At 35.3% G+C, this 60,948-nt stretch overlaps 1 protein-coding gene and 1 long non-coding RNA gene across 2 annotated transcripts; one reads left to right on the top strand and one right to left on the bottom strand.

Annotated features, from left to right (window-relative positions):
- Positions 1-9,074: 9,074 nt before the first annotated feature.
- LOC140883905 (uncharacterized) lies at positions 9,075-17,861 on the top strand. The gene is made up of 3 exons (XR_012150484.1): positions 9,075-9,271; positions 11,220-11,709; positions 17,637-17,861. It is a non-coding gene; the product is annotated as an uncharacterized lncRNA (long non-coding RNA).
- Positions 17,862-23,131: 5,270 nt separating this feature from the next.
- Positions 23,132-29,568, bottom strand: LOC140882964 (alpha-xylosidase 1-like). The gene is made up of 3 exons (XM_073289235.1): positions 29,311-29,568; positions 28,105-28,796; positions 23,132-25,118 (listed from the first exon to the last, which is right to left on the bottom strand). Exons 1-3 carry the CDS (start codon positions 29,553-29,555, stop codon positions 23,221-23,223), a joined length of 2,835 nt encoding a protein of 944 aa, XP_073145336.1. The 5' UTR covers positions 29,556-29,568; the 3' UTR covers positions 23,132-23,220.
- Between the last annotated feature and the right edge of the window lie 31,380 nt (positions 29,569-60,948).

Here is a 60,948-nt window from a genome sequence, read left to right as displayed (position 1 = left end):
GTAAATCAAGTGGAGCAGTGGACGTTAAGCTAGAGTCAGAAAAAGGTAGTTTATGACTTTTATTGATGTTGCAAGAATTACAATGAAAATTGGAAAGTACACTAGGAGACACTGATAAAAGCCTAGACGACACTAAATAACTAACAATATGAGAGGAGGGGTGACCCAGGCGAGAGTGCCACAAGATCATCGATTCTGTGGCAGAGGAGAAGGCGGATGGTGACGAGATGATGGGTGTGGAGGAGGGCCAGACGTAGATGCCATTCTTACAAGGTCCCGTGAGAAGCAGATTGCCCGTACTGAGATCCTTCAACTGGAAACAAGGGGTAGAAAGGAAACAGAGACATTATGATTAGTACAGAGTTGGGCAACAGAAATTATGTTTTTAGTCATAGAGGGAACACACGGAACATTGGTTAGTAAAAACTCAATGGACGAGGCAGACAAACTGGTTGAGCCAATGTGAGATATGAACAAACCAGAGCCATTGCCCACGACAATGGAGTCAGAGCCATTGTATGGATAGTGAAGGGATAGATTTGCGAGATCTGTTGTCACATGATGCGTAGCTCCAGAGTCGAGAATCTACTCCGACGAAACTGGAGCAGCGATGGGGCTGGAAGCTGTGTGAGCCTGTGGCCGGGTTTGAGCCATTGAAGAGGGATGTGCAGGAGCCGATGAAGACCAAGGAAGATGTTGATAATCCGGGCAACGCTTGGCGGAGTGACCCTGAACACCACAGAGTTGGCAGCGCCCTAAGTAAGGCTTAGGAGTATAGGGCGCTACGGGATGGGGTTGCCAGGAACTCGGCGGCCGCTGGTCACGTGAGCGAGGTAGACCAGAAGGGCGAGATGAGCCCGGATGATAGCCCTGTTGAGCAGGCTTAACAAATCGTGAGGTGGCAAATGCAGTGGCAGGGCTGGTTGGAGTAGGATTGCGAGCCATGAGTTGGGCTTCAAAGTTGAGCAACTTCTCATGTAATTCATCAAAGGTGATGGATGTCTCTCGAGCTTGAATGACATTGGAAAGCTCCTTGTAACCGTCATCGAGGCCATGGAGGATTTTAATGGTAAGGTCTTCATCATCCACATAAACATTCATAAGGGCAAGAGCATCAACATGAGAGCTTGATGCCTTGCAGATACTCCGTGATGGTTTTGGAGCCCTTGACCGGATTGGAGAGGTGTGATTTGAGTTGCATGATACGACCCCTGCTTGGGGCGGCATACGTTTTTTCCAGAATGGTCCAAGCATCACGAGACGTTCTTGCAGAGGCAATGAACAAGAGAATCATGTGAGAGAGGGCGCCGATGATGGCATTTAGTAGAAGTTGATCCTGACGAATCCACATCGAATAATCAGGATTTGGAAGTGGTGCCGCTGGTTGTGGTGATGGGAGGACATGGTTTGGTGCCATCAACAAATCCGATGAGATCGTAACCAATCATGAGGGAATTAAACTGTAGGCGCCAAGCAGAATAGTTGGTGGGGGTGAGTTTAAGAGGAGCTTGTACAGCTATATTAAAGGAGATAAGGGTTGGGGATTTGTCGGAGGTTGGTGGTGGAGTGGGCGGCGTTGTTTGGGAGTCGGCCATGGAAGGAGTGGAGAGAAAAAAAAAATTGAGGCGATTTAGCCTTGTGGCTGTGATACCATGTAGAATTGTTATGAAGAATGAATTAATGTTATTGATCACTGAAGAGCGTATAAATACAAAGTTACAAGCCTAAATTATGGTAAAGATAATCACAAATAACATACTAATCTTAGATACAAAATACAAGAAAGTAAATCACAAATCTAATCTACAAAGTGGGAAACAAATCAGAATAATATTTACAAGATATACTAACATAAAATATAAGATTTTTACAGTTTCGTTCATTCACTATTGCTATAATTTGTTGATGGTGTTCATTTGTTTGTTAGCCTACATTTCGCTGCATCAGATAAATTTGTGTATACGTTATCTCACATTCAATTACAACTAAAAATAATAAAGGACAATGCTACATGTACAAAAAGAATTATAAATATACAGGATTACAAATCTTCTATTCAAATTACAAAACTACCCTGATTTCTTTTAAAAATGGTTTTTTTCTCATCTACAGTTGTTTGATTTGCTTTTAAAAATATTTTTCGAGAAAAATTATTATTTTTATTATTTTTTTTTATTTTTTATTTTTTATTATTTTATCAAAAATTCTTATTTTCATTATCTGTTGTCCCTATTTTAAAAAATTGACTTTGAGATTAGAAATTTTTGTAGTTGTTCGATTATTTTTATTAATTTAATTTAATATTTTTTCCTCAACCTTTTTCTTCTTAATTTGTACTTCGTGTATGAATGTGAGTTATTTGAAAATAGTAAATTTTAACTTTTCAAAATTTTAAATTGATGAGAAATATATTGTTCTCTTAGTGGATGCATATAACAAATTAAACTAAATATAGAGTTTTCATGAATAGGACATAGCAAGAGAGACACCAAAACATATCAACTTGGGTGGAAAAAAATATGAATGCACACATTCATTTCGAATCCAGAATCTTCTAACCAACACAAAAACATTCTAAATTATAGTACATCTTATTGCACAATACTATATCTTATTGCATCCAATTAAATTACTCTCATTAGACCTTAATTAGATACTATCACTTCATCCTCATTTGAATGTCGTCTTGACAAGAATAATGTTGTCGATGTCTGATCAATTCTGTAGTTGGATACTACATGTCCTCCACAATCGATATTCTAAGGATAATGATAAACTCACTATAATTATTATACAAATGTAAAAAACAAGCACAAATATTAGTAACGACTTGAAACACAAAAATCATAATATCATACTATTAATTGTTGTGAGAAAGAGAGCGGAGTCATCATCACAGAATTTTGATAAGGTTGTTGAGTAAACACATTACCATATTCAATATTTTCCGGTTGTGAGTTTTTTCCTTTGTTTGATTTCACTGATAGCTACAAAACCAATATATGCATGAATAAAATGTCAAATATTGATAATTCATATAAAAGTATGTTAGAAATCAATCCGAAAAATTTGGTATTTGAGAATTCACCACGCAAACGAACACACAAGAACAATAACACAATCCCAGAACAGCTAAAACCAACGCACACAGATCAAACTCAAACACTCACACGAAAGCAATAAACAACACAAGTATTTACGTGGTTCGGCAAATATTTGCCTACGTCCACGGGAGAGCAACACAACGCTTTTATTAATCACCAACAGAAACAACCAAGCTCAATCAACAGAGCTTATTACAAAGATGGACTAAGACAAACTCTCAAGCTAAATACAGACATGATTCAAGCTATTGATACTTGAATCTTCCCGTCACAATCTACGCTTAGTTTTCTACTCCGAAATCTCTCCTTTTTCTCTCTCAATATATTTTGAAGAATTTGATTTTCTGTTATTTCGTTGCGGCCATCTTCCATCTGCTTATATAGAGAATTAAACCGATTTTCATCTTGGGCTTTAGGTCAACAGTAACTTACGGCCCAATTATAAAGTCAACATGGTCCAACCCGATAAGACTTCATTCATCAGTCTGATCTGCTCTTGTACTTTGATCTGCATCGATCTGCCTTCAAGCTTCCAGCTTTACGGAAACTTCATCTGACTTCTAACCAAGTCACAATACTCGAGCAATCTATCTGCATGAACTCATCCGAAGACTCATCTGACCATCACTTCGATCTGATCCCAATATTCGATCTGGACCATGAACTTATCTGAACACCGAGCTCATCTGATCTGTACTATTCGATCCGATCTTTTCTCTATTCTCATTCAATCTGATAGAAGCATACTTTAACAATCTCCACCTTGATTCTTTCAGGTTGAATGCTGCTCTCCCTCCTAGCCTCCTTGGCTAATTACCAATCACCGCATTGACTAAGTCCAAACATTTCTTGAACTTAGCATACGGCAGTGACTTCGTCATAGCAGCTGCAGGATTTTCTTCTGATGCTATTTTCACAAGGATCACATCTCCTTTTTCAATCACATCTCTCACGAAATGCATCTTCACATCTATGTGTTTCGATCGTTCATGATAGACTTGGTGTTTTGTCAAGTGTATTGCACTTTGGTTGTCACAGTGTACTACAACTTGATCTTGTTTTACACCCAACTCCGCTATCATCCCTTTTAACCACAATCCTTCCTTTATGGATTCAGTAACAGCTATGAATTCTGCCTCAGTGGTAGAAAGGGAAACCACTGGCTGTAGATTTGACTTCTAGGTGATCGTTGTGCCATAAAAGGTGAACACATAACCAGTCAACGACTTTCTCGTGTCTAAGTTCCCAGCAAAATCTGAATCCACATATCCAACTATCGGATCAATCCCATCTTGCTGTTTTTCAAACTTCAACCCCAGCCCAGTTGTGTTTATGAGATATCGGAGAATCCACTTCAGAGCTTCCCAATGAAATGTTCCCGGATTAGCCATAAATCTTGACACTACACTGATTGCGTATGCCAGATCAGGCCTACTACACACCATCCCATATATGAGACTCCCCACTTCACTAGCATATGGAATACCAGCCATCTTCATCTTGTCTTTCTCACTTTCAGGTGATTGACTCGCAGATAGCTTCAAATATTGTCCCAGAGGGGTCAAGACAGATTTTGCCTGATTCATGTTATACCGCAGAACAACCTTCTTCAAATAGTTCTTCTGACTCAGATGAATCTCCTGTCTTTTCCTGTTTCTCACTATGTCCATGCCCAAAATTCTCTTCGCTTCACCCAGATCTTTCATCTCAAACTCTGTGTTGAGCTGTTGTTTCAAGGATGATATCTCTGTCCTACTTTTACTTTCAATCAATATATCATCAACGTAAATCAGTAGGTACAAGATAACCTGCCTATCATCCTTCTTTAGATAGACACATCTGTCATATTGGCTTCTCACAAAACCAATATCAATCATGAACTCATCAAACCTCTTGTTCCACTACCTCGGACTCTGCTTCAGCCCATACAATGATTTTCTCAGTAATCAGACTTTGTTCTGGGTTTTCTGATGTATGAAGCCCTTTGGTTGTTCCATATAAATGGTTTCTTCCAGGTCATCGTGTAGAAATGCAGTTTTCACATCCATCTGCTCAAGCTTCAAGTTGAGCTGGTTCACTAGTGCTAATATAATCCGGATGGAACAATGTTTGACCACTGGAGAATAGACCTCATTAAAATCTATCCCTTCTACTTGACCAAAACCCTTTGCAACCAATCTTGCTTTATACTTGATATGATCTGTATCAGGAGTTCCTTTCTTCTGTTTATAGATCCACTTGCATCTCAATGTCTTTTGATGTTTCGGTTTGTCTACTAACGTCCAGGTTTGATTCTTCTCAAGTGAGTTCATCTCTTCATTCATAGCTTCAATCCACTTGTTTTTCTGTTTACTCGCCATAGCTTCATCATATGTATTCGGCTCTGAATACTCCACCTCCTCAGCTACTGTAAGTGCATACCAAGCCAGATCAGCTTCACCAAACCTCTTAGGAGCTCGGATCTCCCTTCTGGTTCTGTCCCTTGCAAGATTATAAGTACTTAGATCCTCTGTTGGATCACTCGATGTCTTATCATCATCTTGCATCTCATCTGACCCTTCATCTGGCACAGAAGACTCCACCTCAATCGGTAGTTTATCATTCACACTGATCTGACTATCCTTTCCATCTGTATTCATTTTATATCCCAGTTTGGATTCATCAAACTTCACATCCCTGGTGTTGAAGCACTTTGGACCTCTTGACTCCAGGTTCAAAACTTTATAACCCTTCATACCATCTGGATACCCAATGAATATACATCTGACTTCTCTTGCTTCCAACTTGTCCTGTTTCAGATGAGCATATGCTAGACATCCGAATACCCTCAAGTTTGAGTAGTCTGCAGGTGTTCCACTCCACTTCTCTATTGGTGTTTTGAAACCAATTGCACTGGATGGACACCTATTGACCAAATAGCACGCAACAGATAATGCTTCTCCCCAGAAGGAATTAGGAAGAGAAGCATTGATCAACATACATCTGACCCTTTCCAGAAGAGTTCTGTTCATTATCTCTGCCAGGCCATTCTGTTGTGGTGTTCCTGCCTCTGTTCTGTGTCTGGTAATGCCTTTCTCCTTGCATAGCTTGACAAACTTATCTGATAAGTATTCCAGCTCATTATCTGTTCTCAGGTGTTTAACTCTTCGATCACTCTTGTTCTCAACTGCTAGCAGCCATTCTCTGAACTTGTCATAAGCTTCATCCTTAGTCTTTAAGATGAATATCCATACTCTCCTTGAGTAATCATCTATAAAAGACATGAAGTATCTGCCTCCACCATGAGTTTTTGTCCGAGAAGGACCCCATAGATCTGAATGAATGTAGGCCAATTGTTGCTCAGTTGTGTGACTTCCTTGACCAAACGATACTCTTTTAGATTTCCCAAGAGCACAGCTATCACACAACTCCAGTGATTTGATCTTATCTCCACCTAACAGACCCTGTTTAGACATCTCATGTAATCCCTTCTCACTTACATGTCCAAGCCTCAGATGTCATAGCTTGGTTCTGTCTTGCTGTTCCTGAATACTTGCTGTACTTACAACAATCGTTTCACCTTGTAGTACATACAGGAGGTTCCTCTTGACAGCCTTCATAACAATCAGAGATCCTTTAGACACTGAGATACTGCCTGCTCCTGATTTGAATGAATATCCCTGAGCATCAAGTGTTCACAATGATATCAAGTTTCTCTTCAACTCGGGCACATACCTCACCTTGGTGAGTACTCTGTCGATCCCATCATGCATCCTTATTCTAATATTTCCAGAGCCCTTTATCCTGCATGATTGATTATTCCCCAACAGTATCATGCCCTGATCTGATTCCTCCAATTTTTCAAACCAAGATCTTATAGGACACATGTGAAAGGAGCATCCTGAATCCAGTATCCACTCGTGGTTTTGATCACCTTTAGAAACCACCAATACTTCTGCCGAGTCATATCCATCTGTAGCTACAGCTAGAGTACCATCATCTTTGGGTTTTTCCTGTTGCTTCCCTTTCCTTTTCGGACAATCTCTTCGCAGATGTCCAACCTTCTGACAAGCATAGGACTTCATATTACCCAAATTTCTGTTCTGGTATCTTCCTTGACTCTTCGATCTGGACTTTGGCCTGTATTTCCCACTGGATGTCCTCTTATCACTTCTGCCCCTTGCCGTAAGACCTTTTTTCCATGTGATTCAGTGTTTGTGTTTGACTTTCTCTGAAGTTCCTTGGATTGAATAGCAGACATAACTTCTTCCAATGTTATCTTCTGTTCTTTTCCATATATCAAAGCATCTCTGAAATTTTCATATGCTTTTGGAAGAGCATTCAGAAGTATCAAAGCCCGATCTTAGTCCTCAAGCTTTACTTCAATATTCTCCAAGTCATCCAATATCTTGGTGAATTCTTCGATCTGGTCTTCAAAATTCTTCTCATCCTTAATCACAAAGGAATACAATCTCTGTTTCATGTACAAACGATTAGCCAGAGATTTTGTCATGTATAAATTTTCGAGTTTAAGCCACACCGCCGCTGCAGATTCTTCTCTGGCCACCTCCCGAAGAGGCCTATCTCCCAGACAAAGAATAATTGCACTGTGTGCTTTCTCGAGCAATTCATCCTTGTTCTTTATCTCATTGGACAACTCCTCCTTCTTCTTAAGAGTCTCCACCAATCCTTGTTGTATCAGGATTGCACGCATCTTAATCCTCCAGAGCGAGAAATCGTTCTTGCCCGTAAACTTCTCAATATCAAACTTCATTGATCCCACCATCTTTGCTTAGTTTCCCACAGACGGCGCCACTTGTTAGGAATCAATCCGAAAAATTTGGTATTTGAGAATTCACCACGCAAATGAACACACAAAAACAATAACACAATCCCAGAACAGATAAAATCAACGCACACAGATCAAACTCAAACACTCACGCGAAAGCAATAAACAACACAAGTATTTACGTGGTTCGGCAAAGATTTGCCTACGTCCACGGGAGAGCAACAACTGTGATGCCTAAAATCCAATCTATTAAATCGCATACATTAAATTTAATAAACGTTATGATTATTATTTTTACGTTTAATTGATTTGAATTCTTTATTTTAAAATATGTGCTAATAAAATATTTTATTATTTGTTCAAATAATTTTATTTTACTAACTATTTAACTAATGTTTTTATTTGTTTAAGTTTATTTGTCTAAATGATTTTTATTGTGCAACTTAATTGTGTTAATATTTTAAAAGGTTTAAATTTGCATATTTAAATGATTTTAATTAATTGTTTAGCTTATTTGTTTAAATATCTTGAGTGCCCAACTTATTTATTTTAAATAGCATAAGTTTAGCGATTAATTATTTTAAATTATTTTAAATGTCTAGCTTATTTATTTAAATCCTTTTTAATTGGTCAAATCATTTTAAGTGCAAATTGCTCAAAAATCCCCAATGCAAACATGTTTTGCTCTGCACTCCCTAGCCATTTTTTTGTATCACATTTTTTGTTAATTTGTACCACATCTTGTATGGTTTTGTACCACATCTTGTATTGTTTTGTACCACATTTTATGACTAGGGACCCCAAAGCAAAACATATTTGCATTTGGGGATTTTTGAGCAAATTGCCCTCATTTTAAAAGTTTTGGACTTTGTTTATTCAAATCTTTTATATATATATATATATATTATTGTTTAGATTATTTTAAAGGTTTTATTTCCTCTTGTGTATTTATTTAAAATTATTTTAAATGTTAGTCTAGTTTGTCTAAAATTATTCTAATCATTTTTCTTATTATTTAAATATTGTACTCGTTATCGTGACATCAGAATATTTAAGTATTGTATTTAATTTCTAAATTTTAGCCTAAATTCCTTTAAAGTTAAGTTGCTATTTTGTGTATAGCACTTTTACACCCTTACACACTTAGATTTAAAGACATAACCCTAAACCCCCAATCCTACATCCTCAAACATACGCACACCTCACGCCTACACACACACACCTCACGACATTTCACTGTTTCTCTCCAAGAAATCATCGGCACCCATCGATTCACCTCCATAGCCGCCGCAGCTCCTTCATCTCCCTTCTTCTCCAGCGAAACACTACCTGGGTGTTTCAGCCCCATTTCGGCCGCGGCTCAGGCTATATCTTTGCCCCTTTCAATTTTGTTTGTTAGGCAAGATTGTGGTTTATTCTTCGTGTTCTATATATGATTATTATGTTTAGCATTCGATTTTAGAGATTTCAACTCCTTATTTTTTATTTTGGATTGAATCGTGCCCTGTTCTTCTCAGTTCTCACGGCTGGGATTATATTTACTTTTCTCACTGGAATTTTATTGTCGTTAGCTTATGGTTAGCTTATTATTGCACTTATGAGATAAATGTTGGAGATAAAAGCTTTGAATGCCACTGTCATTGCAATTGTTTACTTTTGAAACTTTTCCCAAAAAATAAATGTGGCAATCTTGTTTGTTTTCTATCGTGTGATTGATGGTATAGATGGATGTGGTGATTTAGGAGCTACCACGGGTGATATGGAGTTCACGTGGTAGCATTAGTTTGAACCGGAGGTGACTAAAGAATGAGAGAGGGACTGATCGAGTGGCAGAAACTTGGGGACTGTTTTGGTTGCTGGGTTTGAGCATTTGGGAAGGGGTTAGGGCGATTGTTTAGAGGCTTTTGGATGTGCCTAGATGTTGTCATAGATATTAGGATATTGGTTTGAGAATTGTGGGACAATTCAATAGGTCTTGGAGTGAGTTTAGGAGGTGGGCTTTGGGCAGATTTCTGGAAGCTTCATTGCTGCCCAGAAATGTGGAATATCAACCGAGTTAGAGGCTGGATTTCGGAGAGGGGTCAGGGCTAGGGGATGCCTTATGGTGTTAGGGAATTTACGTTTCGAACGGAATTCAATTCGGTTGAGTTTTCCTTAAGTTCTAAGCATTTGATCTAAGAGGTGCAGAATTTTGGGTGTATAAGTTGCTGTCCGGAATTTAATGTTTAAAACAGGGTTAAATTCAGATTTTGGTTATGGGCTCGGGTCTGAATTTAACATATGACGTTAGGAATATTACGGTTCAAGCGGAAAGTAATTTGGTTAAGTTTTGGTCGAGCTCTAAGACTTTGAAGAAATAGGTGCAGAATTCTAGACACATGAGCTTGCTGCCCGGAAATGGGAGACTTTAGCTTGGTCTAGAGATGATGGGTGCATTGAGAATGACTTTTATTCTTAGTTTTAAGTGTGTGGGAGTTGTGGTTTCAAGTGGAATCCTTTTTTATTAAGAATCGAGCAAGTTACAAATTTTACGGGCAAACCGCTCGAATTGTCTTAAGCGCTACATTATGGTTTAGTTTTTCCATCCTTTGGTTGTCTCCTAAATCACCATCCCGGTCATTCACATTTGAGTCTCTTGCATGATCATTGATTAAATATTTTCAAGTACATTACATCTACATATGCATGCTAAATTCTTATATCAAGGCAAGAAAGAAAGTATGAAAGAAAATATTTTTATGAACGAAGTGAGATGGTTGTGACTATAGAAATGACGTGTATGTGTGGGGTTGAGAGGTATCTTGACCTACCTTACCAAATATAGAAATGACGTGTATGTGTGGGGTTGAGAGACATCTTGACCTACCTTACCAAATATAGAAATGACGTGTATGTGTGGGGTTGAGAGGCATCTTGACCTACCTTACCAAATATAGAAATGACGTGTATGTGTGGGGTTGAGAGGCATCTTGACCTACCTTACCAAATACAGGGCAAGATCGAGTTGGGTGTTATCCTGACTTTCTTGCGGCATAGTGCACTGCAGCCATGATCATGATCGAAACCTCAGGGTCACAATCAAGGATCTAAGTTCACAGTTTCATTTAAAGATTCAGATACAGTTTATGCAGTTTCATTGATTATACATGACTTAGCCATGCATATGTTTCATTCATGTTCTCTCATTTATTTTGAAGTTTATTACTTGTTTGAAGTAAGGGCACAAAACAAAGGTATTTTTAGTATCAGTTATTTTTAATCTGTGTGTGCTTGTATTTACGTAGTACTCGTTATCCCCCCCATATTCTTGCTGAGTCTTTTAGACTCACTACACTTATTGTTTTCAGGTGAGGAGTATTTCATTGAGATTGAGGGGCAAGAATACCGAGCGGACTGCGATGCGGGCATGACACATTCCCTCCGACCTGTGCTAGTCTTCCGCAAAAGTTTATTTTAACATCTCATATTTTTTTATTATGTCTTGGATTAATGTAAATGTAAAGATTCATTGATTGTTTTTGGACATGGAAATATCAAAGTGTTAATTATTGTTATGGTTGAATTGTCGTATATATCTTCTTCTCAGGTCTTCGTTCGTTTCTCGGTCTGAATTATTTAGCATTGTTGGTCGTTTTATTTTTGAATGATGTCTGTGACAGGTGGGTTGTAATATAAACAGAGAGGTCATGCCGAAATATTTTTTGGAAATCCTTATTTTATTTAGTTAATTTTAAAATTTGAGTCAGGGTTGTTTCAGTTGGTATCAGAGCATGGTTCTGGTTTGGGTTGTGCCTACTGCCGGTTGCAAGAAACTCGAGAAATCTCGCCTCAAAGTCTGTAAGTTTTTTTTTAAGAATTTTATATGTTAGTCATACTTGAATGAATAATTTAAATGTTTTGATGTCATTCTTTTTAGAATATTTTTTTTGAAACTAGATGTTTAATTTGTTTAAGTGCATAGTTTAGTGTTTATTTTCGTTTTAAAATTTTTTTTGGTAGTTTAAAGTGTACCATTTAAATGTTTATTTTTTTAGCATGCGGTTTCAAGTTAAACGGAGTTGGTGTACTGATATTCCTTCCGGTTTTGGACAGTACTTGGTTGTTGTTTGAGTTATAAAGTAGTGTTAGTAATTTGATGAGATTGTAGGAGTTTGTTGGGAAACATTAAACTTGCGTATTAGGAAATATTAATTGTGTGCTATTATTGTAAGTTGTTTTCTTATAACTGGATCTTAATCGGGTACAACTAAGCGAATAGTTTATTTAAGAATTTCTAGACATGTGTTTAGTCAGTTAAGTTTATGAATAGAACTCGTGTGAAGACTTGAGATACGAACTTGATTTTTATATTATTATGGATAGTTTGAACTTTCTTTGTTTATTTGGGCAAGTATGATTTTTGGAAAATATGGAGTCGGTTACTATGAGTCTTTCATTTTTGTGAAGCATTATTCCGATCATTAATTTCCTTATGCTTCAATTGTGCTTGCATCCATTGCAACATACACTTTTGAGCATTTGAGATTTCGTTGCACATCCATTGTTCATTTATGGATTTATATGACATCAGTCAACATTGTATTCTGCTACTTTGACCTTGGTTAAACTTCATAATAAATTATTGTTTATATTTCCCACTTCTTGAAATCTTCTTTGGTTCTAGAGCCACATGTTGATGTGAGTAAGATCCACCTTGCCTTCCTTTTTGGTGATCTACTCATGTTGTGGTTGACAACTGAATATGTCTTAGGACTGTTGTTTCCCCTAATTATTGAATTGTGTGGACTTTTCTCGATCGAAGTCACACCGATTGCTCTTAATTGTGCTTTGATTGTTTGAGCATGGTTTCATTACCCTTATGAACGATCACGAGGTTTGTATCTTGTTGGCTCATATTTATTATTCATGGAGCCTCCATTATTATTCATTCACCCCTAGAGTTGAATTATGAGTGAGTTGTTTTCACTTATCTAGATTTTTATTTTCAGCTTGTTTGTTTGTAATGCTTTCATTATTTCATTTCATACTAAGCAGCATTACTTGTATGCCTGTTTCCCTTTCCTGATCCATCATGTTGAATTATTTGAGTGGTTCATAGTTTCAAATTATCATTTCTATTCTGGTGTAGAGAATCGACTCGTAACCGCTTAGTAAGTGTTTAGACTATTGAAATTTAGTATTAGTACTAGATAAAATCCTAAGTTATTGTTGTGATCCGAGGAATGTCGACTACTAGTTATAACTAGTTCTAGCGAGTAGACTACTAGCTAGTAAATTAATTGAATAGGTTGATTCAATTCTAAATAGGATCGTTAGAGTAAACAGGTGATTTTGGTAAGCTGAATGGGCCAACAGATGTGAGTTAGGAAATAAAGTTGTCACTAGGGACTTTTGGGTACTTTACATTTAAATTCTCAGATTTTGTGAATGTCAACCGGTAAGGATATTGCACCAACTATGGGAATAGAAGGATGAATAGGACGTTCAGGTAGTTTTCTGGATAAGCAATAGATTTATTTATTGAGAAAATACTAAGGTATTGGAGGATCAATTAGAAAGTCTTTTCGACCAGGTTGCAAACTCTTCGAGGTGCCCAATTGCATACTAAGCTCTTGAAATATGAATTAAGGTCAAACACATAATAATTTGGGAATTTTTGGATCTTAAGACTTGCTGTCGAGTTGAACTAGAGATTTGAGATATGTATTCAGGCGTTATGTAAGAATTGTTTGGTACTTAGAGGCGATCTAATCCAATAAATGGATAATAACTCGTGGTATGTTTTCGCTTCAAGGATTGGATTAGATTTATTTATAAAAATAGGTCGATCAATCCTAAGTTGATGAGAGTCAGTTGCCCGCTTGTAAGTTAGCTGAACTAGAGTCGTTGCTTAAGAAAATTTTAATCATCCTTAGAAGCGTTGCGAGTTATAGTATCTAATAAGGGATTGGGCATAGTCAATGATCATTAAGCGTGGCACTGCTAATAAGTGCCATAGGTCTTTAGAATTTCAAATGGTTATTAAGATGTTCTTGAAGATATCCTTGTTCTGTAATATTAAAGATTTGGGAATATAAGGAAAATAACTCGTTTTGTTGATCCGTGCGTGATTGTTGAGGAGATAGGTAATTTATTTTATTGTTTGGGCATGTCATAGAGTTTAGATGTGGAAGTATGGGTCAGATCTATCTCATATCTAGAGGTTTATCAATGTATAATTGTACAGTCCCTTGGTTATCCTATTTAGAAAGGTTTGGTGTTATTTGCTAAGAATTTTCTGAACTGGTGAATTTCTTAAGATTTTGAGTTATAGATCATATGTGTTAAGCTTAATCGGTAAATAGACATTAAGCATAGTTTCGTTGTTAGAAAGCTTTCAAGTTAGAAGTAAGGTCGACATAAATTATTTATTGGTTTTGCGGAAATTTATTGAATGTAGTTGCGATCCAGGATTTAAGGTTATCGAGCTAAGTCAGGCATCAGATATTTTAGGAGTTTAGTTGGCGAATTAAAAACTCTTACAGTCCCGTGGGAACAGTGATTAGAAATTTCTTTTAGGCTAGAAACAGTTGGGGATAAATAGGAGTTTGCAAATTTATTTTGCAGTAAGAGTTAGTCTGGTCCTTGATGATATAGATATCAGTAAGTATCAGAGTGCGCAGCGAAAGCTGACTTGGACCAACTCAGGTAGGTGCTAAGTTGGAAAACTTAGTGTTGATCAGGTCTAAGGTATTCGAACCTAGTTAGTAAGTCCTGAATTTCGAGGACGAAATTTCATTTAAGGGAGGAAGGAATTGTGATGCCTAAAATCCAATCTATTAAATCGCATGCATTAAATTTAATAAACGTTATGATTATTATTTTTACGTTTAATTGATTTGAATTCTTTATTTTAAAATATGTGCTAATAAAATATTTTATTATTTGTTCAAATGATTTTATTTTACTAACTATTTAACTAATGTTTTTATTTGTTTAAGTTTATTTGTCTAAATGATTTTTATTGTGCAACTTAATTGTGTTAATATTTTAAAAGGTTTAAACTTGCATATTTAAATGATTTTAATTAATTGTTTAGCTTATTTGTTTAAATATCTTGAGTGCCCAACTTATTTATTTTAAATAGCATAAGTTTAGCGATTAATTATTTTAAATGATTTTAAATGTCTAGCTTATTTATTTTAAATCCTTTTTAATTGTTCAAATCATTTTAAAAGTTTTAGACTTTGTTTATTCAAATCTTTTATATATATATATATATATTATTGTTTAGATTATTTTAAAGGTTTTATTTCCTCTTGTGTATTTTTTTAAAATTATTTTAAACGTTAGTCTAGTTTGTCTAAAATTATTCTAATCATTTTTCTTATTATTTAAATATTGTACTCGTTGCCGTGACATCAGAATATTTAAAGTATTGTATTTAATTTCTAAATTTTAGCCTAAATTCCTTTAAAGTTAAGTTGTTATTTTGTGTATAGCACTTTTACACCCTTACACACTTAGACTTAAAGACATAACCCTAACCCCCAATCCTACATCCTCAAACACACGCACACCTCACGCCTACACACACACCTCTCACGACATTTCACTGTTTCTCTCCAAGAAATCATCGGCACCCATCGATTCACCTCCATAGCCGCCGCAGCTCCTTCATCTCCCTTCTTCTCCAGCGAAACACTACCTGGGCGAACTGGGCGAAGATACTTCCTCCTCCATTGAGCACGATTTCAGCCCCATTTCGGCCCCACCATTTCGGCCGCGGCTCAGGCTATATCTTTTCCCCTTTTGATTTTGTTTGTTAGGCAAGATTGTGGTTTATTCTTCGTGTTCTATATATGATTATTATGTTTAGCATTCGATTTTAGAGATTTCAACTCCTTATTTTTTATTTTGGATTGAATCGTGCCCTGTTCTTCTCAGTTCTCACGGCTGGGATTATATTTACTTTTCTCACTGGAATTTTATTGTCGTTAGCTTATGGTTAGCTTATTATTGCACTTATGAGATAAATGTTGGAGATAAAAGCTTTGAATGCCACTGTCATTGTAATTGTTTACTTTTGAAACTTTTCCCAGAAAATAAATGTGGCAATCTTGTTTGTTTTCTATCGTGTGATTGATGGTATAGATGGATGTGGTGATTTAGGAGCTACCACGGGTGATATGGAGTTCACGTGGTAGCATTAGTTTGAACCGGAGGTGACTAAAGAATGAGAGAGGGACTGACCGAGTGGCAGAAACTTGGGGACTATTTTGGTTGCTGGGTTTGAGCATTTGGGAAGGGGTTAGGGCGATTGTTTAGAGGCTTTTGGATGTGCCTAGATGTTGTCATCGATATTAGTATATTGGTTTAAGAATCGTGGGACAATTCAATAGGTCTTGGAGTGAGTTTAGGAGGTGGGCTTTGGGCAGATTTCTGGAAGCTTCATTGCTGCCCAGAAATGTGGAATATCAACTGAGTTAGAGGCTGGATTTTGGAGAGGGGTCAGGGCTAGGGGATGCCTTATGGTGTTAGGGAATTGACGTTTCGAACGGAATTCAATTCGGTTGAGTTTTCCTTAAGTTCTAAGCATTTGATCTAAGAGGTGCAGAATTTTGGGTGTATAAGTTGCTGTCCGGAATTTAATGTTTAAAACAGGGTTAAAGTCAGATTTTGGTTATGGGCTCGGGTCTGAATTTAACCTATGACGTTAGGAATATTACGGTTCAAGCGGAAAGTAATTTGGTTAAGTTTTGGTCGAGCTCTAAGACTTTGAAGAAATAGGTGCAGAATTCTAGACACATGAGCTTGCTGCCCAGAAATGGGAGACTTTAGCTTGGTCTAGAGATGATGGGTGCATTGAGAATGACTTCTATTCTTAGTTTTAAGTGTGTGGGAGTTGTGTTTTCAAGCGGAATCCTTTTTGATTAAGAATCGAGAAAGTTACAAATTTTACGGGCAAACCGCTCGAATTGTCTTAAGCGCTACATTATGGTTTAGTTTTCCCATCCTTTGGTTGTCTCCTAAATCACCATCCCGGTCATTCACATTTGAGTCTCTTGCATGATCATTGATTAAATATTTTCAAGTACATTACATCTACATATGCATGCTAAATTCTTATATCAAGGCAAGAAAGAAAGTATGAAAGAAAATATTTTTATGAACGAAGTGAGATGGTTGTGACTATAGAAATGACGTGAATGTGTGGGGTTGAGAGGCATCTTGACCTATCTTACCAAATATAGAAATGACGTGTATGTGTGAGGTTGAGAGGCATCTTGACCTACCTTACCAAATATAGAAATAACGTGTATGTGTGGGGTTGAGAGGCATCTTGACCTACCTTACCAAATATAGAAATGACGTGTATGTGTGGGGTTGAGAGGCATCTTGACCTACCTTACCAAATACAGGGCAAGATCGAGTTGGGTGTTATCCTGACTTCCTTGCGGCATATTGCACTGCAGCCATGATCATGATCGAAACCTCAGGGTCACAATCAAGGATCTAAGTTCACAGTTTCAGTTAAAGATTTAGATACAGTTTATGTAGTTTCATTGATTATACATGACTTAGCCATGCATATGTTTCATTCATGTTCTCTCATTTATTTTGAAGTTTATTTACTTGTTTGAAGTAAGGGCACAAAACAAAGGTATTTTTAGTATCAGTTATTTTTAATCTGTGTGTGCTTGTATTTACGTAGTACTCGTTATCCCCCCCCCCCCCCATATTCTTGCTGAGTCTTTTAGACTCACTACACTTATTATTTTCAGGTGACGAGTATTTCATTGAGATTGAGGGGCAAGACTACCGAGTGGACTGCGATGCGGGCATGGCACATTCCCTCCGACCTATGCTAGTCTTCCGCAAAAGTTTATTTTAACATTTCATATTCTTTTATTATGTCTTGGATTAATGTAAATGTAAAGATTTATTGATTGTCTTTGGGCATGCAAATATCAAAGTGTTAATTATTGTTATGGTTGAATTGTCGTATCTTCTTCTCAGGTCTTCGTTCGTTTCTCGGTCTGAATTATTTAGCATTGTTGGTCGTTTTATTTTTGAATGATGTCTGTGACAGGTGGGTTGTAATATAAACAGAGAGGTCATGCCGAAATATTTTTTGGAAATCCGTATTTTATTTAGTTAATTTTAAAAGTTGAGTCAGGGTCGTTTCAGTCACTTTTATTAATCACCAACAGAAACAACCAAGCTCAATCAACAGAGCTTATTACAAAGATGGACTAAGACAAACTCTCAAGCTAGATACAGACACGATTCAAGCTATTGATACTTGAATCTTTCCGTCACAATCTACGCTTAGTTTTCTACTCCGAAATCTCTTCGTCTTCTCTCTCAATATATTCTGAAGAATTTGATTTTCTGTTATTTCGTTGCGGCCATCTTCCATCTGCTTATATAAAAAATTAAACCGACTTTCATCTTGGGCTTTAGGTCAACATTAACTTACGGCCCAATTATAAAATCAACATGGTTCAACCCGATAAGACTTCATTTATCAGTCTGATCTGCTCTTGTACTTCGATCTGCATCGATCTGCCTTCAAGCTTCCAGCTTTACGGAAACTTTATCTGACTTCTAACCAAGTCACAATACTCGAGCAATCTATCTGCATGAACTCATCCGAAGACTCATCTGACCATCACTTCGATCTAATCCCATTATTCGATCTGGACCATGAACTCATCTGAACACCGAGCTCATCTGATCTGTACTATTCGATCCGATCTCTTCTCTATTCCCATTCAATCTGATAGAAGCATACTTCAACAAAGTATTAGGAATATCTTTTACCTTCGATTTCTTGGAAAACTTCTCCAACGAACTTTTTTTCCTAAGATTCTAAGGGGCTCCTTTTGTTTTAATGTATTTTGGATCAAGAACTTTGCAATGAGAAGCTTGGTTTAAATCATCAACATGATCAGATTGTACTTGCATGCTTAGCGAGGATACCAAATTACGACCGCAATCTAATCGCAATTTTGATATACCAAGATCACTTGTTTACTTCCAATCCACTCGAGGAGCTTTTGAGTTTCATCATCATTATCTGCAGCCAAATCTGCAACATTTTTAAATGTTTTTGAGTACAATCTGGGAGTAGGACTTAAAATCGGCTTGAAACTCTTTCTCAACTTTACTCCTTAGAGCTTTCTCATATTGCTCCACAAACTGTTTTGAAGATGTTTTTGAATGTACATATCCATCAAAAAAATGCATTCATACCCTCACTCCGTTGAGTTGACATTCCGGCCCAAAATGAAGTTCTGAGAAAACAAGGAACCCAACGAATTCTCTCCCTAAAAAGCCCGATCAACCAATCATTATTTTGCAATTCATACATATCAAGTAGAAAACCAACCCTGTTCGAACTCATGTGCACTTTGTGATTCATACATGCACCAATTCATGTATAGATGAGAATATGGAAGCCTTTTGAGAATGATATCCAAATTTTTCAAGTAATTTTTTTATGTATATGCCATAAACACCACCTATGTTTTGTGTTAGGAAATACTACTTCTATGGCATTCTGCATTGCCCTGTCTTGATCAGTGATTATCCCCCGAGGTGTCTAAAATTTCATGCACTCTAGCCATATCTTAAAAAACCATACAAATTTCTTTACATCCTCATTATAAAGTATAATTTTACACCGACGAAAGGAGCAAATGACATGTCGTACTTATTAGTTAAGTACATTGTATCAAAAGTCACTACATCCCCAAATTCCTTATATGCTTGCCTACTTCTATTATCTGCCCAAAATACATTCTTTAATCAACCCTCATCATCCAAATCCAAGCTAAAGAATGAACCAGGACAAAGTGACTGCATTTTGGAGAAATAAGCTTGAAGAGCAGCCGCATCTCCCTCTCCAAGTCTTAATTTCCTGACCTTATCAATATAATTTCGCCAATCTTTTTCAATAAAAGTCATATTCTCATATCCACCTTTTTCAACAACAACTGAGTTATAAATTTTATGAAGAGGAATACATGCTATATCGTTCACCTGTAGTTGTCGTTTTACTTGAGCATTTAGCTGACGAAAGCATCAAAATACTCGGATTTGGATGGACTAATTAGGTGATTGTGCTCGAGATAAACACCGGTAATTCTCCATACTCTAGTAGCATCTGAACAAGCTGACAACCTAATTAGCTTTACAACATGTTTGACTGTTTGGTTGGGGCTAGGGGTGTTCATTCGTTCCGAACCAAACCGAGCCGAACCGAAATTTCGGTTAACCGAACTGAAATTCACCGAAAATCCGAACCGAAAATCAAACCGAATTTAACGGTTCGGTTCGGTTAAAAACCGAATTTTTTCGGTTTTTCGGTTCGGTTTTCGGTTTAACCGAATTTATATTTATTATATTTATTTCATATTTAATTATTAATAAAAAGTAAAAAAATAATTAAAAAAATAAATAAACAAAAAAATCGATTTCGGTTCGGTTCTGTGAACCGATAAAAAAAACCGAACCGAATTGAATTTTCGGTTCGGTTTTCGGTTCAAACCAAATTTTCGGTTTTGGCTCGGTTCGGGCGGTTAGCCAAACCATGAACACCCCTAGTTGGGGCTTCAGTGTAGTGCTTGTATTACTACTTCTGCAACCTTCTCGGCTACATGTGAATGCAATAAACGTAACAAACCCTTTGTTATTTTTCTGTGAATTTTTTTTCCTAACTGAAAAATCAACATGATAGGCATATCTCTTGTAAAATTCAATGACTGCATTCTCATTTTTAAATTTCATCCCAACCTTGGGCTCAATCTCACTATCAACGGACCCAGAATTTTTAAAATACCCGGGTTAAAATTTTAAACTCTAGAGTTGTTTAACATTTTGAATCGAACCACCCGGGCTAATTTCAAATTAATCCAAAATTTTTCAAAAGTAATATATACAAAATTTTAAAATTTTCCGGACCACCCGGGCTAAAGCCCGGGTAGCAGTACACTTGGGTCCGCCCTTGACTATCATCTACAAATAACGGTGCATCATTCATTAAACCACCATCTACTGGCTCAATCTCACTATCTCCTACAAATAAAGGTGCATCATTCAGTCAACCACCATAGGCTGAATTTAAAACACCTAAAAAAAACAAATATTTTTGGAATTTTACAATTACATTATTTTATCAAATTCAAACCCCTAAAAATGCAATATCCGTATCATATTTATTTTAGGATTTTTAAGAAACTATTAAATTCAAACCTCCTTTTGTCATTATCTTCAATTTAAATCCATAAAAATGCAATAGAAATGAGATGAGAGAGAGAGAAGAGATATGTTTCATCTCTCTCCCACATCTCCATGTTTCATCTCTCTCCTATATATAACTTCCAACCTTTTAATTTATTTCCACATCTCCATCTTTCATCTCTCTCCCACGTCTACAAAACATTTTTTTCCCACAAAGTAGAAAAGAATTGAATCGTCCAATTCTGAAAGCCAAAATATCAAGTAAAGATCGAAAGTCTCTTCTTCAATGCAAGGTGTGTTGCTACTGTTTTGGTGTTTTCTTTTCCGTATCTCAATCGGATTTTTATGCTTCATTATAGTGAATTTTTTTGATTTCTTATCATCTATCTAAATTTTTTCTACAATTGGTGTGAAAGATGAGACTCATGGTTTCTAGAATTTACAAATATCAATTCACATGTAGGTTAAATGCCGATTATATTCGTGGGCTTAGTGGTCAGGAGACTCAGGACCCGAATGTCTTGGGAGAGGTAATAAATCATTTACAATTCACTATTTTGTATTTCCATAATTTAATTTTCTGATATAATGTTTTTTCCCTCTATATCCTATTCTATGTACTTAGATTTGTTGAGGATTAGAATGACATTTATGATTTGTTATTAGATATTCAATTTTCTTTATCGTGTTCTTATCAAGTTTTTATGGGTTTTTTTAAGAAAATTTTAATTTTTTTAACTTCAGTTTTCTTTATCATAGTTTTTTTTTATTTTGTGGTCAAATTTGATTTGAAAGTAAATAGTTTGGAGATAGATTTAATGATTTTACTTCCGAAAATAAAACTTATAATGAGATGTACTATTTAATATGTCAAACACTGTATGCCATATAAAAAATCAATATATATTAAATTAATCAATATATATTAAATTATACATCACATTTTATTTGTTACACACGCATAGCGTGTGCCACTGCCGCTAGTATATATAAAGCAAGAGGGATGAATAATAACTGTTTTTTTGGTGAAGCTTTCTTTCTTAATTCCAAATCTACCCTTTTATACATTAATTTCTAAACATATTTGATTTTGTAGAGATGCTTAATTTCTCATATTTTATATAAAAAATTATTTTACTAAATCTTATATCATATTTATTTATTTTTTTAAATTGAAATTTTCAAATATATATATATATGTGCAAACATATTATGTTTCACACACAACGTGTGTGCTCGGTTGTTAGTATATATTGTGCACATGCATTTAATTATTTAATCAGATATGTATAATCTAAATTATAGACCAGAAATATATGATGTTAATTAGTGGAATCTGGATTAATGTCCAGAAATTGTAAAAACACACTAGTTGAAAAAACAAATAAAACGATCCAAACCCTTAGAAAAATTAACATTTTTCGTTGGTTCTTCTACAGTCACACAACATTAATTCTCCTAGTCCTAACTTGTAACGTATTTCGTTAAGTAGCCATCCGATTTGCGGTTTTTGTCTTTCTTGAATTAATATGAGGCAGTGACTATTTAAGCATACAAAATTAGAGCGAGAAATTATATCAACAACGAGAAATAGATACACAAATCATTGTTACGACATTCGAACAGATGAAAAGTTAATACGCTTATAAATTCTGCAGTGTGGCCGAAAACTTCAGAGGGAAATTCCCCTTATTTGAACAGAATACAGAAGCCAAGAATACTAAAAGCATCCATGCATGAATTCACAACAATTAACTAAACAAAATAAAACAAATCCAAATCAAGAGTATTCAACAAAAATATAGTAAATTATACTCACCGAAACTACGATAATGATCTATCTCAGTCTTCACGAAAAGAGAAGAGGGATCTTGTGCGTAGCCTTCGTGTTAGGGTTAAACATAAATCTTTTCAGTCTCTATGGGCCTTGTAAAAGAAGAGTAGTAAAAGAATTGAAAAAAAGTCAAAATATCGCCAGAAATTGTTACAATCCAGCTGGAGAGATTTTGAGGAGAAGATTTGTAATCCTCTTTATAATTCTATTTGTACATGTAGCATTGTTCAATAATAAAATACAAATTTTGAAAATATAGAATGGTTTAAATATAAATTATCCCAAAATCACAGCTTCCCTTCATTCTTTGACCAGTCCACTTTCCAAGACATAGCAAAATTCTTCCCCACAAGCAATTCCAACCCTGTAATCTGCACCATAGCACTCTTCATATAATTATCACCTTCCAATTTCTCCGGAAATTTATGCTCTGTTGACACAAACTCAACCTTAGAAGTATCCACATCAACGTCTCCATCGATTTCGAGCTCGAATTGGGACCTGAATCCATGCAATCCCAGTACAATTATCTTCTCAATGATCCAGCCATTTTGTAAAGCAAACTTGCCTTGTTGAACACTAGACCACATTTTCACCAGCCCGTTACCGATAGTCGCACAGAATTCAACGTACGACGAATAACCGTCACCTAGATCCATCTCGGGACGTTCATCATCGTCGAGGAAAAGATTCCCTCTAGACTCTGCCGAGGTTGCACCAAGTGGGAAAGACACAACAAGTGTAAAAGGTGTCATTCTTGCTTCTTTAGAGATCATCCCGCCTCGTTGCATCGGTATGATCGCGTTTTGATACAAGTGCACGTTGATCACATGTAGAGGTGCATCGAGAGTCAAGAAATGGGACTTCTTCGAAACGACTACTTCGGTCATGTCGAAAAGATTGTACCAAGTACCAGGGGGGAAAAGAGCTTTCACCACTGTCGATTTCTTTGTCAATACCGGAGACACCATCACACTGCTTCCCAGCAAGAATTGAGTGCTCAATCCATATAGTTCGGCTTCGTTCTTGAACGTAAAGAACAGGGGACGAGCAATAGGCGATCCACTCGTATGAGCCTCGTAGTTTAATGTATATAGATAAGGAAGAAGTTTGTATCTCATTCCTAACGCATTTCTTGCTGATATTGCCACTGATTTCCATCGGTAAAGCTCTTGCCTCGGGGAATAGAAGTTTGCGTGATCGCGCGAGAAGGGATAGAAAGCACCGAGCTCGATCCAACGGTTGCAAAGCTCTTCAGTTGGGGCTGGATAGAATCCACATATGTCCGAACCAACCATAGGAACACCAAAGATGCCAAAATTCAACATAGTGGAAATTGAGTACTTTAAATCCTTCCAAGTCCCCTTGTTATCCCCTGTCCAATGTGCAGCATAATGTCCCGAACCGACGAATGTAGAACGTGTTAGTATGAAGGGGCGTTTGCGTTCCCCGTCGAGTCCTAGAAGAGCTCTATGTGTAGCAATTGCTTGAGAGAAACCATATAGACTATGTGCATCATACTCCAAGACTCCGTTATGGTGATATGCACTGGTTGCTATGGTTTTGTAGCCTATAGGAACTTGTGATCCGGAGGCGTTTATCTTATAAGGAGGATCGTCCCACCTCGTTTTCGTTATGTTCTTGCAATCCAGGCAACAAATCCAACCTTTTTCAGTTTTATTGGGGCAAATCCTCCCTTCTGGTAGAGTACACAAGCCATTGCAAAAATTTGAAACTTCATTCATATCAATCCAGAGACCATCCACCGGTACAAGTTGGTGGAAACGTCGAATTTCGTCGCCCCACCAGTCGATTGTTTTCGGGTTCAGAAAGTCCGGGAAGTTGACAGCTCCAGGCCAGACTTGTGCTACATAAGGCTTGCCTTCATACTTGATGAAGACATCATTTTCGATTCCTCTTTGATAAACGCCGTAACTCTTGTTTACACCGATTCCGGGGTCGATTATGACTATATATTTCATGCCTTGAGCATGGATTTTCTCCAAGAATGCATAGAGCTTTGGGTGAGGGTAACTTGTGGGACTAAGGGTGAAGTCCTTGTGACCATCCATGTGATCATCGTCGTTCCAGATCACATCGAGCGGGATTTTTGCCTTCCTGTAGTTTTCGACTACGTCTTCCACCACCGATAAATTGCGGTATCCCCATCTGCATTGATGGAATCCTGTGGCACCATGTGAGAAATGAGTGTGTGAAAATTATGTAAATTTTTTATGTGATTTTATAGGCCATTGGTTTCTAAAAAACCAAATGTTTATAGGTCATTTATCCAGTCGATCATGAATAGAAATATGTCCATGTACAGGACTTGTTACATAGTTTTGCAGCTCAATTAACGATGCGAATTCCATTATGTTTTTATTTTAAAAAGGCAGTATAAATATTAGGACGTGTTCAATAACTTTCTTTGGGTAATGATATATATCCTATCTTTAAGAATACACTACACGTAGGATTTATTGATTTTTCGGTGAAACATATCTCAATTATCAAATGCACCTTTATGATAATAGAGTATAAAGGGTATAGGGTAGCTTGAGATTTCCCTCCTTTTTTTTTCCTAAGTCAACTCACCTTCAACAAAAGGACGTGCGATTGAAGAAATTTGTAGTTATTCAAAAATGAAAAAACAAAATTTAATAATAATAATAATAATAATAATAATAATAATAATAATAATAATAATAATAATAATAATAATAATCCATATCCGAATGTATAAATTATAAAAGGAATTCTCGTCAAAAAAATTATAAAAGGAATCTAATAGATTACAAAAACGAAAACAAAAACAAAATAGAATTGAAATCCAAACTTCCTAGTTGAGTCTATTATCAAATCATAAACTTAAAAATAAAAAATAAAATAAATAGGAGAAAACACAAAATATTCGAGGCCTAAAAAGTGAAGTTTGCCCAAAAACCACGACACTTTGTGCCCAACTGACGACTCTTGTTTATTGGCCCATTTCACCCAAACACTATTGTCTTTGTTCAAATATAAACCATATTTTGTTTTTCACACATATTAAAAATATATAAATTTATTATTTTATCCTTGCTGGATGAATGCATAAATGTATAGTGTATAATAAAAAATAGATATTATTTTAAATAAGAGTATATAAGTAAAAAAAAAAACTACACCCAAGTATAATTATACTTGGCTATATATATATATATATATATATATATATATATATATATTAATTTTCAGCTGTCCAACCATTCCTGCCCAACTCGTCCTCGACCACTAAAATCCACTATCGGGTTTTAGTTGTTTTTTTTAAAAAAATTCGTATTACTAAAATCCACTATCGGGTTTTAGTTGTCGGGGACGAGTTGGGTATCATTGGTTAGGCAGTTGAAAATTTATATATATATATATATATAATAAAAAAAGTACAACCAAATATTTACAAATATTTGAGAGGCCCCAATTCGAAAAAGTCAACTCCCATTGCATCGCATCGCATCGCATCATCACAACGAAAATCATTGAATCGTAACATACTTGGAATCGAACAAATCGATATGTCGATAGTGTCCAAATTAGATAGGAATAAAAAAAAATTTAGTACAATATCATAATGAGACATGGAAAAAAAACGAAAAGGAAAAAAAAACTGATATTCAATGAATCATCCAAGCTATAATAATTCATGTAGGGAAGCAATTTAAGGCCGGTTGGTTAAGAACACGTTTCCCAGCGGGCCATGAAAATTTTAGAGACGGCCCGACAAAAGATTTCTTTTCACAGCATCAATATTAATTGTACCCATCATGCCAGTGAATCCATATGAAGCGACACAACAAATTTTTTTTTTTTTTAGTTTTTTTTTTTTTTACTGTGAAGCGACACATCATTTAATTTAAAATCACATGAATCCACAATTTTTTAAAAAAAATCCTCAAAAAGCATTTCCTAACCACCCAACAATATTATCTGATTGATTGGCCCTTGGGATCGTATGTGAAAGTGCCTACGCTGCATTAATCTAGTGCCTCTCGAGTTCTAATTAGAATAGATATTGCCGACCTGTTTGTGCTCTTGCAAGAAAGACTAAAAAAGAAGGTTTTACTCTGTTTAAATTAAAATTTAGCGAATTATCGACCAAAAGTCAAAACATACCAATTTACAAGAAAATTCTAAAATTTCCTACATTTTATTTAGGTATACAGATAAATTTTATTCCAGACAAAATTAGGTTTAATCTATGTAACAAGCTAGTTTTTAACTTTAACTCTATATAAAATTTAGCGAACTATCGATCAAATGCGAGGATGTTGAATATGATCATTCTTTGCATCTAAAAGCGCTACTAATTAGTAGCATGTAATATTTATTTCATACAAATTCATATGAAATCGTATCATGGATCAGTTTTGTGAAATCAATCTCTTACTCTACTCATGAAAAAAAATTAACATCTTATGCCAAAAGTATTTTTTTCAATACAAACGTAGATTAGCTCAACTCGTTTCACATACATGTATATATAGATAGATAGGTCCAACAGACACCTTTTTGTTTGATCGTGTTCTTCATAGCTAGTTGTTTAGTGATGGATTAGAATTTTTAGATGGACAATTTAATAAGAGTATAAGTTTAGGAATATAGTTCAAGTATAAGAGATGATTTCTCGTATTTAAGTACACCAATTAGAAGCTGACACGTATGCAATTGGATAAAAAAAACACTGAAAATAAAAAATTAGTGCACCAAAACCCACATCGAAAAAATTAATGGACAAAAATCCAAAAGATTAAATTAAGCTACTAGACCAAAAAACTTATTTTCTCAATTTATTTATTTACTTATGAAACTGAATTTATATGTATGTACCACAAATATTAAATTTCGAAAAAAAAATGACACATTTATTCAAAACAACATAGAGAGTTTTAGCCCAGGGGCTAAGGGAGAGGCCTTGGGACCAATTGGTTTTAATTCGATTCCCGCTAATGGCGGTTAGGTTTTTTAATTTATTTAGGTAGATTTAAGTAGTTTCGTCGAGATAAGCAAGTCTTGAGTACATGCTCAAGCCTCGTCGATTGTGCGGGTAATTTCAATACATTGTTATCGTGTAATTATAATATTGATGAAATATTGTACTTGTGCTCTAAAAAAACATAGAAGTTAAAGATTACCGAAAGCCCAGTAAGGCATGGGTGCCGGCCGGCCAATCAACGCCGTATACTGATCAACAACAGCCAAAGGTGAAGGACCCGCGAAGAAATACACATCCAAAACACCTCCAATCACTTTGTAACTCAACGAATCCCCTCTGTAAAACACGTCCATCCCATTACTGTTCAGCAGCAAAACTCCATGCGCAGACCCTTCTCCATCCACGTTTCTCAAGTCCATGTACACCGGATGCGACCCATATAGATCAGCATTGAGATTAATGGCGGATATATCCGTTGTGTATATAGTGCAAGGATCGTTCGGGGAGAGTTTTATCCCTTTGGGCTGCGTGTTCTCCCCCAGGCCGTAGATGGAAGCGTCTTTCGGCAGTTTCGTCGAGATTTCGAGGTATTGGTCTTTGAATACCAAGGAATTGTATGGGTCGGATTGGTCCGAGGCGGAGTCGAAGAGGGTTTGTTTGTTGGACTTTCTTGTGATGGAGAATGTGAATGGATCTGGTGTGTAGGAAAATATAAGCTCGTTTCCTGAATAATGTGAGGATTTTAGGACAGTGTGTGGATTGTTTGTTGCATTGGGGAGTTCTTGTTTCAATGGTGGAGGGATTTCTCTTGGTAGAAGATTGTAGGGGACCTCCCATCTTGGCTTTTCGGCGTCGGTGATATGAACCCTTAAGCGATCACTCGTTTCGTGCCTAGAAAAAGAAAGATTGCGTTTAGATCGAAGGATTTGAACATTTTATAAAAATTTGAAATGCTTTACAATAATGGTTACTAATAAACATAGTTACAAAAGTGTAAAGGTAAGAATTTCAACTCTATGGATATCGAAAGGTTGCGTTTAGATGGAAGGATTTGAACATTTTATAAAAATTTGAAATGTTTTACATTAATGGTTTCGAAAAAACACTCTCTCCCAAACACTACCTAATCCAGAGTTTTGATAATATAATAACTAGTCAAATTAAGTTCGGTTTTAACACAATAAATTAGTTATTTTCACATTTAGTCCAATTTGTTCCGGCTAGCTTACTAACATGGCCGGCACCGGATGTTACATACATCTGTGTCAGCACATTGTTGATATATCCGACGTACACTAGATATTCGAGGATAAATAATGATCATAGAGATGGACTAATTGAAATTTCGAAGAAACATGCAAAAGATAGAGGGAGAGGGGGGTGGGAATGTGTAATATGAACTCACTTGACATATAGCTGCAAGAGGGGAATATCAGGGCCATAAATGTTAGTTTTCTCCTTGACTTGAAGGAATCCCAAAATGCCGCCATCGGAGGATTCTTCAATGGAGATCAGACGATATCCTGCTCCGATTTTGGTCGGAGCAGAAGTGGAAGATGACTGAATGTTAAGAATACATAGAGTGGAAAGAAGCAGCAAAGTTCCAAGGAAAGAAGAAGACGATGATGGGGGAATAGAGAAACAAAGCATGGTGTATGATTGGTAGTTTAACTCAACTGTTTGGGGATTCTCTGTTATATATAACTTAGTAATCCACACGCAAAATTAAATTCGCGTGCATAAATAGTTTATATTACATTTTAAAAATAATAAACATTTTTTATGTTTTTAAATTGAAAAATAAATTTGAAATATTGTAGTTATAAGTGGCAAGAGACATTTTTGTCTATCTATTAATTTGAGCAATGTGGTTATTCTAAGGGGTTTATTATTATTATTATTATTATTATTATTATTATTATTTGAAAAGATGATCTCATGTTATTAAAATCAACAAGAACTCAAGTCTTGAATTACAAAATCAATCAACCAAAAAAGAAAATTCCCGTGACACCAAACAAAAGAGTCTGGGGGGAGCAAATAGCAAAAGAGGCAAGTGAATGAGCAACGGGTTTAGGAAAAATTAATTATTAGAACATATATACATATTTTAAAATTTTTAAAATTGTGATATTTTTGTATATATTAGTGTCTTTATAACAAAATTATTCTTAGAGAAATTTTTTTTGTATTCTTTTGATGTAATATTTGTACAATTCTCATGTGATTCATGATCACATCTAATACGTTTTTTGCCATTTTATTTTCAATTTTTTCCAATTTTTTTGGGACGTGAGAACCCGTAACCGCTATCTTTCACTGCGTACTCGGTAAATCCCCGAACTAACACGATAACTTGCAACTTTATCAGGTAAACCGCATTAGGCAAACCTTGTGCGACAAGCTATCCAAGAAGGTGTTGGTAGGAAGAATAAAACTTTTGATCTCTAGCCAAGCGCTCACCTACTCTATCAACTCGGATATCCCTATGAGCACTTTTTTTCCCACTTTTGGTCCTATTATTGGTGAAATTTTATTTTCAATCTTATAAATTGGATTTTTTTTTTCATTTTTGGTCATGCTATGATAAATTTTCATCTGTAGTAGCTTGTTACAATGAATTTTTATTTTTAGTCGTGTATCTTGTATATTTTTTTCATTTAAATACTATGTTATTTTCATTTTGATTTTTTTAGCGGGTCTATTGTATTTTTCGATCATAAAAAGATCGAAAATGAAAACAAATACAAGTTAAAGGACCAAAAATGAAAACAATATACAAGATACAGGACTACAAATGAAAATTCATCGTAATAAGACAAAAAAAACTTGAAAGTTATATGACTAAAAATATAAGTTCACACACAAATTATATTAGTAAAACTAAAATTTGAACAATTTGACGACCAAAAGCTACCAGGAAAATTTTATACGGTTTTTAAATAGATTATATCAATAAATGGCTAATATGATCGTATACAATTTTGAAGATATTTTTATATTTATCCTGAAATATATGGAATACAACGGCTTATATATTGTTGAAATGTATTAAATTATTTGATTGATAAAAAAAAATAATAATAGAGCTATCCGACTAAAGGCATGACCTGTTTGCATCTGGCATGTGAATATAATTTTATTTCGGGTCCCAAAATATAAGACCCTTTTTTTGGGGGGCCCCTTAATTTTAAATGACAATATCATTAATTATTGAATCAAGTGTCTTACAAATGCAATACCTTTGTCTCTTTTAAAATGCATAATTTATTTGGCTGTGTTGAAAATATATATAAATATATATTATTATTTATTGTTGAATGTTGAAGGTTGAAAGTTGAAAATTGAGTTGTAAAATATTGAAAATTAGTGTGTGATGATGTAATTAATGATGTATTAATTTTTGACTAATCTCCAATTGAGATCTATAAATAGGTCTCTCCATTTGTGTAGAAAAACACAATTGTGAAGAGAGAAAAATTTTATAAAGTGTAGAATTTGATAAATTTTGAGTTTTTGAGTTTTTACTTTTTACCGTAAATTTTTACTTTTTCACAACACGTTATCAGCACGATCGCTCGAAGGTTCTCTATATTTTCCGACGCTCCAAAATACAAGAAGAAGTCAAAAATATTCAACAAGTAAGAATTTTTATTTTACTGTTTATATATTTTTATTGTGTATATATTAATATATAATATCATGTTATGAAAAAATAAGTTTTTTTCAAAACTTGTTATAAATCCTGGGAGGATGTTAAGACGACATCCCACACTCCCGGTAAGGGATACGACAAGTATAAAAGCCTCTAAGGTTTTTAAACAATAACGTGATATATATTTATTATGTATATATATTAACTATATTAATATATATTTCATGTTATTATATAAAAGGTTGTCTATGACACTGACCTTATAATAACGTGATATGATATATTATTGTGTATTTATATACTAACCATATTTGTATAATCTCATGTTATTATATAAAAGGTTGTCTACGACACCGATCTTATAATAATGTGATATGATATACTATACCTGACTTTATACTAACTATATTGGTATAATTTCACAACATTATATAAAAAGCTGTCTACGACACTGACCTTATAATAATGTGATATGATATACATAATTATTTAATTATGATTATCATTATATGCATTACATGATTATCACGAATTTTTATTCAACACATACTCAATTTTTTCTTTACCCCCAACGGTCACAAACGGTAACAAAACGGCTAGTTTTTGCCCTATAAATATGTTCACTCAAACTCATTTTCAATCACACCAAATTCATTCTTTCTCTCAAAATATTTTATCCTCGGTTTTTTCGAAGATGGAGATGATGACATTTATAAGGATATTTTTCATAACGACTATGATCATCATGCTCACGAGTCTTTTACTCACCAGCGATTTTCCAACACATATTTTTTCTCTATTTGTATACGCACTTGTAATTTACGTTCTTCCATTATTTTGTATTGTCATATTTATGAAAATTAACTAATAAAATGCATTGTTATTTTCTAGTACCACCATGTCGAACTTGGCGAAACTCGAATTCATTGCACTTGATATAACCGGAAAGAATTATATGCCATGGACCCTCGATGTAGAAATGCATCTCGAGTCATTGGGTCTTAACGAAACTATCAAAGAAAATAACATATCATCCTCACAAGATAAAGCAAAAGCGATGATATTTTTACGCAGACATCTTGATGAGGGGTTGAAATGTGAATATTTGACCGAAAAAGACCCAATGATTTTGTGGAAAGGGTTAAAAGAACGTTTTGAGCATATACGGGAAGTTATACTTCCGACCGCACGAGATGAATGGAATACTTTAAGATTCCAAGATTTTAAAAAGGTGAGTGATTATAATTCTGCGATGTATCGAATTGTCTCACAGCTGAAATTTTGTGGGCATAATATTACTGAGATGGAAATGCTTGAAAAGACATTTTCCACATTCCACGCATCAAATATAACTCTACAACAGCAATATAGAGTGCGTGGATTTTTAAGATACTCAGAACTCATCGCATGTTTACTCGTGGCGGAAAAGAATAATGAATTGCTCATGAGAAATCATCAGTCCAGACCTACTGGTTCAACGGCATTTCCTGAAGCAAATGTCGTAAGTAAAAATGAAAACCAAAATCAAAGATATAGACAAGATTTTGGTCGAGGTCGTGGACGAGGACGTGGGCGTGGACGTGGGCGTAGAAATGATCGCGGTCGTGGTCGAGGCCGTGGATTTGAAAATAAAAGAGATAGTTATTTCAATAACTCATCTCAAAGGAACGTCACGAACCACCCACAAAAGAGGCATCATGATAATACGGGTGAAAATGAAAATCATCCAAAAAGAACTGAGAGTGTTTGTTATAGATGTGGCACTCCAGGACATTGGTCAAGAACTTGTCGAGCCCCTGAGAATCTGTGTAAGCTCTATAAAGATTCAATAAAGGGGAAAGAAAAAGAGACCAATTTTACTGAAAACATTGACCATGCAAGTGGTTCAATGAATTTAGATGCTGCCTACTTTTTGAATGATTTCGAAGATATTGATTAAATGTACTGGTGGGAAAAGAATGTAACAATGTAATTTTTATATTGTAAAACATATTATATTTTGCATGTATTGTTTTATTCTGCAATTAAATTGTAACATATTATAATTTGCATGTATCTTTCTTAATTCATTTTATTGCATATTGTTTTTGAAGATCATTATGGAAAATGCTATGATCAAAGATGGAAATAATGCACTGGAAGTTTGCATACCAGATAGTGGTACAACGCACACTATCCTCAGAAATGAAAAATATTTCTTGGAATTAAAACCAACAAAAACAATGGTGAATACAATATCAGGTCCTGTAGACTTGATTGAAGGATGTGGCAAAGCACAATTTTTGTTACCTAATGGTACAAAATTTTTGATAAATAGTGCTTTATATTCACCACGATCACAAAGAAATTTGTTGAGTTTTAATAATATATATTCTCATGGTTATGATACGGAAACAATAACCGAAGGAAATGAGAAATATATGTGTCTTACTACATATAAATCAGGAAAGAAATATGTAGTTGAGAAATTATCAATGCTCCCTACTGGATTGCATTATATACATATAAGTCCAATCGAATCAAATATGGTTATTGGAAATTCTTCAATACTAACAAATTGGCATGATCGATTGGGACATCCTGGTTCAATAATGATGCGAAGGATTATAGAAAATACAAGTGGTCATCCACTGAAAGACCAGAAGATCTTTCAGAATAATAAGTTTCAGTGTAAGGCATGTTCTCTGGGGAAACTTATTATAAGACCATCACCAGCTAAAATCCAAAAGGAATCACCCATATTTCTTGAACGTATTCAAGGTGATATTTGTGGGCCAATTCATCCACCATGTGGACCATTTCGATACTTTATGGTATTGATCGATGCCTCTAGCAGATGGTCACATGTATGTTTATTGTCCACTCGAAATGTGGCATTTGCAAAATTGATGGCTCAAATAATAAAATTGCGGAATCAATTTCCCGAATATACGATCAAGAAAATAAGACTTGATAATGCTGGAGAATTTACTTCCCAGACTTTTAACGACTATTGTATGTCGATGGGAATTACTGTTGAACATCCTGTAGCTCATGTTCATACACAAAATGGATTAGCTGAATCATTGATTAAACGTCTGCAGTTGATTGCTAGACCAATGATTATGAGAACGAAACTCCCTATTTCTATATGGGGACATGCAATTTTACATGCTGCTGCATTGATTCGCATCAGGCCAAGTGCATATCATAAACACTCCCCATTGCAGCTTGTATTTGGCAAAGAACCAGATATTTCTCATTTGAGAATTTTTGGATGTATGGTGTATGTGCCTATTGCACCACCTCAAAGAACAAAAATGGGACCTCAAAGAAAGAATGGTATTTATATCGGCTATGATAGTCCATCAATCATTAGATATCTTGAGGCTCAGACAGGCGATGTGTTTACAGCACGGTTTGCTGATTGTCATTTTGATGAAAATAACTTCCCAATGTTAGGGGGAGAAAAGAAACACATCGAAAAAGAAATCACATGGTATGTACCATCATTATTACATTTGGATCCTAGAACTAAACAATGTGATAAAGATGTACAGCAAATTGTGCATTTGCAAAGAATAGCAAATCAAATGCCAGATGCATTTGCAGACACAAAAGGGGTAACAAAATCATATATACCTGCTGTAAATGCCCCTGCTCGAGTTGAAATTCCAAAGAAACAAAATGAAGACATTCATGATGTCATAAAACGCCTGAAGCGTGGAAGGCCAATCGGTTCAAAGGATAAAAATCCTCGGAAAAGAAAATAAATAGAGAAAAATGATGATCAGAAAATAGAAAATGGTGTTCCAGAAGAAACACACGATGATGAAAATATTTTGTCAGAACCACAAACTGACGAGAATCATGAAATCTCTATCAATTATATTAATACTGGAAAAATATGGAACCGAAAGAATGTACAAGATATTGATGAGATATTTTCGTACAATGTGGCATGTGACATCGTAAATGAAGATAATGAACCAAAATCTTTTGGTGAATGCAAAACTCGAAAGGATTGGTCAAAATGGAAAGATGCCATCCAGGTTGAATTAAATTCGCTAAATAAACGTAGTGTTTTTGGACCTATAGTCCTTACACCTAAAGGTGTTAAACCTGTTGGGTACAAATGAGTTTTTATTCGAAAGAGAAATGAGAAAAATGAAATAGTGAGATATAAAGCTCGACTTGTTGCACAAGGTTTTTTTCAAAGACCTGGAATTGATTATGAAGAAACATATTCTCCTGTTATGGATGCAATTACGTTTCGGTATTTGATCAGTTTAGCAGTGTCTGAAAACTTGGACATGCGTCTAATGGATGTTGTTACAGCTTATTTATACGGATCACTTGATAGTGATATATACATGAAAATCCCTGAAGGATTTAAGATGCTAGAAGCACAAAGTTCAGAACCCAGAGAATTTTATTCTGTGAAATTACAAAGATCATTGTATGGATTAAAGCAATCCGGCCGAATGTGGTATAATCGGCTAAGTGAACACTTGATGAAAAAGGGATATGTAAATGATCCAATATGCCCTTGTGTTTTCATCAAGAAAACAACATCGGGATGCGTGATTATTGCTGTATATGTTGATGATTTAAACATCATTGGAACGAATAAAGAAATTCAAGAAGTGATGTTATACTTGAAGGAAGAATTTGAAATGAAAGACCTTGGAAAAACCAAGTATTGTCTTGGTTTACAAATTGAACAAAAAGAATGTGGAATTTTTGTTCACCAGTCTAATTATACAGAGAAGGTCCTTAAACGTTTCAATATGGATCAATCAAATCCTTTAAGTACTCCAATGGTTGTCAGATCATTGAATATAGAAAAGGATCCATTTCGTCCATGTGAAGATGATGAAGTTGTTCTTGGTCCTGAAGTACCATATCTAAGTGCCATTGGTGCCCTTATGTATCTTGCAAATTGCACTAGACCAGACATATCTTTTGCAGTAAATTTATTGGCAAGATTCAGTTCATGTCCAACGAAGAGGCACTGGAACGGAATTAAACATATATTCCGTTATTTACGAGGAACGACGGATTTGGGACTTTTGTATCCAAAAGATACAAATCAGAGAATAATTGGTTATGCTGATGCTGGATACTTATCTGATCCACATAAGGCACGTTCCCAAACCGGATATGTATTTACTCGTGGAGGCACTGCAATCTCTTGGCGATCACAGAAACAAACACTTGTTACAACTTCATCAAATCATGCCGAGATTATTGCACTACATGAAGCAAGCCGTGAATGTGTCTGGCTTAAATCAATGACTCGGCATATCCAAACTTCTTGCGGATTATCAGTGGACAAGAATCCAATCACACTGTATGAAGATAATGCCGCATGTGTTGCCCAAATGAAAGAAGGATACATCAAAAGTGACAGAACTAAACATATTCCTCCTAAATTCTTTGCATACACTCAAGAGCTGGAGAAGAATAAAGATATTGATATCTGTTACATTCAATCAAGTGAGAACTCATCCGATCTCTTCACAAAGGCACTTCCCACGGCGATATTCAGAAAACACATTTATAATATTGGGATGCGCAATCTACGAAATATGTGAAGAATCATTCATGTTGACATCAGGGGGAGTTTACGTGGCTGCACTCTTTTTTCCTTACTATGGTTTTTGTCCCAATGGGTTTTTCCTAGTAAGGTTTTTAACGAGGCAGTATACAACACGTAATGGAGATAGTCATTCTATCATGATCATCATCACAAGGGGGAGTGTTGAAAATATATATAAATATATATTATTATTTATTGTTGAATGTTGAAGGTTGAAAGTTGAAAATTGAGTTGTAAAATATTGAAAATTAGTGTGTGATGATGTAATTAATGATGTATTAATTTTTGACTAATCTCCAATTGAGATCTATAAATAGGTCTCTCCATTTGTGTAGAAAAACACAATTGTGAAGAGAGAAAAATTTTATAAAGTGTAGAATTTGATAAATTTTGAGTTTTTGAGTTTTTACTTTTTACCGTAAATTTTTACTTTTTCACAACAGGCTGACCATTTTTTTCAAATAGTTGTTGGCTAATTTTATTAGGCCAACCCACTTAATTAAATTCTTAAGTTATCGCTTAGTTTCGTGGATGAGATAAGATAAGGAATGTTACAAGTGTGATTAAAAAAAAAAAGAAAGATAAGGATAATATATAGTGTGATAAGTTTTATATTGTTTGATATTATTTTAAAATTGGGGACTAATTTTGTGAATTATATATGATGACTAAATGCCCTTACCATGTTTTAATTAATGAATATTCTTGAAATAACTGAATAGATAATTAAATATTTATAAAAGTACTTCATTAAAATAAATTTAATTGAACTATATTAATCAATAAAATATAAATTAATCAATAAAAATAAATTAGAAAATTTAAAACCATTCAAAGAGTTAGTAAATAAAAGTAAATTTTATATATATTTAAATTTATTTATATTTTCATTGTATTATTTATTTTTATGTTTGTAAAGAAAATATAATTTATGTTAATTATTTTTCTTTATATTATTTATTTTACTGATTAAACAAATGAATTGTTGTTTTTAAAAATAAATTTAAGAAAGAAAATTGTTATTAATACTCGAAAGATTTATTTAAAAATTTTAATAAAATAGAGTTCGACGATATTAATGATTTTATTTTTTAAAATAATAATTAAAATTAATGATTTTGAACGTTGAAAATAATAAAAATAATATAATGGAGTGAAAAAATAAGGCACCATTCTGGAATAATATGTTTGAATTTTGTTGCGGTCAAATCTCTATGGACAAGAGTCAAGACCACCTTTATTTTTTCAAAGTTTTTTTTTAAGTACACATACAATCGTGATCCAAATTATAACCATATAATGTATATGTCATTAAAAGCGGAACTTGAATGTGGACTCGAGACGTGCTTATCTCAAACAAAAAATTACAAAGAAAACTTCTAAAAGGGTGTTTGGCTAAACTTATTAAAAAGAGCTTATAAGCTCTTAGTGCTTAAAAACTGTTTTACGAGCTTATAAGCTATTAGAACTTATTTTAAAAATAAGTTGTTAAAGTGTTTGGGTAAACTTATTTTAAACAACTTAAAGATATTGATATGTTTGGTATTATAAGATCTTTTTATTGTCAAAATTACCAAAAAGGGTATAATTCAATGAAAATAAAATTTTGAGTTATACACATAGGAAAATATTTTTAGAATAAACATATATTAAAAAATAAATTTTTTTTAATATTTTACTTTAGAAAAATTTATGTAATTTGTAATTTTTTAAAAAAATAATATTTAATATTTAATGGGTGGAGGATATGATGGAGATTTATGAAAATATTCAATGATATTTTAGAGAGATAGAATATTAAAATAAGATCTTTTTGAAAAAAGTAACTCCCCCCTTATTTTTTTAAAAACAGCTTATAAGCTGTCAAACAACTTATTTTGACAGCTTATAAGATGTTTTTAAAAAATTTTTCCAAACAAAATTTGAGAGCTTAAAAGCTCAAAAACAGCTTATGAAAACTACCCGCAGTCAGCGAGAATCGAAATTGGGACCAAAGGGTGCTAGGATATAAACTCATGAGTCATGAGGTGCCAATCTCAATTCTCAAAAGGTTTGTCTATTGGGTGAGGTTGCCTCAGGGGTTTATAATTAATTCTTTATTAGTTTTATTATTCAATGTGAGACAATTGTAACATTGCCGACCCCTTGAGAAGCCGATGTCCGCGACGGCCCACTCTAGACAGCTTTCACTCACCTTTCAGTATTCAATACATGCATCCATACACCTTAATCTAGCCTATAATTTTTTTAATTATCGACACTGATCCGATGGTAGCCTTTTCTTGAGTCGCCTCTTTCGCTAAGTCGGCTCTCAACGAGAGTACCAAATGTTAGGTTATAAACCAATGAGGTGTTCATCCCAAAAGGTTGCCTATTGGATGGGTTACCTCAAGGGTTTATAACTAGCTAACTCTTCATTAGTTTTATTATTCAATGTGAGACAATTATATCAAGTGACCTCAAGACCTCAGCCTTAGTCATCGGGCTAAGGCCTCATCGGCTATTTTTTTCCAAGTTTTCGGAGGGAATAAACATAAATTTGTGGCATATCCTTATTACTGTGCGAAATGGTCCCGAAATGGTGAGAGTTATACCAAGGACAAAGAGGGATGTCTTCTATCTACAAATATAGTTTGTGATTTACAATTAAAAGCTATAAATTTAGGAGGTTGATTAACCCAACATGATGCTCAAACGGGACCGAGGTCATGACTCATGATTCATGATATAATATTCGAAGTTGCACGTGCTAATATAGCTTATGTATGTACACAGTTAAATTAAGAAATTGAAAGATTTGCACAAGTAATAATTAGAGACAAATACATGTTCTTTGGTACGTTTTTAATTAATTTGTATGATTATTTTTTTACTTAAAATTATTTATATATTTGGGAATTGGAGAATGTTGATGTGCAATAATTGTCCCTACTTAGTAGAGCGATCGAACCATGGTTCTTGGGTTGCTGTGCAGTTTAAAAGATTTGGGTTTTTGGGCTACTGTAATGTTTAAAAGATTTGAATTGCATTATTACTACCGGATACAATTTTTGGTAAAACGACAAATGCCGGATGTTACATGAACTTAAATATGATTTGACCTCATGACTTTGTCTCAAATTAAGATTTTGTCCGTCCCCCATCTGATTAAATTGTTAGAGCAGCATTTAATGATCCATCAAATTTTGTGGAACCTGAAGCTATAATTTATTCAATAATACGAGTTTGTTTCTTATAAATATGATTGATCGGTTATAATTACTCATTAGATAATCATATGAAAATATTTAAATTTGAGAATATTACATAGACGCATATATAGAGAGTCATGTACCAAAAATTTTCTATCCACGGAAAAGTGAACATGAGAATGGGACCAAAGTCGATCCTAAATGCTTTTGGGCATTAGCCGAACTTTCCTTAAAAAAATGCTGCTAAATGACTTAATTATAATGTGTGTTCATATTCTTTTTGTAACATCTCATACATTGTATCGAAATTAGTCTTTTCAGCGTGCTTATGTCCTGACTCATACGCACTCTAAAAAACTTTCCATGGGGTCACCCATCCCAAAATTGCCACAAGTCAAACACGTTTAACTTTTGAGTTCTTTCGTGATTAGCTCTCGAAAAAAAGATGTGCATTCTTGATATGAAAAGTATCTTACAAATATTTTAAGCACTTCTCCACCGTGCAATCTCATACCTACACACTTTCAAAATCCCACTCATTTCGGTACAGGATCGGTTAATTTATGTCCCCTTTTGTTCGTGCAACCTCTTGGCACCGACGATCGCTCATCGTCCTCTTATCAGCTCCGAGCGTCACATTTCCACCAGCTTCCACGCGCGTGGTTCATCCTCGAACCATACCGTACTAAGAGACATTGGCTATGATACTGAAAGAAACGTTGTTCGCAGTTTGTTAATAAAATAGTCAGTATTGTACTTGGTGTTGTAACACCAGAGACAACACGGTGCAGCGAAAAATAAAAGCGTAAAAAATAACACAAGTTAATAATTTTGCACGAGTATAAAAACTCGTGCGGGTGCCTTAGGGCTAAATATCACTAAAAAAAATAATATCAGTCTTACAAACCAATACTAGTGAGTTTACGAAAAATCATTAAATCTTAAATTTCTCAACAAGTTGAGAAATCAAACTTGCATCCGAAATAATCAGAGTATAAAATAAATAGATGCAAATCTCGTAAGCCTAAATTGAAGAAACAAACCTTTGTAGGAGAAAGTATTATAATTAGTTTATCTTGTGGGCAAGCAACACATGAACAATCGTTATGCAAAAGAATATGTTGTTTTTTTAAAGGGTGTTCACATGAGTTAATTATTCTTTTGCACATCATTGTTGCCCTAGGATGACCGAATCGATCATGCCATATTTTGAAGCTTTTTTGGTCAACAAACTTCTGGTTTGTGCTAGTGTTTGCTTTAAATTCTTTTATTATGGTAAAATTGATCCCAGAAATAAGTGCACATAACTTTTCTTTTATTTGCTTCTGGCCAGATATAATAGATGTAATGTAAATTTATTTAACATTATTCTCATTTAATGTTTCAATATGGTATCCATTTTGATGGATATCTTAAAAGTTGAGCAAATATCTAATGGATTTTCTAGCATAGAGTGCATTTCAATATATAAGCTTGTATCATTTGATAAAACGTGTTGTTATGATCACGTGCTTACCATTACCAAAAGCTATAGTTGTTAGCCAAGGTGAAACTTTATTTTCTTATACTTGTTGCAGTGCATATGGATCGGATTGTTGAGCCCACGAGTTCAGGGAGGGACGTGCCTTACTACTGGTGCTATCTCATATCTTTTTGAGATCAGTCTTATCCTTTCCTTACTGTCAGTCCTGTCCCTAGTAGAGAAAATATTAATTGTTAAAATCTAGTGTCCCTATTTTACGTCCCACCTAGCCAACCTGATCAATCAGCGTAATTTCAGCAACTTGACGCACTAAAGCTTATCAGGAGGTCATTCAACCTAATACTGTTATCACCCATGCACGCGTAACCCAGGATTCCCACCCCTCCCCCAAGAAGTATAGAAATATGCTCCTTGGGAGACTCGAACACATGACCTTAGCTCTGATATCAGTTGTTAGGATCAATCGGTTACTAATATACCAAAATCTATAGTTGTTAGCCAAGGTGCAACTTTTATTTCCTTATACTTGTGAAATCGCATATGGGTTGGTTGTTAAGCCCATGAGTCCAAGGAGGGGTGTGCCTATAGGCTGGTGATGTCTATCAGTCTTATCATTTCCCTACCGTCGGTCCTGTCCCTAGCAGAGACAGTATGATCAATTAAGAATCCGGTATCCTTATTTTAGGGCCCATCTAGCCAACTAGATCAAGCAGCGCAATGTCAGCAGCTTGACGCAGCTTCTCAGGAGGTCACCCATCTTAATATTGTTATCACCCATGCACGCTTAAGCCAATATTCCCACCCCTCCCCCAAAAAGTATAGAAATATGATTCTTGGGAGACTCGAACTCATGACCTTGGCTCTGATAATTGTTAGAATCAATCGGTTACCACTATGTCAAAAGTTATAGCTGTTAGTCAAGGTACAACTTTAATTTTTTTATACTTGTGGAATCGCAGATGGGCGTTGTTAAGCCCACGAGTTTAAGGATGGGTGTGTCTTACTACTGTTGATGTCTATCAGTCTTATCCTTTTCCTACCGTCGGCCATGTCCCTAACAGAGACAGTATTATCCATTAAGATCAGGTATCTCTATTTTACGGCTCAACTAGCCAACTAGATCAAGCAGCTCAACATCAGCAGCTTGATGCGCTAGAGCTTCTCAGGAGATCACCTATACTAGTACTCCTCTCACATATTCACGCTTAACCCAACAAAATTACTCTTACCTTTCCATAGCCTTCAATATTTTTTATGCATCCGATATTGATGTGACATTATTTTCAGATAATGTTAATTCCAAAAAATACTTTTTATTTTGAATAATGTTATGTGTTGTACCACTATCTACTAGGCATTCATCATGATATTTGATCATTAATCTAAAAAATAAATATAACTTAATAAGTCATAACTTCAATGGGATGACAAATAATATTGAAGATTTTCAAAAAAATATTTTATTAATAAAAAATTTATTGAATAAAAGTCTAAGTAAAAACTTCAATGACAACCTAAAAGATGAACGCAAATTAAAAACAGAACCATGAGAACATTAAAAACAACTGAAAGTTAAATTAAAAATAGAATCAAAGAAGACAATTATTCTTTATTTTCTATCACCTCACCACCAACCAATGATCAATATTTCGATATGGATTAGCAACAAGTCTTAGACATACTAAATTGGATCTATATTGTTGGTATTTTTCAATAATTTTCCTTTTACTTTGATCGAGTTTTGATGGAGATCCACGAGATATTTTGTCGTATGACAGGTACGACACCAATGTCTTTCCACTCTAAACCTATAACATTTATCGTCATAATTATTTGAACTTTTCTCCTTTGAATATTCTTTGTTATTGGAAATCCACTACTGGTTACTTGTTTTATGTTCCTTTCTCATTTTGTTTTTGATAGTTTTTTCTTTGACCGCGACTAGGCCCACACGCACGCGTTCGTCCTCTCTCATCATTTTGAGTTGAGTTAGCATTTGCTTCAGAAAATGCAGCTTCATTTGATTCAATTAATTGTGTAGATCCCGTCTACGCAATTGATGATTTTCCATGAGCAATTCATTATTTTGTTCAGCAACAAGTAAGCATGGGATAAGTTCAAAATACTTTTTAAATTCACACTCAAGATACTGCTGCTGTAGTAGCATATTTGATGTGTTAAAATTGGAGAAAGTATTTTCTAACATGTCTTGATCAGTAACTTTCTCCCCAAAGTATTAGCATGGAATTAATCTTGAATTGTGCATAGTTATAATGACTTACAGATTTGAAATCTTGTAAGTGTAATCACATACATTCATATCGGGCTTGTTGGACCAAGCGTTTGCCGCTTTACAAAATGCTATAACTGGTGATAATGGTACAACACAAATTTTTTAAATCATACAGCAGCCCAAACGCCATAGTTCGATCGCGCTACCAAGCAGAGACAATTATTGTACCCAACATTATTGCTCCCAAATAATTGCACTCCTTGCAATCAATAGGAATCGGATCCATGAACTTGGCTCTGATACCAATTGTAGGATCGAGCGCTTGCCGCTTTGCCAAAAGTTATAGCAGGTGTTAATGGTGCAACTCAAATCTTTTAATTGCTGGTTCGATCGCTCTACCAAGCAGGGACAATTATTGCACCCAACAAGGCTCTTGGTAGAACTACAATTCTCTGATGGTTAAACATGTCTTTCAGATTTTTCCAAAGTTCTATGGCTCTTTCACAGTGAGATACTCGGTTTTCAACCCATCATTAAGATGATGACGAAGAAAAATGAGTGTTTTTTACGAATTTACAGAGATGTTTTGTTTTTTATTTTATTATATCTCCTACATTCATAGAAAGAAAGTGGATCTCGACATCCAATATCTATGACAAATAATTTTTCTCAGACAAATCAAGTACTTCAAATTTAAGTTTGGTGGTATTTGTAATTACAACTATCAAATGAAGAAACCAAAATAGAATTATAATGATAATATATTTTTTAAAAATATTATGAACATGCAACTAAATAAAAAGAAAAGGTAATACATTTTAATTTATATTTTTAAATTAACATGGTTCGCACAACAATAATCTGAAGAGAATTTTATAAAAGATGAAGACCGTTGTGTCAAAAAAAAATTACTGAAAGTGTACAATCCTTCAGAAACTCAAAGGCTTTACGTACTATATATTTAGTAGAAGCATAAAAAGCCTAAATAAATAAAATAAAATAAAATTTGGCAATACTCTACCCATAATATTCTAATCTCACACAAAAAAATTTATACAATAAAACTTGAGGAAACAATATGTATTCCACTCATATTCCATCTAATACGGGAATAAATTATCAATTTAATTTCAAGTTTTTTAATCAAACTTGTTACCCCGAGAAAATATTTCAACCCGAGCCCGTTTATAATGGGTCTACTAGATATGACCAGGACTGGTATTTTATGGGCCGACCAGGGCTGGACCTAGTATGCCGTACGCATCTTTTTTATAATTCGAGTGAGACTCTGATATATGTGAGATAAGTATGGATCTTCTCAAATATTCACAAGATAGAGACAAACTTAAGAAGGATCCAATGGATGAAGAGTCCTAGTCCAGGATATGTTATAATTCTACTAGGTAACTTATTTTATTTTTTCCTATAAATACAGGTACTGTTATGGTTGTATTCATATTTCATTACTCACTTTTACATTCACGCACTCATATCTCTCAGTTTACGCATTAATCATACCCTCTGCCTTCAAGACACTGACTTAGGCATCGGAGGGGTCACGCCGAAAACACCTTCGGCGTCCCTTTGACCTAGCTGTTGCTTGTGCAGTTCCGCCATACCCGACCCGACCTACTTTCTAAAGGATTTGGAGGATCCATTCTACCAGACCGAACCCGAGGTAAAAAATCGACATCATCAATTGACGCCGTCTGTGGGAATTTGAAAAAAAAAAAAAAAAAGAGTTTCGATGGCTAATCAGAATGGAAATCACCCAAATTTAGAGGAGTTAGTAACTCAGGCTGTTCAGAGGGCTTTGGCGGAAAGAGATGAGGCCAACCCTCCGCACACCGATCATAATGCCCACCTCGAGGAGATCAAAAGGTTGAAGGAGGAGATGGAGCAGTTAAGGAAGAAGCAGGCCGGGTACCTAGCTACCACAACCAGAAACATTCCTTTTACTCAGGAGATATTGGACGCCGACCTCCCCAATCAGTTCAAATTGCCTCATGTTGGGGAGTATGATGGCAAAGGGGATCCTGAAGACCATTTGGCACGCTTTGAGAATGCAGCACTGTTGCATAAATATTCTGATCAAATTAAGTGCCGGTCTTTCCTTACTACTCTCATAGGACCAGCACAACAATGGTTCAATATGCTACGTCCTGGGGAGATCAAGGAGTTCAAAGATTTCAGCAAATCCTTTTTGCATCACTTTGCTAGAAACAAAAAGCATCCTACCACTACTTTCAGCCTATTTGCAACCAAGCAACGAGAACATGAAAATTTGAGAGCATACATCCGCACGTTTAGTGCCTTGGCTCTCGAGGTACCCATGGCTACTCCAGACCTGCTCATCAGTGCCTTCATGCAAGGGCTGGATACAAAAGATTTTCTTAAATCTCTAATAAAGAGGCCGCCAGAAACATATGAAGAATTACTTGCCCGAGCTGAAAAATATGTCAACATGGAAGAGATACAGGTTTCGCGGGCAGCTGTGAAGAGGGAACGGCCAAAAAGTCCAAAGAACAATAGGGTTCCAAACAATAATTCAGGGATGGGACAGCCATTCTGACCTGCATTGTTGGGAGAATTCACCTCTTTTACTCCTTTACGCATGAGTAAAGTCCGAGCCCTACAAATTTGTGACGATCGAAAACTCACACAAAGGCCTCCGTGGACGGAAAATGGACCCCGAAACAGGCAATCAGATAAATATTGTCACTTTCATAATGAATATGGGCATACTAAAGAAGACTGCCGACAATTAGATCAGGAGATTGAGAGGATAATACAACAACATTCTGAAATAAAAAATATTTTGATCCGACAAGAGGGGTACCGTCCGAAAAGGAAACAACGAGGAAGATCGAGACAGAGAGCCAGGATTACTCCTCCTTAGGAGGATTTCAATCGCCCAAATCAGGACCACCCTAGGGATGACCGAGCTCATCAGAGACCGGCTCCGCCTGCTCGGGGAATTATCAATATGATTTCAGGAGGCCCTACTGATGGAGTTTCCAATCGAGCTAGGAAAACTAGCAGCCGAAAATTAGTAAATATGGAAATTGACAATCAAACTATCAACATTGGCCCGACCCTTTCTTTTGGGCCGGAAGATTTAAAAGGGGTTGCTAACAACCATAATGATGCACTGGTAATAAGGGCCATGGTAGCGAATTACGATGTGGCCCAGATATTTATGGATTCAGGCAGTTCTGTCAATGTCCTATTTCAAGAAGCTATCAATCAAATGGACCTGGGACAGTATAGAATAGAGCCCGTTGTCACATCACTCTTTGGTTTCACGGGTCATGCAATCCGGCCTGTGGGGTTAGTACATCTGCCCCTAACTCTTGGGAAAGGCAACAGTCGCAAGACCAGGATTGTGAGTTTTATTATAGTAGACGCTCCGTCTGCCTATAACGCTATACTGGGTAGACCTGCCATGATCACTTTCATGGCCGTCGCATCAGCTCTGCATCAAAAAATTAAGTTCCCAGTGGGTAATCAGGTCGGCGAGGTGCAAGGTGATCAAGTTATTGCACGAAAGTGTTATGTGGAGGAAGTCAGAATAGAGCAAAAAGTAGCCAGGACTGATAATGTTGACAGACCTGGATTTTCTGGCATGGAAAAAGTCAACTTGATAGAAGACACATCTGTCAGCGCTAAAGAAGAAATTGAAGAAATAATTATCTCTCCTCCTTCGGGGATGGTAAACATTGCCCGTACCCTTGAAACAGAGGTGAAGCAACTACTACTAGAATGCTTGAAAAAAAATAAAGACGTCTTCGCATGGTCAGTTTCAGACCTGGTAGGGGTCCATCGGGAAATTGCAGAGCACAAGCTCAATGTAATAAAAGGCTGTCGCCCTATTATTCAAAAAAAAAGGCACTTCGGTCCTGAAAAAGATGCAGTAATAAAGGAGCAGGTGGACGAGCTACTCAGGGCTGGGCATATTGAAGAAATCCACTTCCCGACCTGGTTGTCTAACATAGTCTTAGTCCCGAAATCTACGGGAAAATGGCGTATGTGTGTAGATTTTCGAGATTTGAATAAAGCATGCCCTAAAGATTGCTACCCCCTACCTAGAATAGACCAGCTTGTCGATTCCACTGCAGGGCATGAATTACTTAGCTTTTTGGATGCTTACCAAGGATATCACCAAATTCCCTTGGCAAAAAAGGACAAAGACAAGGTCAGTTTTGTCACATCAACAGGAACCTATTCCTATGTGGTCATTCCGTTTGGACTCAAAAACGCAGGGGCTACATACCAAAGGTTGATGGATAGAGTATTCGAGCAGCAAATTGGGAAAAATATCGAGGTCTATGTAGATGATATCCTGGTCAAGACCCGTACTGCGGACCAGTTCATTACCGACCTAACTCAAACTTTTCAGACTTTAAAGCACTATCGGCTTAAGCTAAACCCCAGCAAGTGTACTTTCGGAGTCCGAGCTGGAAAGTTTCTGGGTTATATGGTTACAAGAAGGGGAATCAAAGCTAATCCCGAAAAGGTCCAAGCCATCATTACTATGAGCTCCCCCAAGAATATACAGGAAGTACAGAGATTAACAGGAAGAATTACATCATTGGCCCGGTTTATAAGCAGATCAGCAGATAAAAGCCTTCCTTTCTTTAAGGCACTACGAAAAACGAAAAATTTCGAATGGGATGATGAAAGTGAGAAAGCTTTCCAGGACTTGAAAGCTTACTTACAGCAGTTGCCCTTGCTGAATAAGCCTATCCAAGGGGAAGAATTGTTCTTATATCTGGCGGTGACCAACCGAGCAGCCAGTTCAGTCCTAGTCAGGAAGGACGGAATAAATCATCAGCATGTGTACTTTGTGAGTCATGCCTTGAAGGGAGCTGAACTCAACTATTTAACGCAGGAAAAACTAGCCTTAGCTTTAGTTATCACTGCGAGAAAATTGCGTCCTTATTTTTTGTCACACCGCATCACGGTGCTCACCAACAGCGTTTTGGGAAAAATTGCAGCTAATCCATATGCATCAGGGAGACTTATCAGATGGATTACAGAATTGAGTGAGTATGACATCAAATTCGAGCCCCGGACAGCCATAAAAGCTCAAGCCCTAGCTGATTTCTTAGCAGAGACAGTACAACTAGAACAAGAAGAATTATGGAAGATTTTCGTAGATGGGTCATCATGTCAGTCCGGATGCGGGGCTGGAATTGTGATCATCTCGCCTTGGGGGGAAGAAACTAATATTTCAATAAGGTTAGACTTCAAGGCCTCAAACAATGAAGCAGAATATGAGGCATTATTGCTCGGGCTCAAAGCAGCACGAAACTTGGGCATCTCCCGAGCTAATCTGTATTCCGATTCCCAATTAGCAATCCAACAGAGAAACGGAAGATTTGAATGTAAAAATGAGAAGATGTTGAGATATATCAAAGCATTAGACAAAGCCAAAGAAGGGTTCACCGAGTTGAACTTAGAGCTCATCCCCCGGGCTGAAAATATGAAGGCAGACCACTTGGCCCGCTTAGCCAGTGCTCTGAGTAACCGATCTGATCCCATTGTCGCAGGTCGGGTACTTGTTTCGCAACTAGAAACTCTGGATGAAATTATAGCTCAGGTACCGGAAGGAGACTGACGATATGATATGCACAAATATCTAATCAAGAAAGAATTACCGAGTGATAATAAGAAAGCAAAGGAAATTAAGAGAAGGGCTCTCCGTTTCGTCGTGATCGATCAAATTCTGTTTAAACGATCTTTCTCTCAGCCTTTGTTAAAATGTTTGGGTCCTGATGAGGCCAATTATGTTTTACGAGAAATTCATGAAGGGTCTTGTGGCAGTCACCTGGGCAGTCTGGCCCTAGCTTGAAAAGCACTTTTGGAAGGATTCTTCTGGCCAAACATGCGGAAAGACTCAGCAGATCTGGTTAATTCTTGTTATAATTTCCAGAGACATGCTAACTTACAATGGAGGCCGGCAGAATACATGAAGGAAGTGGTGGCTGCTTGTCCTTTCGATCAATGGGGAATGGATATTGTGGGGCCATTCCCTGTTAGCACAGGACAAAGAAAATTTTTGTTGGTCGCAGTCGATTATTTTTTCAAGTGGGTTGAAGCCGAGCCCTTAGCCAAAATTACAGAAAATGAAGTGCTCAATTTTCTATGGAAAAATATAGTGTGCCGCTTCGGAATCCCTCGCAGGTTGGCATCAGATAATGGGAGACAATTCTGTGGATCCAAAGTTCGGGCATGGTGCCAGGAAATGAAGATAGAACAAGTTTTCACCTCTGTAGCATACCCTCAAGGGAATGGACAAGTCGAAGTTACCAACAGAACGATAGTCCAAGCCCTTAAGACACGTTTGGATGCAGCCAAGGGCAAGTGGGCAGACGAGCTCCCTTCAGTATTGTGGTCTTACCGAACTACAACTCAATCCGGTACGGGTGAAACCCCTTTCAGCATGGTGTATGGGACTGAAGCTGTCCTCCCAGCAGAGATCGGACAAGAGAGTGCCAGGATCATGGCATACGGCCCAAACAATCAAGAACTGCGAGCAATGGATTTGGACTTACTTGAAGAGCACAGGTCCCGATCTGCAATTAGGCTCGCAGCCTATCACAAACGAATGACCCAGGCCTATAACAAAAGAGTATACCCTAAGGTTTTCCACGAGGGAGATCTGGTTATGCGAAAGATACAACATCCAGGGGAAAGAGGAAAGCTAGAGGCCAAGTATGAAGGACCATTCAGGGTGATAGGAAAAGCTGGCATAGCTGCATATTACTTGGAAGATGCCCAAGGCATGAGGGGTAAAAGGCCATGGAATGCTCAACACTTGAAAAAATACTATCCCTAGTAGCTCAGCTCGGGCCTCATCATGCTATAGCTCCCTAAGCTGGATAACCACTTAGTCATTCTCTTTTTGCTATTTATTTTTCAATCTTTTGCAAAAGTCAGTCCTGGTTTATTTACTTTACGGTCAGTCCTGTTTGGCGTCAATTTTTGGGAACAATTTAAATGCAAAAGTCAATTTTGTTTTATGGAACTTACCACTCAAAGTCCACCTCAGTGGTCCACATCAGTGGAATTCAAAGCCCAGGCAGGTCTGGCACATAAAGTCCACCTGAGTGGCCCATATCAGTGGAATTCAAAGCCCAGGCAGGTCTGGCACCCAAAGTCCACCTCAGTGGCCCACATCAGTGGAATTCAAAGCCCAGGCAGGTCTGGCACATAAAGTCCACCTCAGTGGCCCACATCAAAGGAATTCAAAGCCCAGGCAGGTCTGGCACCCAAAGTCCACCTCAGTGGCCCACATCAGTGGAATTCAAAGCCCAGGCAGGTCTGGCACATAAAGTCCACCTCAGTGGCCCACATTAGTGGAATTCAAAGCCCAGGCAGGTCTGGCACCCAAAGTCCACCTCAGTGGCCCACATCAATGAAATTCAAAGCCCAGGCAGGTCTGGCACATAAAGTCCACCTCAGTGGCCCACATCAGTGGAATTCAAAGCCCAAGCAGGTCTGGCACCCAAAGTCCACCTCAGTGGCCCACATCAGTGGAATTCAAAGCCCAGGCAGGACTGGCACCCAAAGTCCACCTCAGTGGCCCACATCAGTGGAATTCAAAGCCCAGGTAGGTCTGGCACTCAAAGTCCACTTCAGTGGCACGCAAGGACCACATCAGTGGAACTAAAAGCCCAGGCAGTTCTGGCACACAAAGTCCACCTCAGTGGCCCACCAATGGAATTCAAAACCCAGACAGGTCTGGTGCTTAAAATTAGTAATTAGCAATACTAACACCCACATTTTGCTGGGTAATTGCAAATCCTAGTATGATTCAAGCTCGAGGATCACAGTAGAGTTTAAAGAGCTTAGAAAAGGTACTAATTTGCATCCAACTAGTCCAGGCACCCTTGAAGGTCGGAATTCAATTCTCACTCATCCAGTCCGGGTACATATAGCTCGGGTTTTAGTGATACACGGGATTAATTATGACTGGATTCAGCCAGTCCGAGTGCATATAGGATAAGTCCTTAAAATTTTTAAGGGTGTGGTTTTGTCATTCAACCAGTCCGGGTATATATGTAGGTCGGGCCCTTAAAGGATTTATACTTGATAAATTTTGTGGCTGGATTTGCATGCACATTTATAACAGTAAAACCATGTTAGAAAAGGAAAATTCTTAAATAAACCTGAACTGGGCAAAAACATTCATATGTGAAAGAGTAAACAATGTATCAGCCCTACCTGGGCAACAACCGAAGTCAATGACCTCACAGGGTCTACCATTTAGATCATGTTTTTAAACAATATTCATACAAATAATCAAAGGGCGGGGGCGTCCTGTGACTTTGAGCTCTGATCGGGATCTTTCGGCTTCTCTTGCTCGGCCTCCTCCGAGTCTTCATCGGGCATGTCATCTAGAGCCTTGGTACAATCTAGGAAAAGGGCGGGGTGCTCGGTTTCTGAGTACCCATTAGCCCTGAACTGGGCTAAGCACCCCTTGAAACCCTCATCAAAGAAAGTAGCCGCCTTCTCAGCTACGGCGTTAGCAAAATCGGCGGAATTCAAGAATTATCTTTTCCCGACCTCCTTCGCAGCCTCAAGTTCCCGAGTCAGGGCCCGTACTTGGTTCTTTAGTTCAATCTTATCCACTTCCAGCTCGGCAGTCTTTTTATGAGCAGCCTCCAGAGCATCCCGTGTGGATTCAATCTCCACCCTCATCTCGGTCACCTTTTCATCATGATCAGCCTTCATTTCCCGGGTTTTTCGTGTGAGCTCAGAAATCCGAGCAACGAAGGCCTCTTGGTTCAGGTTGTGTTCCTCCCGGTCTTTGAAAGCTCGGCTGGTGATCTCCCCTCCCCAAGCTAGAGCCTGTGAAAACATGAAGGTTAAAACCCAGCTCGGTACATGACAGCTCCGTATACAAGGTAAGATTGAAAAATGCAATATACCTGCAGGGATGCAAGAGCGAAGTTCTGTTCAGCTTCCAAGGTAGGCACTCCTTGAAGGATTTTTAAATCAGAACGAGAAATCAGGTTCTGCATTATGCCTAGGCACCCTTGGGGGTCGGGCTTCGAGAAAAATGACATCTCTGGGACCCCGGGCTGATCGGGCATTCCCTGAGGTTCAGCGTCAGGTAGGGACCCAAACTCTATTATGGGTTCCTTGCCATGTGCTCGGGACGAGGAAACAATGGACGGCTGCTCAAGCTCGGGAAGATTGGTGCTGGGTTTTTCCTTGGTTTTGGAAGCTTTCTTTTTTGACTGTTCAGTGGGAGGAGGTTCGGGATGAGTTCTGACCTCACTGTCCTCTGTTTTCTTCCTCTTCAAGTTCTTCAGTGCAGCTCTGAAGTTGGCAGGCATAGCGGCAGATTTGATCCTGTCGTCTAAAAATAAAAAAATATATATATACATATATAAAAATATGATAAATCAAAGGCATAAGGGGAATCAGTCTAAGATAAGGATAGCACGGGTACAGGGGTACTACCTACATCCCCTTGGATCTCTACTCCCTTCCCACTGAAGCCATAATGACAGAGCAGATCCTCCTCAATCAGGCTCTCAATATCAAAAGTTTGCGCGGACATGGTATTGATAAAATTGGTAAAGTTGTGAGTAGGCAAAGCTGGCAGTTCAGGACTGGTAAAGTTCATAGCCCAGTTAGACCGGCATTTCCATGGCTGGTTGGGGTTGACAAAAAAGTATCTGTTTGTTCAGCCTTTGTGGGAGCTAGGCTTACCCTTCAAAAAGGGGTATTCGGGTCGCATGGAAATATAGAAGCGGCCCGGGGCGGTTTTCTTAATCTTCAAGAAGTAAATGAAATTTCCTATGTCTAAGGGAATTCAGAAGAAACAGAAAAGTACACCTAAGGATAGAATTGAACTAAAAGAGTTCGGGGATAATTGACTCGGGCACACACAAAAGTATTGACATAAGTAGGAAATGCAGTTCGGGACTGGAAATCTTAAACCCATCTTGATTTGATCTAGGCTGAAGCTCAAGAAATTAGGGGGGGTCTGTGAGCCCGGTCTTTACGGCCCGGGATTATAAGATCATAGGTATCGGGCATTCCCGATTTCTCCCTAATGAAGGGACCTAGGTCTGGACTTAGATGGGAGGCCAGGACTTCATACCATTGTTTTCCTTTGGCAGATAATCGGGCTTCATCCGACCTGAGTTTGTGCAATCGCTTTAATTTTTCTATACGAGTCTCCGACAGATCCAGCTCTGAGCTTGGATTATTGGAATCGGAGGGCTCGGGGTTGTTAGAGGGAGAATTGGATGCTTCAAAAAAGGCTACTATTTCCCGAACAGAAGTCTCGTCTGGGGAGGACATATTAATCAACCTAGTATAAGGACGGTAGGACTTACAGGTGAAAGAGTTGTAGCTCGGGAGTGACACAAACAAGACAGACGCAGTAGTCCGGGTCGGGCGAGCTCTTGAAATTTTTGCAGCGTAACAGTACAAGAGTGAAAGGTGAAAAAAACAAATTTTTACCGCCTAGTATATATATAGAGGTGGTGAATCGATCTGGACCGTTGATTTTTAACATGATCTACGACTCGGGACGGGACAAGCCATGTTTTTTTTGGCTTCGGGAAAAGAACCGTCAGAGGGCATCTGAGCCGTTCATTAAAAACACATCACGCGGATCCTGATCTAGACCGTTCAAAAGAAACACATTGCACGAATTAAATTATGAACTGGTCAAATGACACATGCATAAATCGGGGTTCGGATTAAATTTTTAGTCTAACTTCATTCTTCTTTTAGACCAGTTCGGGAGGTACTATTGTTACCCCGAGAAAATATTTCAACCCGAACCCGTTTATAATGGGTCTACTAGATATGACCAGGACTGGTATTTTATGGGCCGACCAGGGCTGGGCCTAGTATGCCGTATGCATCTTTTTTATAATTCGAGTGAGACTCTGATATATGTGAGATAAGTATGGATCTTCTCAAATATTCACAAGATAGAGATAAACTTAAGAAAGATCCAATGGATGAAGAGTCCTAGTCCAGGATATGTTATAATTCTACTAGGTAACTTATTCTATTTTCTTCTATAAATACAGGTACTGTTATGGTTGTATTCATATTTCATTACTCACTTTTACATTCACGCACTCATATCTCTTAGTTTTCGCATTAATCATACCCTCTGCCTTCAAGACACTGACTTAGGCATCGGAGGGGTCACGCCGAAAACACCTTCGGCGTCCCTTTGACCTAGCTGTTGCTTGTGCAGTTCCGCCATACCCGACCCGACCTACTTTCTAAAGGATTTGGAAGATCCATTCTACCAGACCGAACCCGAGGTAAAAAATCGACATCATCAAAACTAATTCCAAATATCACATTATCATCATAAAATTCAACTTGAACAAATTAATATATTATACATATATTTCAAACAAATACAAGTTTTTATCAATATTCTTCAAGAACATCGAAAGATTTAAGATTTTAAATAATCAAATCTTGTTCCAATCATGGATATTATAGATTAAAAATAATATTTTGTTATTTCAGGTGCATCAATATAAAACTAAAATAATGTTACTTCAAGAACATTAATAAAAGTTATGGTGCTAATTCAGGAGCATTAATAAAAATTATGCTGCTTCAAGATCATCAGCATGAAATATGAAGTTTCGCTCTTCAAGAGCATCAATACAACCTAGAATTTATGCTACTTTGATAGCATCAATATCAAATCTCAATATTGTACTACTTTAGAAGCATAAATATAAAACTCAGTGTTCTAAAAATCTTCGCCTAGGCGGTGGGAGGTGTGGGGGGGGGGGGGGGGCAGCCCACCGCCCCATCTAGTGGAGGCGCCTAGGCGGTGGGCCACCGCCCACCTCCCCATCTAGTGGAGGTGTCGCTCCCTTAACTGCCCGCCGAGCTAGGCAGCTGAGGCGCCGCCTAGGCGCTTTCTGCATAGGCGGTTAAGTTATTATTAAAAAAAACTTAAAAGAAAAGAAAGGACCCAGAACGAGAGAGATATAAATAAAAACAAAAGAAAAGGCAGAAGAAAAGCAGAGAAACGAGAAAAGAGAGGGCCGAGAACGTGAGAGTCTTCAATCTTCAAGCTTCTTGTTGCTGGCCGCTGCAACTCTCGCCGCCCCTTTCACGTGAGAAACTATATTATTAAAATTTTACAATAATTTCATACAAAACTGAAAAAACATATGCCATAAAAATTATATTTTACAATAAAACTCATAAATATCCCAAGATATTTATTTTTTAGGTTTAAAACAAAACCGTCTAGCCCCGCCTAGGAGGCTAAGCGGTGGGTCGCCGCCCGCCTACCGCCTAGCGCTTTTTAGAACATTGATAAAACTATAGTATTGTCATGAAACTAAAAACTTTTGTTATTTCGTGACCATCAATATCAATCTAATTAATTATAATACTTCATTGAGAGCATCCATACAAAAATAAAATTATAATAAAATTTTTTGCTAATCTGATAACGTGTTATGAATAAAGAAGATAGAGATTAGAAAATGAATAAGAATACTTTATTAATCATTGTACGCCTTTATTTATAGAACTAGTATTTCACCCGTGCGATGCACGAGATATTATTTTAATAATAAATGATAAATATTAGTAAGTATTAAAACTTGAAAAAATAAATTAAATACAAATTAGCTAAATGGATTATATATTGTACAATTAAAAAACAAATTCTCTCCAAAAAGTACATGTTAACTTGTTCTTGACAAAAAATAAATATATATAAAAAATAACTCATCGCCAATAAAATGAGAAAGATAAGAAAAATGAAATTTAAACCAAAACTTCAATGACAAAATTAATAATTTTCTTACAACGATGACATTAAATTCTCTATTTTGGAGGGAATTTCTTGATATCATTTTGTCGATGTCTAGAAAAAAATTTTAAAATGATAAGAAATGTGTTAGATTAATAAAACATAAGTAAAAAAAATTAAAGCTAATAAAAAACTAAAAAGTAAACAAATATAAAACCAAAAAAAAGTAACAAAAAGTTTTTTTTTCATCGATGACGTTCATATTCTTCGAATTTCTAAAACTCTTGAATTCAAACATCTTCGAAAGAAAAGATCATCAAAAATCTCGCATACATGTGTTTTAATTATATGAATTTGATTTTATATTTCACTTTATTTTATGCAACAATAATGTTTTAATAGAAAAAAGATGAATTTTTTTTTTAGAATTGGTTACACCTTCTCTATGAAACCATATTTTCATTGTTGCATGTATGCGTGACCCTATAAAATATAGTAAAATGTAAATTATACTTACATTTATAGATAGATAGATATCAATAAAAAACAATATATATACACATCAACATAATTAATATGAAATATGCATTACAAAATGATATCTCCCTTATTTTCATACGAATGTAGATCGTAACAACGAACCAATCGTAGCTTAAGTATCCAATGCAATATTGAAGTGTCTACTTCAAGGATAACTCTAATCAAAATAAATGAGTCATTTGTGTATTTTTATTGAATCATTATATCATTATTTTATATTTGTATATATTAAGTGTGTATTCAAATAAAATGGTAATTATTTTTGTATATATGATATACTTTTCAAAATTTCATGAGTAAAAGGTAAATAGTGATATGATATCTATACACACACAAAATTTATTGAACATTTCACACAAATATATGGTAAACTACCAAAATTTGATTGGGTAGAATATTATATTATATATATCATTTATGGAATATTTTTCATATATATTATAAATATATCAAAATCTGAACTGAAGCAAGTTTTCAGATGTATTTACCTCCATAAAAAATGTTTATACCACTAATATTTATCTTTATCTTTTTTATAACATAATTATATTTTGAAACAAATTCGACTTTCTGAATCATGTAAACCAAATAAAAAAAATTTGAATTGAAAATTGTTATATTGTTATATTTATTTACACAAAACTCCCACGAGACGGTCTTACAGATCAATTTTGTGTGACGGATCTTCTATTTGGATTATCCATAAAAGAGTTTTAGATATTATTTTATGACAAAAATATTACTTTTTATTGTAAATATGTGTAGGATTGACCCGTCTCACAGATAAAATCCGTGAGATCGTCTCACAAAGTTATACTAATTTATCTATAGTATTAATCATTATCTAGTTTTTATTATTAATTTTTTGGCTAATTAAATTTATGTAAAGAAAATAAATTTGAACCAATTATTTTTGTACATTATTATAGATACATATATTCATATTTGGAATTGTGAATCAATTCTAAACCAAGAAAAAGTTGAAAAGAATTTACGTGTATTAATTATATATATAGAATTATTTGATTGAACTATTATTTCATGGTTTTATATTTTAAGCATTGTTTATATATTTCAAGTATGCTCAAGTCGAAATATTAATTTATATAATATATATATATATATATTTTAAAGGGATTTTCGGTAGATTGTTATATATATATATATATCATAGAATATTTTGCATATATGGTAAATATACAAAATTTGGCACATTATTATATATAGCATTTATGAAAAAATGTATATATATATATGGATAAAAAATTAAATTAAATTACAATTTAGTAAAAAAATTCGATCAAATTTCAAATTTTGAACCGAAAATTAGTGCATTATCGTACAAAAATATGAAAATGTTCACTTATATATATAAAAAATTAAATGAAATTAAAAATTGATTATAAAATTTGGTATAATTTTAAATCGAACATTGATACATTTCATAGAGTGTATTTATTGAAATTTTAAAATATATATAAACATAACAAATTAACTGAAATTAAAATTTATTGATAACGTCTAATTAAATTTAAAAATTTTAACAGAAAATTGGTGCATTACCATGTATATCATTTATGGAAATTTTCACAAATATATTAATGCAAAAAATTAACTGAAATTAAAAATAGTGATGACACAATATCAAATTTCAAAATGTGAATGAAATATTGATATATTATCATATGTAGCGTTTATGGAAATTTTCACACACATATGTGGACAAAAAAATTAACTAAAATTAAAAATAGTGATAAAATTCGATGAAATTTTAAATTTTGAACAAAAAATTTGTAAATTATCATATATTGTATTTATGAAAATTTTCACTATGGACATAAAAAAAATTAATTGAAATTTGAGACATTATTATATACATAACATTATGAATATTTTCACATATATTTGTAGACAAAAAAAAATTAAATGATTTTTTTAAATATAACATTTTATCAAGTTTTGAACCGAAAATTAGTATATTGTCATATATAATATTTATGGATATTTTTACACACAAAAAACTTATTGAAAATCAAAATAATGATAATATCCGATTAAATTTCAAATTTTGAATAAAAAAATCATTATCATTATCATCATCCTCATTATATACATACATATATATATGTATATATATATATATAGCATTAATTATTTATTTAACATGTTTCTTTTTTAGTAATTATATTTTGGGGGGAAATTACTATATTTAGTAAAAACTCGGCTTTTATATATACTAGTATTCGCACCTGTGCGATGCACAGAATGTTATTTTTATGTAATTATTGACAAAATTAGTAACGGTAAGTGCTTGAATAAATAATTAAAATATAAATAAATTAAGGTTGAATTGGATTAAATGATTTGAAATCTACGGATATAAATATATCTTCATTGCTTAGATAACTTTTTAAAAAAATTCAACTTGATATTTATTACACCATAATTGACGTCATCACAACAGATTTCAAATCATTAGATTATTGGAATCAATTTAAATTTATTGTGGTTGGAGTGGTGTTTGACAGAGTTTAAAACTTTTGTAAATTTCTTTGGAAAATTTATAGAAAACAAATTTAAGCAATTGAAATAAGTTATTTGACATCTTTTAATATGTTTATATATAAATATATATATAAAGTTGTTCACCCCTAATTTTTTTATAAATGTCTTATTTTAATATTTTAATTTTTCATATTATATTTGTATTAAAAAATTTGTTATTTTCTAAAGGATTTATTTACCCAATAATTATAAATTTGATGGATGCAATATTTGTATTCTATACAAAAGAAAAATATAATTTTTTTAAATTTTAAAATAAATTTTAAAATTTCAAAGTTGAAATATAAAAATATAAAATATAAAATATAAAAATAAATATAATAAAATATAGATACATAATATTTTAATAATATAAGTTACATTAAACTTTTTACAATTAGTATAAAATGTTTTTAATATTAACAAAAAATTAATATATAAATTATATAAAATTAAATAAACAAAAATATTATAAGTATTATGATGAAAGCAATTTAAAATTAAATCGTATATTTATCTATATTTTAAAATTTTTTAATCAAATAATATATCACTCAAATCAAAATAATATTTTCTTGAATATCCTATATAATCTCTATCTATAGTTTTAAATTCAATTATATCTTATTTGAATTTTTAAATTTGATGATAATGTCTTCACTATTTTCAAAAATAATTTTTCAGTTGAAAATACTATAGTTTCTATTTTAAAAATCTTTTCATCTTATATATATAAATCACAAAAACTTTTATTTTTAATTTAGTTTAATTTCAGAAATATTTTTATCTATATTCTAAAATTTTATATTAAATAATATATCGCTCATAACATCATATTTTTTTGATTATTTTTGTTGTGTATATCTACATTAACATATGCATATAGACAAACCAATCATCCTATTAAAAATAATATTAAATTTTATTTGATTAAAAAAAGAATATTTTTATGTACATTTATAATTTTTAGATTAAATTGAATATCACTAATTTTTATTAAATTTTGTATAATAATGAAATTTTTTTATCAAACTTTTA

The sequence above is a fragment of the Henckelia pumila genome, chromosome 2 (assembly GCF_033568475.1).
Source record: "Henckelia pumila isolate YLH828 chromosome 2, ASM3356847v2, whole genome shotgun sequence".
Classification (NCBI taxonomy): domain Eukaryota; kingdom Viridiplantae; phylum Streptophyta; class Magnoliopsida; order Lamiales; family Gesneriaceae; genus Henckelia; species Henckelia pumila.
The sequence above is the reverse complement of the archived record's forward strand: the minus strand, read 5'-3'. Positions and strand labels throughout refer to the sequence as shown.

Bases quoted from the DNA above. Each gene is read 5' to 3' on its own strand.
- LOC140882964 (XM_073289235.1), bottom strand. From the start codon at position 29,555: ATGCTTTGTTTCTCTATTCCCCCATCATCGTCTTCTTCTTTCCTTGGA. The intron at 28,797-29,310 runs GTGAGTTCATAT...TTCTTTTTCTAG, and splicing joins CTCTTGCAGCTATATGTCAA to GCACGAAACGAGTGATCGCT. The intron at 25,119-28,104 runs GTAATCTTTAAC...ATGGTGCCACAG, and splicing joins CATGCCTTACTGGGCTTTCG to GATTCCATCAATGCAGATGG.